The sequence below is a fragment of the Podarcis melisellensis genome, assembly GCF_964234715.1.
Source record: "Podarcis melisellensis genome assembly, chromosome: 3".
Lineage (NCBI taxonomy): Eukaryota > Metazoa > Chordata > Lepidosauria > Squamata > Lacertidae > Podarcis > Podarcis melisellensis.
In genome coordinates this window covers 93,543,594-93,615,682 of record NC_138530.1, presented here as the reverse complement: position 1 = coordinate 93,615,682, position 72,089 = coordinate 93,543,594, and the positions used below count along the sequence as shown (strand labels likewise).

The 72,089-nt window shown below is 43.2% G+C and overlaps 1 long non-coding RNA gene across 3 annotated transcripts; it reads right to left on the bottom strand.

The window, feature by feature from the left end:
• Nucleotides 1-21,727: 21,727 nt before the first annotated feature.
• On the bottom strand, nt 21,728-69,905 carry LOC309367308. 3 transcript variants are annotated; one of them, XR_014167016.1, is made up of 6 exons: nt 68,327-69,905; nt 60,133-60,262; nt 46,069-46,173; nt 35,823-36,000; nt 31,805-31,917; nt 21,728-21,877 (listed from the first exon to the last, which is right to left on the bottom strand). It is a non-coding gene; the product is annotated as an uncharacterized lncRNA (long non-coding RNA). The 3 variants fall into 3 exon arrangements; XR_014167017.1 differs by lacking the exon at nt 21,728-21,877 and adding an exon at nt 27,533-28,340; XR_014167018.1 differs by lacking the exon at nt 21,728-21,877 and adding an exon at nt 30,378-30,462.
• Between the last annotated feature and the right edge of the window lie 2,184 nt (nt 69,906-72,089).

Here is a 72,089-nt window from a genome sequence, read left to right as displayed (position 1 = left end):
TATGTTGTACACAACCCTGCGATCTCTTGCACAATGAAGACATTTCATAAATAAGTGAATCAAAATTATACCATTGGGCACCTGAAATTTCCATCCCTTGTCAGCTGTCAGGGGTAGGAGCTTTCGTTGTGGGATCCTGAGGTTTGCAGGTGATGTTCAAGAGGTCCAAACAGTTTGTGGATGCTCTTTGAAGAACACTGAGCTCTACCAGAATAATACTGTTGGAATGTAGCATCATATATCTGCAACATATAACTGAAGATAGGTAACTGAAAACTAAAAGGCCTTGCATTGCTTGAGTGAGCGTGCTGTGTCATTGTGAGACAAATGCATAACAAAGCTTTGATCAACAATACAAGGTGCCATATGAAACCATCTAAGAGAAGGACTGGAGGAGACTCTTGAGAGTCCCATGGACTGCAAGAAGATCAAACCTTTCCATTCTTAAGGAAATCAGCCCTGAGTGCTCACTGGAAGGACAGATCCTGAAACTGAGGCTCCAATACTTTGGCCACCTCATGAGAAGAGAAGACTCCCTGGAAAAGACCCTGATATTGGGAAAGATGGAGGGCACAAGAAGAAGGGGACGACAGAGGACGAGATGGTTGGATAGTGTTCTCGAAACTATCAACGTGAGTTTGACTAAACTGCAGGATGCAGTGGAAGACAGGAGTGCCTGGCGTGCTCTGGTCCATGGGGTCACGAAGAGTCGGACATGACTAAACAACTAAACGACAAGAGAAGGACTCTAACGGAAGAAAGATGACTGCCAGATGTGAATATTATCAAAGGCCAGTCTTACGTATTCAAAAGTAAATTTTGGCTAAACAAATGTACTGTCCCATTGGCTCAGTGTACCTTGTAACTAACTGCACTCATGAGGAAACATTGGGGCCTGTCGTTTATTCTGTGGTGAGACTTGCATCTCACTCAACTAATAGCATTTTACTGCTCCTAAGAATGTACTCATGCTCATAACAGTTTTAGTGAGAGTAGAAGATTAACAAAAGAGGAATTTATAGTGGGGCTTAGTAATGGTTAGGAAAAATCAATCTCTTTAGTGATAGGAGGTGTTGCTCAATACACATGTTCTAAGTCCCTTCAATGCAACTGATAACAAGTTTCTGGGTGTGGGAACATGCTGGGAGGAGAACACCGGGATTTTTTGGTCACTGGGAATGCAGAAGTCCCAAAATATGGACCACAAAAACTAGCAAGCGGCCAGGGCATTAATTAAATTACATTTGGGGATATGGGGAGGAAAGAAAATTGAAAAATAGCAATCTGGCAATCTGCTTTGACAAAGTGCACAGACTGTAGAACAGAAACAAATTTTGGCAAGGGAAACAAACCAAGCAAAATCTCCTTAGTTGGAATTTCAAGTTCAGCATTCATTTCATTTTTAGCATTTCCCATTCAGAGTGCTGTGGATCGGGGGATTTAAGAGGGTGGCAGAGGTTTAAAAGCATGCAATTAATTATTATTTTTTAATGTCTTTAACAGGAATTTATATTTAATGTCTAAGTTACGTATCTCTGAGTGTCACACTTTGTAAGCAAATGTTAGAAATTCTGATTCATAAATTCTGGTTTGTAATTTTGAAATGGTAAGAAATGTAAATTTCCAATCCATTTACCTGGTGGGAAATGCAAAGAATCCTAGAAACTGCAGGTTCCTAATGCTGATGGGAATTGTAGCCCTCTGTTTCCAGGATTCTTTGGGTGCTGCTTTAAGTGCAAGGTGTGTGAGAGCCTAGACTTGAACCCAGGACTTGAACTCTAAATTCAACCTGCCGAATTTAGGGTGAGAGTTACTTGATTAATGGAACACACACCCCCACACATGTATGTTGGGCCTTCCTAAACTGCCTTTGGGACTCTTGCAGCTGAGAAGGAGGGGGAAAGTCCATGGATCAATTCTTTAATTTGGAGAGAGACCTTGCTGGAGCAGCTACATTGACAAGGGAAGGAGAAGTTCCAAAACTGGCTTTACAGCAACATGGAAAGGGGATTAAACAGAGGAAGAATGGGAAAACTCCCTTACAGATCTTCAACCCTCCTCCGAAGAAATAACAAGCCCCAAGCTGTTCCCTTCCATGAGCCTGGCAGCTTCCTTCCTGCATTTCTTTCCTGTCCCCAAAGGGATAGATCTGACCTTGTTTGGAGGACGACAGTGGGATAAATTGGCTGGATTTTACACTTTTTTAGTGTGACGACCATACCCTCCAACATTTCTCCAATGAAAATAGGGATGTCCTAAGGAAAAAGCAGGACATTCTGGGATCAAATCAGAAACCAGGATGGCTTCTGTAAATTTGCAACTGTCCCTGGAAAATTGGGACATTCGGAGGGTCTGTGACTCTTCTCTCAGATTAAGGGCCATCTAGCCCAGCCAACACAGCCAACAGTTAGGGATGACAAAAGGTGTTTATTTCTCAGTCTTCAAATTGAAAAAATCTGTGTTCCCAAATCTTGCATGCATCTCTTACCCCGTGGCAGTAAAAAGGCAGCTTGGGAAGGGCAATTTTGAACTGGTTACACAATTTATCTCTGGCTGTCTGCCCAAGCTAATGTCAGCTTTTTAAAATGTGGCGTAGGGAAAAAAATGGACAGAATTCAGTGTAATATGCACTTTGAGCCCAAGATACTGGTATAACACAGACCTCTTCATTCCAATCCTGTAAATATATTACACTGCTATTTGGGGTTGCCAGATTATTATTATTTTCTTCTTCCTCTAGCGAACCTCTTGTAAATGTTCAGAAATTTAACAAGTGAGGCATATTAAATCCCTGCATCTAAATGTTCACAAAAGTGCTTCAGAAAGCTTTACATTATTTTTATTTGTTTTTTCATATCATGCAGCAGTTAAAGTGCGCAGGACGATGCCAGAAATAAAAAGGCATTCCTGCTGCTTTTCAAGAAATTATGTTTTCATCGAGTTTTAAACAAATCTCTTGGAATGTCTCCTCCTATTTACCAAATACTTGTCTCTTTCCTCATTTTTTTCACTGCCGGCCATTGGAAGATTTCAGAATGGGCTATGTGGAGAGGCAGTCTATTCTGGCCACCGTCCTGTGCAAGGCTTGTGTTAATATTCCCTGAGGTAAATATTTTCACATAGAAAGAACAAATTTATTTAAAGATACTCTTGAGATAGCACAAGGGCTTTAATGTAAGCATTGTGTCTGTCAGGCACTCGTGTCCAAAGGTTCGAAAACACCCAGAGTGGAAACTAAACAGAAGATACGCTGACAGGGTAAGGAATGGTCTGGCCATCTCCATCCGTGAAAGGTTACTTAGGGTATGTTCACTTACGCTTCACATGAACTCACCACATGTCGAGTGCAGTATTTTTGTGCTCGCATAATGTTCTCAGAATGCATGCGCACCCTGTTTCTTTTGGGGTGGGAAATGGTTGAAGCTTTTTTTCTTTCTTGTCAAACTGGCTTCGCAGACATTAGAACCTACATGTTGATGCAGATTTGTCTTAACTTGGGCATGTTGATCGGAAGGTCGGCAGTTTGACTCCGTGCGACGGGATGAGCTCCCGTTGCTCTGTCTCAGCTCCTGCCCACCTAGCAGTTCGAAAGCACACTAGTAGATAAATAGGTACCGCTGAGGCGGGAAGGTAAATGGCATTTCTGTGTGCTCTGGCTTCCTTCATGGTGTCCTGTTGTGCCAGGAGCAGTTTAGTCAGGCTGGCCACATGACCTGGAAAGCTGTCTGTGGAAAAACGCCAGCTCCCTCAGCCTGAAAAGTGAGCTGAGTGCCATACCCCATAGTCGCCTTTGACTGGACTTAATCATCCAGGGGTCCTTTACCTTTTACCTTACATGCAACAGCACTAACAGGAAAGACATGCAGACCCTCCAAGTGTCTCTATTTTCCAGGTTTACAGAAGCCTTCTCCTGGAATGTTCCACTTTTGCTTAGAATGGCCCTATTTTCATGAGAGGACTGTTGGGAGTGTATGGAGTTATGTGACCCACGCACCCCCAGGCAAGGATAAGTAAATACACCACATTTAGAAGACATTTGAAGGCAGCCCTGTATGGTGAAGTTTTTTTTTTAAAGTTTAATGTTTTATTATGTTTTTATATCTGTTGGAAGCTGCCCAGAGTGTCTGGGGCAACTCAGTCAGATGGGTCTGATATAAATAATACATTTATTATTACTACTACTACTATCATTATTATTGAATAGGACATCCCAATTAAAAACGCAAGAAACAGGAAACCAGCTAGGGAGGAAGTTAGATCTTTGGATGACCAAGGAGTCAAAGGCTGAATCTAGACATGTCAAAGAAGCAAGGCATTTAAACGCGTTGTAAACTCATACAGGGAAATCTGGTAGGGAAAGACGGGACTCCACATCGCCATCTGGTGCCACAGTGTTATATTGCATATACAACACATATGCAACGCTTTTCCTTTACCAATCCAGCCAAGTCCAAAGGAGAAAGTGGTGATTGTAGAGTAACTGAATTATTTGTGCCTGTCCCCACAGCAAAATATGCAGGGCAGATCCCTGCGCTTGAACTAACTTTTTCAAGCAGAGAGAAACTGTGGCAAATAGTTGTGACGAGATTAAGTCCTTATTGACAAAAACTGACTAAATCACCAAGTCTATGTGGAATCCACCCAAAAGTTCTAAAGGAACTCAAATGTGAAATTGCTGATCTTCTAAACACACACACACACACACACACCCTAAGGTGGACCCCAGGACTGAAAAATGTTTAATGCAGCACCATTAAAAAAATAATAATCCAGAAATGATCTAGAAATCACAGGCTGCTTAGCTGATGTCTGTTTTGGTAAAATTGGTGGGCCGTGACATCTAAAATCCTGATTTATAATAGCTATATTCATAATACTGACTGTGCCAACAGAAGGCACCATCTAAGATACACTTTTTAAAGTGAGCTTTCCCTCTTTCGGAGAAGTGAAATCAGGCCATGGGAGGGAAATCAAAATATTTCCAGATTATTTAAAGACGCACAAGATAATGTGAGTGTAAACAAAAGCTTAATGTTTGCTGCTGCTGTGAATCAGAACAAACAAAAACAGCCTTACCTGAGAATCTGTAGCATGAAAACAAACACTTGGATGTCTGACAAGATTTCAAAACAGACTCAAGAAATAAAGCTTAGCTAAAGGGCTGGCAGCCTTTCCTTACTTCGATTGCAGAATCTGAAGTGTATTCCAAGAAAGTTCCTTCCTCCAGTGTGAGGTGTTTCCCCACCCACAAGTCATGCATTTTGACTTGGGTGGAATAACGTGCTCATACATTACATAGGAAGTGTAGACAGGGTTGGCACCAGTGCCTGGCATCCTTGGGCACGTGCCAGACCCTCACTGTCTGTGGGGCTCACAACTAACACATGCTCCTGGTCTTCTTCCTTCACTTTTCATACCAGTGCTGTGAGCAGCACTGGCACTTGCCTACGTGTTATGTAAATTTCCCACAATGCTCCTGACATTGTGTCACCCTGGTGCATTGTGGGAAATTAAAATGGTTCTTCCGTAACCACATTATTGCTACCAATGGTCCCTGTTGCCATGTAAGCCTTCCAGGACTCATCAGAAAAGAGGGGGCGCTAGAGTGAACTTTGTCCAGAGCCCCCTGAACTCTTGGTAGTTTGGTATTTCCTTAATATTAGAAATGTGATTGAAAGGACCAAGAGATCGGAGAAATCTGCCTTGGGATCTAGGAGCAGTTACTCAGGACAGGAAATACAATCATTTGGGAGAAAACATGGCTCCCCTGGAGCACACACACATGGTTTGTCTCCTGATGGAAGATAGAAAAGTCTTCATTACAGTCTTGGTTCTTAAAACTTGCTTTAATTTGTTGGAAGCCGCCCAGAGTGGCTGGGGCAACCCAGTCAGATGGGCGACATATAAATTGTTATTATTACATGAAAAGAGCAGGAATGAAGATGATGAGCTGACCCTAGCTTACAATTCAAAACACGGGTTAGGCACTGAGGCAAAACCTTTGGGTTCAACCTATCTTTCTACACAATGCACCCCCACACAAAAAAAATGGCCTCTACAGACACACACACACACACACACACACACAGAGAGAGAGAGAGAGAGAGAGAGAGAGAGAGAGAGAGAGAGAGAGAGAGAGAGAGAGAGAACATCCTGTAATATTTCCAGCTTCTCAAGCTATCACATTATGTTATCCAGGAAGATAAAGACACTAATCTGCCTCACCTTTTCCAGACGCTCCAAGTGTCCCTATTTTACAGAGACAGTCCCAGATTTATAGAAGCCATCCCGGTTCCTGGTTTGATCCCAAAATGTCCCACTTTTCCTGTGCCTGTTATCATCGGAGAAATATGGGAGAGTATGGAGTGATGCGACGCCCCAAGCCGAGGAGATAAGTAACTGTACAACTTTTAGAAGACATTTGAACAGTGCTTTTTCTTCCTGGGGGGACGCATGCCCCTAAACAGTTTGTGGATCTAAGTTTGGCCTCATTGAGGGGCAGTATTCATATAAATAATAACATTATTGTTATTATTATGAACAAGGACGTCCCTGTTTTCATCGAGGAAATGTTGGAGCATATGGTTTCCTAAAGTTCTATTCTCCCTCATGCTACAATCTAGACAAAGCAATATGTATGTCAGGAATCAATGCTGCTGAGATGATGGGGAAGTATATCTAAAGGGACTCAAAATAGATTTTAGCAGGGATGCGCAAAGAAAGCTGTTTCATACCGGGTCAGAATATTTGTTCACCCAGTCCTGTCTGGCAGTAATACACCAGGATCTCTGGCTGACATCTTTCACATCACCTGCTTCCTGCTCACCTTTTTTTCAAAAGCAGAAATACCAAGGGTTTAACCCACAACCTTCAGCATAGAGAACAGGTGTTCTGACATGGAACTACCAGATCCACCTCGGCAGTTCTTGTCTAGGATTTGAACCCAGGAATTCTTGCAATAAACATACCCCTAGAGCAAACCATTCCTTCTTTGTCTTTGGAGGTTCTTTAAAAAAAAAGTATAAGTTCAAGATGAAGTAATTCTAGTGGCTACGATATGCGATAGTGCCCTAGAAAAGAGAATTTTGTTGTTACCAGATTGTTTCAGATATTTGATCTTTCCTGATCCCATGAAAAGGTTTCAACTTCTAAGCATAAGAGGCTAGCAACAGATGAAGTTTGTTTGAGGTGCTCCATTCAATTTGGTTCCGAAAGTCACAGTTGCTCACATAAGTGACCAAAAGTAAACTTATGACAATGGATATACAGAGGCACCTTGGGTTACATACGCTTCAGGTTACAGACGCTTCAGGTTACAGACTCCGCTAACCCAGAAATAGTGCTTCAGGTTAAGAACTTTGCTTCAGGATAAGAACACGGCAACGCGGCAGCAGGAGGCCCCATTAGCTAAAGTGGTGCTTCAGTTAAGAGCAGTTTCAGGTTAAGAACGGACCTCCGGAACGAATTAAGTACTTAATCCAAGGTACCACTGTATTGAAACGTATTTCCCCTAGTCTCTTGGAGACTGAGGTGTCAAAAGGTGGGGCCGAATAGGAGGTGGAGTGGACTTCTGGGATCATTTTCTTCAATGGGTTTGCTTGTGTTTGTATGCATGTATAGATTGAGTTTTTATTTCCTCATCTTATTTTTATTCTGTGATGTTATTGTTGTACTTTTATCGAAGCTATTGCTCCCCGTCCTGAGATACTTAGGTTAGGAGTGGGATATAAACATTTTAAAATAATTTTAATTAAAATTTAAATATTTGTCAACAACATATGCACACACAGAGAGAGAAGGCTATGACTGGGAGTAAGAATGAAGAGAGTTGCTCAACCTCCCTCCTGTTGATAAACCATCAAGTTGCTTTCATACCTAAAGAAAAGAATGTATGGGAGAACATTATCTTTTCTTCCCTATGGAGAGAGATATTTAAACAATGCTTTGAAATGGATCCATTTAGTGCATGTTCTTTAAATTTGATTTGATTTGTTAACATCATTGAGCAAGTAACTAGTTAGAAATATGTATTTTTTTCTTTTAATGAACAGAATCCTATTCCATCAGCTAGAAATTTCCATGGTAATACATCTCCTTTTGAGGCATGAGATCTCTGACTTGCTTTTTTACCCTAATGAAAGGAATAGTGGCGAGACCATCTGACTTATTGATTAAGCTAAAGCCTCAGCGCCTAGGACTTGCCGATCGAAAGGTCGGTGGTTCGAATCCCCGCAGCGGGGTGCGCTCCCGTTGCTCGGTCCCAGCGCCTGCCAACCTAGCAGTTCGAAAGCACCCCCAGGTGCAAGTAGATAAATAGGGACCGCTTACTAGCGGGAAGGTAAACGGCGTTTCCGTGTGCTGCGCTGGCTCACCAGATGCAGCTTTGTCACACTGGCCACGTGACCCGGAAGTGTCTCCGGACAGCGCTGGCCCCTGGCCTCTTAAGTGAGATGGGCGCACAACCCCAGAGTCTGTCAAGACTGGCCCATACGGGCAGGGGTACCTTTACCTTTAAGGCATATGTTGGTTCTTTTCCTGCTGCTGAGACAATGGCCTTGGCGTTAGAAGAGCAAAATGAGCTCAGTGAGAGTTCAAACTAACCCAGCAGAAGTCTTTCGTGGAACTTGGAGAACTGGGTGTGGTGCTTTTTGCCTTCTCCGTCTCTGTTTTAGCTTGTAGACCATTTTAAATGTACACAAATTCAAAAAAGGTATGTGGACAAGGGATAAGTCTTTGAGGGGTGAAACATGACAGGACACTAGGGGTGGGGGTGGTGGCAGCGGGAGAGGAACAAAAGACTTGTCATAAAGGCATTATTTAATCAGTCTCTTCTAGAATGCCAGGCTTCATTTGCACACCATGACCTCCCTAATCAAAAGCCATCCAATTAAAGCAGTGAGAGGGCAATGAACCTATGCAAGAAATTCATAGGTCTCCTCTGTGGATTGTTCATTAGTCGTTCCCAAGTGCCCATTACGGACTTTACCCATGAAAATGCACCTTGAGAATAAAAGATCTACAGCAACAGCACATACACAGCTGCCAGGTGAATGGTATTCACTTTTAAAATCAACCCCTCCAGAATGGATAAAGTACAATAACCTTTGCCTACTTGAGAGGGACAAGTGATTTATCAGCTGGAACAAAAACAGAACCCAGTAAGATTAATTTCATACTAATCATAAAGTATTATATGAAAAACTAAACACACAAGCACAGAATGTGCAAAAGATTTTTAAGGAGACGTCTATGTAGCAATTAAACACAAGCATATGGTCATGTTTCAATAACTGCACGCCGATATATTCTAGAACTTCTAACAAATATGAAGTCACAATAATTAGCACTTCCAGTTTGACATCATTTTACAAATGAAAAATGAAGAGATTTGCCATTAAGCAGTATTGACGATATGCGTACAGTACACATATTTGTCAATTTCATTAACCTTCCAAAATTCACAGTGCATTAATGATAGCAATACACATCATTCCAATATTCAGTGCAATTTCACGGGGGCAAATTCCACATCCTCTCTTCCTTACAGCTGCTAGGAAACATTATACTTTGCAAATATCCCATTGGGGTAAGCAGATGCTAAACAGTTGAATCTGAATAGACTACATTATGCCCCAAAATCAATCCCAGATAAAAAGTAGGGGGCTGTTTTGAATCTATTCATCCTTTTTGGATACAGAACCTGCACAGGTTCTTTCCACTAAACATGGTCACTTCATCTGGAAGAAGGGATCTTTCCAATATCAAAAGTAGGATACTTTTCTAAGCCACATGAAAGGGATATCAGCCTTAAATACATAGTTGATCTAGGCAAATTAATAAAATAGTATCCCATCTGGTTATAAAGCACCCGTGTTTGGGGTGGCCACCCTCATCCATTTCAAGGCAGGCCCCAGGCTTGAGTAGACACTCGCATACTGCTGCAAATGCCCCCTGTGCCTATCAGCCTCCCTGGAGCTACTGGGGACCCATCACCATCCCTCTTGGTATTGCCACCATCTCCTGATGCTGCTTGGGCCCCCTGGTGGCAGGACAATTCATCCTGCCGCTGCTTATTAATCTGGGCAGGTAGCTCCTCCAATTGGTGCCAAGCAACAGCCATGTTTTATCTCCACAATGCAATGTCCAGCACCCAAATGAGTCAGAAAATATGGAAGTCGCCCAGCAGAAGATAACAGCTGTTGAGTAAACCTGCTGGGGCAATGGGAAGAGGAAAAATGTTGGTTCCCAGCTGCAGAGCTGCTGCGGCCAGCAGTGATGAAACAAGTGATGTTGGGAAATATGCATTGTTATTATTATTCTGAGTTCACACCTAACTTTCACTGTAAGGTCCAAGGATGGTTCTGGTGGGCCCTGACAGTGGCCACCCCTCCATATTCTATAGTGTGTTTGGTCTTTGGGTTTTTTATTACGAACCAGATTGCCAATTGCCATAACAGTCTCTTCCTGTCTTCCAGCAACATGCACCGAACCCCCAGGTTCAGTCGCAGACGACTTGGGGGTTGCTCGCTTATCTCGCTCTATAGGCCGAGGGAGCCGGCGTTTGTCAGCAGACAGCTTCTGGGTCATGTGGCCAGCATGACTAAGCTGCTTCTGGCAAACCAGAGCAGCACACGGAAACACCATTTACCTTCCTGCCAGAGCAATACGTATTTATCTACTTGCACTTTTGACGTGCTTTCTAACTGCTAGGTGGGCAGGAGCTGGGACCAAACAACGGGAGCTCACCCCATTGCGGGGATTCGAACCGCCGACCTTCTGATCGGCAACCCCTAGGCTGTATGGTTTGGACCACAGCGCCACTCGCATCCCTTGAACTCCCAGCCTACCTGGTGACAAGTCAGTATGTAAAATCCTCAGTCCTGGCTCAATCCACATGCCCAAAGTCCAAACCGAAGCACAGTCCCACAGAGATCCTGAAGCATCCAAGCTGAGGCCCACCAACATGGGCAGTTGAGCAGACACAGCCCCTCAGCTCTGCTTCCCTTTTGTTCTTTGAATGCTGATTGCAGCATCTGCGCTTGATGAGGCAGGTGACCCTCACCTGTCCTGAGCCTACTCCAGCTGAGGAATCACACCCCTCCTCCCTGTTGTCATGACACAACAGAGCTGAAAGAGAATCCCAGCCCAAAAGTACTGCTAAGGCTGGATCTAGACACTTCAAAGGAGCGTTTCAGTTTAAAGTGTTGTAAATTTAAACATGGAATGCCTGGCGTGTTCTGGTCCATGGCGTCATGAAGAGTCGGACATGACTAAACGACTGAACAACAACAAATTTAAACATGGAAAACAGGTAGAGAAAAACAGGACTCCATGTTGCCACCTGGTGGCACAATGTTATACCGCACATACAACACCTATAAATCGCTTTTTCTTTACCAGTCTAGCTGACTCCTAAGTCTCAGCACTGTTAGCTCTGTCTCTCTCCCTCCCTATGTTCACTAGCCAGACTGGTTGGGCCTAAATAACCTGCACCCTTTTTTCACTTGAACTAAAGCATGCAATGGTTCAAAGGTTTTCTCCTCCTTGTGCCTCTCCCTGCCAAGGGTCTTCAAAACACATTGTTCTGCTTTTAGGGGTTGGGGACATATTCTATAACATGAAGAGATGTTGACAGTGTAATCCTATCTGTATCTACTCAGAAGTAAGTCCTGTTGGGTTTGGTGGGCCTCACTCCTAAGTGAGTGTATATAGGATTTCAGTCTAAGGCTGTGCAAACCTATGCCAACTTACTTGGAGGTAAGCCCTATTGAACTCGGTGAGATTTACGTCTGAGTAAACATACATAGAATTAGGCTGAATGGCAAGTAATGAAACTAGAAGAATTCAACTGCTGCCACATTCTAGGAGCCAATACGGCATTTCCCCAAAGAGGTGAGATGTATATAAGCCATTTCCTTTTCCTATCTTGAGTTAATGTAATTTCACACTAATTTAATATGGCTTTATTTCATTTTATTTTACTTAAAAACAGGCACCAAAGTTGCTTATTGGCTTGATAGGAAACCTTTCAAAATGCTCCCTTTTGTCCCACAAATCCACACTTATTTTTGTGAGCTCTTTCTATAGGATCAGTTGAATTAGGCAGGCATTCAATTATTTCTAGGAAGATTTGATTTTCAGTCTTCAACATTCATTGTTTCAACATGATGAAAGCGGGAAGGGGAGGATGACAGCAACTAAGAAAAAAAATGTTTGCACCGTTTTGAGCTTCTGTTATGATGAACAGAGAAAGAAATTAGTGCAATTATATACATGTCCGTGCACACAGATCTTGACATATTTATGTGTCAAACATTCCTCCACACACACACACTTTTTTCACATTGAGGAGTGGAATATTGTCAAGCACAGTGCTGAGGCTACTTGGCTTGTTCCCATACAGAAAAGAACCTTTGGCGTTCCCATATTCCAATGGGCAATTCAGTCTTGGCAGAAATGTGCCAATGGATGTTATAAAGCAGCAGGCAGTGGGTGTGTGGTGTGTGCAAGCATTTCAAAACTGCTAACAGCAGCTCCGTTGTGATCCAAACAGCTGTGAGCAAAGACACAGGTGTGCTAACCCAACAAGGCCTGCTTGTGCCTTCTCAGTATGGTGTTGGCCAGGTTTGCAAAGTTGCAGCTGACCACATAACAAACAAGGCTGCCTGAGAAACATCCGCTTGGAGTAAACATTGGGTATGCTTAGTGTTATGTTCAATTCTCCATAACTCTAAAGAGCAAAACACAACAACAGCAAATCCCATTGTCCTAAGCACTAGCTATTATGCTGAGAAGGTCCCTCATCTTGGTTTGTGGACAAGTTGGGGTTTTCCTATAGGTGCAAATGTACCTGTCCAATGTGCTGGTGCGCCATGCCAAGCTGAAGTGTTCATCTGCCTTTTTATTGACACTTCCATTCTCGTGCCCATTCTCATACATCAGCACAGTTAAACAAACTTCAGAATAGGGCCTTTGGATATTTGCATAAACAATGCATTCCCTTGCCATTTAGAAAAGAAAAAAAGATGTGTTGGCAGTGTAGATTAGTTGAAATTCACTCCACAATAAGAGTTCAAATTGGGTTCCCACACTCACCCTCCGCAACAATTATCACCACGTTATGAGAGACTGCTGGGTTTGAAGTGGATTGCAGAGCTAAGACTGCTTGCCTAATGAAAACTAAAATTTATTTGAATTGGTGTGGGCTAGCTGTGGACCTCCAGCTCTTGTTGGGACTACAGCTCCCATCATCCCTCACCACAGGCCATGTTGGCCGGGGCTGATGGGAAGTGGAGCCAAAACAAAAATCCAGAGGGGCGCAGGTTCCCCATACCAAATGTCCAAAGAAGATGCTTTAAGAATTCGTGCTGGTTCAAGTAGAGTGCCAACCTAGCATTCGTTCCTCTCCTTCATATCATATTCCCCCTTTTTTGTGACACGCCATAAAGCACAATGTACACTGAGGTAATAAAAAATATAATCATCTGTCCATCATCATTCTGGTACCCTCGAGAGATCCATGTCAAGAAAATTATTCTGCCCTGACTAATAGGCACACAAACACACCTTCAACTCTGCAGACAAAAGCCCTTGCACGTAAGTTTTGAGGAGATGCAATGACTCCATCAACAAACTGGAACTTGACTAGTTTATGCACACAGTTCTCTGCAGTTAGGACCTAGATCAGTCCCTGCAGAGAGTGTTGAGTGTGGCAGTTCTATCTAAGAATTCAGTTCACTTCTACCTAGGTATAACTAATGGCACCTCCTCACAAATGTTATAGCTTTTACATTCTTACAAGCATCTGAAGCAAGAAACACCCCTCCACAAATTCACTAAAATTAAATTGATCCAGTAACCAAAAGTAATAGGACCAATCAGACTTGCTTCACAGTGGTTTTCTGTGATATATTTTTTGAAGAAAATCAGATTTCTAGTTGTGATTTCTTTTTGAAATGTAATTACTGCATCTAAACCCTTTCTCCCCCACATACACCATTTTTCAACTAGCCAACAGTAATATGATCATAATGTGCCATTAATTATTTCTTTCAGAACAACCTGGAAAACTTGACATTATTTTATCATGAAAGGATATGTCCCAAAATTTGATGGAACTTTTGTCCATCGTGACCCCAGTAATTTCATAGAATTCCTTCCATATACAGAAATTTTACTTTTAGGTAAGCACACATGGGATTGCAACCTAAGGTTGTCTTGCGAGTAAATTCTGCTGAAGATGGTAGTACTCATGTTTTTAGTGAGAATTCATAGGACTGAGTGATATCCGAGCATGGCCAATGGCCAGCGACAATAGGAACTGTACTTCAGCTCCCTCTGAAGGGCCAAAGGTTCCCCACACCTGGGTTAGGAGAAAGAGATTTAGCATCCTGCTAGCTATAGATCTAATTGCCTGTTGAACCTCTTCTTACTGCTTGATTCTTCATAGAGCCTAGAATTTACTTCACTGTAGGAAAACCTGTCTGGATCCCCATGTATTCTACTTGTGTAGAGTCATACTGCTTGTTCCTATTTTCATCAAAACATTTGGTTTCCTTTCCCTATCTTGCATCAGAGCCAAGTTCTCTTGCTCTTTAACTTCTCTGTCACATGTCAGAGGGATTTACGTCTATGGATCCAAGATTGAAAGATGCAGACTACAATAACTACAGCAGAAATAGAGAAAGGGGTGGTCAGTTTTGGGGGCGGGGAGAAGAAGTCCATTTTTTTAATTCATGAAGCATGATTTCTTTTTTCTTTTCTTTTTTTAAATCCCTATTATTATTATTATTATTATTATTATTATTATTATTATTATTTTATACCATTTCTCCAAAGCAGACCGCAGAAATTAAAATCAATTCACTGTTATAGCAATTCATGCTAGCATAGTCAAAAAGCATACTCAAATCGGCCTCATGTCAGCCTTTCATCATTCAGAGCAGTGAGCTCAGTGGCGACAATAGAGCTCACACTATTGCATAGAAATGTGAAGCCCAATTAACATCAGAACACACGCTAATGTTCTAATGAAGTAAATGGACTTCAGATGAGGAGGGGGGAAATGCCTATGCACCAATTAGCCGACACCGAAGGCATGTGAAGAAATAGCACGAATAGGAACGAAACAAAAGAGAGGTAAAAGTCACAATTTAAAGTAATTACACACAGGGGCTTATGCCAAGATGTTGCAGTGCCCTTCATCACAGTGAGAGGCCAGCAATTCTTGTTCGTGGGATGTGGGCAATTCACATTTCACATTGTCTTTCCATGGTGCCCACATGCTCAATTTTACTGAACAACAGGCCCCACTGTAGTTTATTTACCTACTGAAGCGAAAACCCACTTTAATGTAAGAACGTACGCCGAGGTGTCGGCTTGAGCAGAAACCAAGCACAAAAGAACTCCTCCAACTTCATTTGAACAGTTGGGGAGAGTCTGTTATGTATCAGGGGAAAAAATTAACAAAGGCCAAAAAGGAAAGAAAGAAGGGAGGTGGGGGGGGGAACAACCCAGCAGCTCAGCATAGAACTAGAGAGATAGCACTGCCCTTGCCCAGCTGTTGCACGATATGGAAGCGTCAGAAGAGGTGGGGAAATGGAAAAGCTGCAGCACATCTGAGCAAAAAGGATGCTTCCTCCTCCCCCACATGAAGATGATAATATTATATAAAACGAAAAGCAAAGTCAACTCTGTTTCGATCTAAAAGCGGCAGTAGCTCTAAACAGATTGTGCACCAGAGGAGAGGAGTATTTTGTGGTTGTTGTTGTTTAGTCGTTTGGTCGTGTCCGACTCTTTGTGAGCTCATAGACCAGAGCATGCCAGGCACTCCTGTCTTCCACTGCCTCCCGCAGCCTGGTCAAACTCATGTTCTTAGCTTCGAGAACACTGTCCAACCATCTCATCCTCTGTCGTCCCCTTCTCCTTGTGCCCTCCATCTTTCCCAACATCAGGGTCTTTTCCAGGGAGTCTTCTCTTCTCATGAGGTGGCCAAAGTATTGGAGTCTCAGCTTCACGATCTGTCCTTTCAGTGAGCACTCAGGGCTGATTTCCTTCAGAATGGATAGGTTTGATCTTCTTGCAGTCCATGGGACTCTCAAGAGTCTCCTCCAACACCATAATTCAAAAGCATCAATCAGCCTTCTTTATGGTCCAGCTCTCACTTCCATACATCACTACTGGGAAAACCATAGCTTTTTCTAGACGGACCTTTGTTGGCAAGGTGATGTCTCTACTTTTTAAGATGCTGCCTAGGTTTGTCATTTTGTGGTAGAAAGGCTATATAACAAGGCTGACCTGTTTCCTGTCCATGGGCCGTATCTCCCCTACACACGCACACACACTCTCAAACTGGTGGACTCTTTAGGCAGATAGCTAGGAAGCTGGCTTATAGCAAGCCAAACAAAGAGTCCATCACAATCAGTATTGTCAACCCTGACTGGCAGCAGCTCTCCAGGGTTTCAGGTAAGCGTCTCTCCCACCCTTACCTGGAGATGCTGCCATGGATCAAACCTGTCATGCTCTTTCCCTGGACTATGTATCTTATATGCTTAATATAATTGTATGTGCAGTGTGGCTTTGCATTGAACTGTCCGTAACTCTTTATGGGCTGGAGCCCATAAATACTTGGACACGCAGATTCAAATTCACATTTAAGTACACTACTGAAATACTAGACTACTTGAAGTCAGGGTGTACAAAAAATACTTGGATGGGGAAAAACATGGATGGGGAAACCATGACCCTCCAGATATTGTTAGAGTCCAATTTCCATCAGCTCGCCTCATCTCTCCCTCTTGGCCCCCCTCCTCTCCAGCCTCCACTTCTGCCTCTGATTCTGGACTGCTCTCTGCCACAGACTCTTCCTTCTCACTAAACCCTGTTACCTCTTCAGCTTCCAACACCGACTCCTCCCAGTCTGTTCCCTCTTCTCCCTCTGACCACTCGTTCTCATCCCACCGCCAATCCCCCGGATCTGAGCCTTCTTCCCTTGGGGTTCCCCAGTGCCTCCCACCACTCCTCTGCATAACAACAAATTTAAGAAGTCATAAGAACTATTGGCAGTGAAGTCCTATGCATGTCTACTCAGAAGTAAAATTCACTGAGTTCAATCAAATTCCTCCCAGATAAATTTGAAGAGGGCTGAAGCTTTGATGCCTGCAGTCCTATAGTCCTATAGACACTTTTTGGTGTTATAAAACTCAGAGGGGCTTACTTCCTCCTAGCTAGTGTGGTTTGTTGTTGTTTAGTCGTTTAGTCATGTCCAACTTTTCATGACCCCATGGACCAGAGCACACCAGGCACTCCTGTATTCCACTGCCTCCCGCAGTTTGGTCAAACTCATGTTGGTAGCTTCGAGAACGCTGTCCAACCATCTCATCAGCGGCGTAGCGTGGGTTGTCAGCACCCGGGGCAAGGCAAGTAATTGGCGCCCCCTAACCCTTAACCTGCCGCTGCTGCCAGCTTCTTCTTGCTGTTGCCTGGTCTGGTCTGGTGTGGTTCTCTTCCGCGCTCAGCGCTGCGCTGGGCAGCCACTGCACTGTCCCTCCCCCTGATAGTCCCTCGCTCTCTCTCCGCACCGCACGCCTGGCACCCACCCCCTCCACAGTGGGCGGCAACCCGGCGGCTTGGATCGGATTCGCACAGCCAGCACTGCAGTGAGAGAGAGAGAGTGAGCCAAGTAGGGGCAGAGAGCTGTGAGTGTGAGCGCGCCCCCCCCCCAGATGTTGCGCCTGGTGCGGCCGGCCCCCCCTGCACCCCCCACGCTACACCACTGCATCTCATCCTCTGTCGTCCCCTTCTCCTTGTGCCCTCAATCTTTCCCTGCATGGATCACTGCCTTGCAGTGGCGAAGGGGCTTGAATAACTCAGAGAAGCTATGAGCTATGCCGTGCAGGGCCAACCAAGATGGACAGGTCATAGTGGAGAGTTTTGACCAAACGTGATCCACCTGGAGCAGGAACCGGCAAGCCACTCCAGTATCCCTGGCAAGAAAACTCCATGGACAAAGACAACAGGCATATAAAAGCTCATGTGGTACAAGAGGTTAAAAAAATAATAATCTGAAAAGAGTCTTCTTTGAAAATCTGGGACAAGGGTTGGTTTTAAAAAACAACAACAACCAAATATTTAATATAATGAATTCATCCTGTATATATCTGATCAAATTAAATGTTTAATTAAATAACTGACAGAATATGCTTTTGCACATTAGGTTTCTTATGTATCTTATTCCAGTATTCAATAAGGGGTTTCCTGTTATCTCGAAAAGTCCTGGCCTTTTGTTTCCCTTAATATAATCAAACGAAACCTGACAGTGTATCCATTATATGCTTTGCTGAACCCATTACAAAGATCAGGTGCCTTTTTATTTTGCCAGTTTTAGTCAATATTACCTTCAGCATGATTAATGAATTTCTTACCAGTCCTGCTGTTTTGCAATATCTTTAATTAATCCAAGTAGTAATACCTTGGGATCCAAAAGGTAAGCTATAGCTAATCATTTCTTTGAAAAGAAAGTATTGAAATAAGTCTATAACTCAACCAAACACTGTGTGTATTTGTATTTTGTATTTCAAACATGTATTCGCTTTTGTATCTCAAACAGCTTAACAGATACTTTCTGAGATGCATGCACAAAATGTACCATTAATATACCATTCTATAGGTGGAGAAGAGGAAGTTCCCGAAAGTGGAAATCTAATATTCAGACATACTATGGACCATCTCATGAAGGCTCTCCATCTAGTCAAAATAGATTAAAATGACTGTGAAACAGAACAAGAATTATCCTGATTAGTTAGGAGGATCATCAAATATCAGTTCAAAGATGGTTTACCTTCATTAGCTCAAAGCAATGAGAAAGTGCAAAGCTGTTGAAACCAGAGTCCTTTTCGTTGGAAATTCCCAGGTGTCAAAAAAGGTCATTTATGTATGCCACCACTGCAGTCCATGTTTTGTTAGCCCCAAAATTGAAAACAAGCAAGGTCCCAACTAAAGAAGAATGGCAACTTAAACTGATGGAATATGCGCAGCTTGCGGACCTAACATATAGAATAAGAGAACAAGAAGAACGTACATTTAAAGAAGATTGGAATTAGAAAATGTTTATTGAATATACGGGGGGGGCAGATTGTGTACATTTGGAAACTTTGGCAGGCTTGAGATAAATTCAACAGTGTAAACAAGTTTTGTTGGTTGTAATAATGGAATACTGAATGGTTTAGTTTATGTAAAACATGCAGGGATATATGATATGCAAAATGAACCATGCAAAGAGAGGAGGAAAGTCACTGACATTTTAAGGTGGTCTAAATGAATATTCTAAAGTGTGAAACAGAAAATTTAATTTAAAAAGTGTGTGTGTGTGAGAGAGAGAGAGAGAGAGAGAGAGAGAGAGAGAGAGCGCAAAGCTGTTGCACACCCTCCAATTCCTTCCCCACCTGCTGCAGAGCAGTTGAGGGAGGAAAGTGAGTGGACAAATGGAACAGGGAATGGAGCAGGAAACAACTATAGCACCTCAAATTGTAGTGGTCACAGTGGTTGCCTGTCTTTAAGGCTGCGGCTCAGTGAAATAGCACCTGTTTTGCATGCAGAAGGTCAATCTCAGGCATCTCCAAAGCAGAGCTAGGAGGGACTCCCGATCTGAAATCCTGGAAAACTGCTAACAGTCACAGTAAACAATGCTGAACTAAATGGACCAATGGTCCAGTCTATGGCAGCTTCCAATGTTCCTATCTAGGAGACTTATTCCAGTCACAAGGCCCACTTTACGGCACTGTTGTGAACCTAATCCAAACCCACAAATTATGTTTCTACAAGGCTTTGGCCTAGACCTGGTATCGGTATTCTCTCAGGCTTCATGTTAACATTACACTCACCTCATGATGTGGGGAGTTCTCGTGTGATGTCTTTGCTCATTGGCATTGTATATCATGTGCAGGTGACATTCTCTCGCTTTCCACCTCTGGAATCAAGCCCAGTAATTTCATGATCGCTCAGTTTGCCATCTTGCTCACATAGTAACTGCAATATTTGCCTTAAGTTTGTGTGGAGAAACTTTCAGGAGCAGGAGTGCCAGCTTGGCCCTGCAACCGTGAGTGCCTGGGGCTGTGGGTGTCCCACAGCATGGATGGCCCTGGCACCGAAATTTTTGGGTGCCCAGCCCCTTCATGGGGAATTTTGTGGCTGCTCAGGCACCCAGAACCCCAGGGAGTTGGCACCTATGTTCAGGAGAAAGATATTTCTCCATCAGAACAGAATACGCAGCACACAGATGGCCAGTAAAGTGCAGGGGCAGAGGAAGGGGTATGGTGTCACCCCAGGTGTCACCACTGAGGGGGGTGACAAAATGCCAGGCAGCACTCACTACAGGGCCTCCAGAGCACCCGAGCCACGCATCTCTCCTGGGAGAGACGCAGTGGCTTGGGTCTCACAGGCTCCACGCTGCCCAAACTGTCTGCCCGCTGCCTCCCCTCCCCCCCCCAGATGTAGGGCAACTGAGTGGGAGGAGGCCGGCTGAGTGGAAAGAGGCCCCAGCCCTATAGGTGGCTCGCCCTGCCCCCGGGCGCACCGCCCCAGGCGCCCAAGCAGCTTCCTCCACCGCTGGTAATGTGGAGACAGTCTAGCTTTATTCTTCTCTGTGGTTTCAGTCAAGGTACTGGCACAGAGGGACTCTGCCAGAACAGAGTGGCCATATTTGTAAAGGGCAGACACTACGGCCAGGGTAACCAATATGGAACCCTCTGGATGTCGTTGGACAACAATTACCATTGTCTCTGTCCATGACCAATGGCCATGCAGACTGAGGCTGTTGGGGAGTTGGAGTCCAACAATATCTGGACCATACCTCTGCTCTATAGAAACAGAAGTCTTAACTTCCATTTTATGGAACTATTGTTGATGTGATATCTCTCCCAAGGGGTTTTCTAAAGAAAGTCACTAACAACAGGGAAGGAAAATACATTACAGAAGACTCACCTAGGGCAAACAAAACATGTGCCAACCAACATTACAGCTCATTTCCTATACCAGCACATCACAAAATAGTAAGGTTAACTTTTAAACTTCACCTCAATAGCCAAAGCTGGTAGCTGGCTTCAGTTTTTCACACCGTGTTGTGTTGTTCTAAAGGGATGTCTATTTACAACCTTAACTGTACCCAAAGAAGGTGGTGGTGCTTGTTTTTGTCTGATATTTATAGGCTATACTTTATAGTTAAAATATATAATTACTGAAGAAGGCATAATGAAATCTTCTATTGTTAGACAACACACAGCAATTCTAATTAACAGGGGAACTGATAAAAGAATTTACAGTGGCACTGCTGCAGGAAAATGCAATTTCTTAGTATGGCTCTTGTCGTTTGTTTTACGGCACTGCGGTTCTTTTTGCATTCATGGTTGATTTGGGGAACTCATCTACAGCAAAACATTTTAGTTACCACCAGCCGTGTCAAAAAATACTACAGTGTAACAAGCAACAGAATTTCTGGGATGACACCACAGCTAGCAGCAGACAGGTTGGTGGGACGGAGGCACTTACCTGACCTCCTGGCGGGTGAATAGTTGCTGATACCATGAGGACAAGGCGTGAGGCAGTGCAAACACACAGGCAGGAACCAGATTGGTTCAGCTGATTCATTTTATATGATGAACTGCCCTGTGATCCTTGGGTGAAGGGCGGTATAGACATTTAATAAAAAAAAAAATAATAATTTGCACCACATTCCCATTAGCCACATTCCCATGTTGTGAAGTGTGAAAGGACTCCTTTAAAATGTGTCAAGTGTGTTTTGAGAGGTTGTTGTTGTTTTTTTGCTCCACCACATCTACAGGAACAAATCCTTCCAGCTCTACAATTCTACGACTCTATGATTCTGTGAAAATAAAGAGTATGTAAAAATTAATTTCATGATCACCCCATGGTAAGATTTTGTCTGTAAAAGCTGATTGCATGAACTTACCTTTAATGCAAGGTACTGACAGCAATATCATCCTTTAAATGTTTGTATATTCACCATCAACACAAACTTCTGGATTAAAGGAGAATAACCCATCACACCACATTAGATGTCCGAGTGTTGGGTTAGGACTGGCAAGAGCTAGCTTCCAGTTCCCACTTAGCCATAAAGCTCTCTGGAAGGGAAGTGTGAATCTTGTCACTTTGGTTTTTCTTTCAAATCTTAAGTTCGGTTTTCTACACATCCACATCAATTTGCAGCAGCTTCTTTTTTTTAGACAGTCCGCATAAGAATCCATCAGCATGTTAGCATGACTTTCTCCTAATATGCACAAATGCAATTTTGCCTAATACCCATGTTTTTGCCATTTTTCTCCAAATATTTACATTTTTTACACACATTTCATGCGAGCGTATATGCATTTTTTATATTTTTTACATATTACTTGTCTGGAGATCTGCAGATCTGCATTGCAGAATTTGGAGAAGTGCAAATTCTGAAGGATGTCTATTTTGGTTTATGTCTTGTTTCCAAAAAGAGGAAATAAGGCAAGTTTGCCTTGGAAGGCAAACTGAATCCAATTTCTCCCCCATCCCAGCTCTCTGGTGATATGGGCCCAGTCACTATCTCTTTCCTTTACCCACCTTGACAAGGTTGTGGTGAGAATAAAAAGGGGGCATGTACCTTGAGATCCTCAAAGCAAAGGCTGGATATAGCTGAATAAAATTAATAAATAGTGCGAGAATTGGGGTGAGTTTTTCTACGGCTCTGTTAATAACTCAAGAAACACAATGATGATGATGATAAATTTGTATCCCGTCCATCTGACTAGGCTGCCCCCGCCACTCTGGGTAGCTTCCAGCATATATAAAAACATAATACATTGGTACCTCGGGTTAAGAACTTAATTCATTCTGGAGGTCCGTTCTTAACCTCAAACTGTTCTTAACCTGAGGTACCACTTTAGCTAATGGGGCCTCCCGCTGCCACCGCCACATAATTTCTGTTTTCCTCCTGAAGCAAAGTTCTTAACCTGAGGTAATATTTCTGGGTTAGCAGAGTCTGTAACCTGAAGCATCTGTAACCTGAAGCGTCTGTAACCCGAGGTACCACTGTAAAACATGAAACCTTAAAAGGCTTCCCTATACAGGACTGCCTTCAGACATCTTCTGAAGGTTATAGGGTTGCTCATCTCCTTGACACCTGATGGGAGGGCATTCCACAGGGTGGGTGCCACTACCGAGAAGGCCCTCTGCCTGGTTCCCTGTAGCTTCACTTGTCACAGTGAGGGAACCGCCGGAAGGCCCTCAGAGCTGGATCTCAGTGTCCAGGCTGAATGACAGGGGTGGATAATACAAGTGTGCAGTACTGAGGCCCATGCATCAAGCAGCAGTCAAGAGCATCCAGATCTTATTAAAACAAAGAATGCCTACATCTGTTACTCAAGTTATTACAAAGCCACCAGTGTCATACTTAATAAATAACGAGGCAGGCTTTTTAAACAGAAACCTGATGTAAACTTAACACTCACCAAAAAAAATGTAACGTTAAAAGCGAGCTGCCTATGTAGAAGGACTCCGACAATTTTCCACGCAGAGGAGGAAAGTGGAGCAGCCTGTGCCAAAACCTGGCTCTTTTTGCCCTAATCGCTGTGCTGGGATAGCTGTGCTTTAGTACTATTTGTGTAAAACAGCATCCCAGTGAAATGTGGGCCAGGAGTGAAGGAGGGGGGGAAACACAGAGAGAGAGCAGCCCAGACACTGCTGGTTTATTAAAGTGCCCTTCATTCACCTGCTTCATCCAAATCAAACAGCTCTGATTGGCGTTCCGTCTTGTAAAACGGGTATTGTGTGAGCAGTGGGCAGCTGGAGTCCTCTGAGAATCTTCACTTGTCAGAGATGAATCAATCATCTAGAAAGATGTCAGCATCTGCCCAAACCATTTTATATTAGAATAAATGGCAGATGGTGGTGTTTTTATATTTAATCAGTTCCACCAAATGCAGTTTCATCTCTTATAAAACTAAACCATCTGCAGCGTGTAGGTGTACAGATCTAGCTAAATGCCCGCTGCAGAACCCTCTTCTCTTAAAGGTAAACGGTACAAGTTAGTGGCAGCATTTTGGCACCATAAACTGGGGGGGGGGGAGATTTGACTTTTGCTTTTTAAATATCAGTGTGTTCTTGCAAAGGCTTTCAGGGTAATCATGCCAATAATTTATGTGTAGTATCAAGGCCCGTGCTTAATTCATAATTTAGATGGCACATATCTGCGTCAGCCTGCCCTGGATTACATGAAAAAAATCACCTCCCCCACTATGTATGTATGAACATACTTCTTCTTTTTTCCCCTTCTTTTTTGCAAAGGCCTTTGGCTATGTGCAATGAAGTTTATTTACTTCGCTCTGGTTGTAATATTTGTCCATCTGCAGGCCAGTGTGATGAATCTTTTACTTGGAGGGAAGTCCTGCCAACATGACAGGTTGCAATGCACACTTACCTGGGAGTGAGCTAGATTGACTAAAACAGAACTTACTTCTGAGTAAACATATATAAAATAGCACTTACCTTTAAAAGGTTGTACTGTTATTCCCCGATAAGTGAGCACAGAATGAATTTTTTAAAAAAATATATATATCATTTTTTTAAAAAATTATCATTGCTTTTACTTAGCATTTTATTGATCAAATGTTGATAAATAGTTTTATCATTTTTCGTCATGAGCATTTTTCCTCATTGTTTTCAGGGCAGGGAGATGCTCGAATCCTCTACTTCAGGGATGAGGAGACCTGTGGCTGCCAGCTCAACAACTTAGTCTGGATTTTCACTTTGGGGAATATGGCAGCCCTACCTAGACTACAACTTTCATTAACCCTTCCCAGGGGTGCCAACTTGAATCAACTATTGGGGAGGGCCTAGGTAAGCCCTGCCCTGCATAACTGATCACATGACACGGTGCATGCACACAATTTGAATGGCAATGCCCATCAATTTGGGGGGCCCAGTCCCCTCAAATATTTTATTCAGGGAACCAAAGGGACCTTGGCCCCTAGGAGTTGGCTCCTCTGTCCCTTACCATTGGCATGGCTGGCTGGGGCCAGGAAGTTGCCTTATACCAAGTGAGGCTGCTGGTCCATTTAATCCAGTATTGTCTACACTCTCCTGGGTTCCAGGCAGGAATCTCTCCTGGCCCTACATGGAAACGCCAGGAATTGAACCTGCGACCTTCTGAATACAAGGCAAATGTGCTACCACTGAGCTACAACCCATCTGCAAAACCGATGGGAGTCTGGAGGGCTACAGATCCCACCCCCCTGCTCTCACCAGATAGTACAGTGGTATCTCAGGTTACATATGCTTCAGGTTACAGACGCTTCAGGTTACAGACTCCGCTAACCCAGAAATAGTACCTCGGGTTAAGAACTTTGCTTCAGGATGAGAACAGAAATCGTGCTCCGGCAGTGCGGCAGCAGCAGCAGGAGGCCCCATTAGTTAAAGTGGTGCTTCAGGCTAAGAACAGTTTCAGGTTAAGTACAGACCTCCAGAACAAATTAAGTACTTAACCCGAGGTACCGCTGTATATGTTTAGCTGCAGAAAGGCGCAGTTTCTACCACTCCCAGTTAATCTCTCTTTCTTCCTTTCTTTTTTTTGGTCACGATTTCTGAGTAGAGCAGGTTGGGTACGTTGGCTGCATGGTATTTAACCAAGATGAAAAATAAAAATAGACACCCACAACTTTAACGTAGATTATCTTTTGAGCGCATACGTCTGAGTAGCACCATCTGGGTGGGGTTTGACCAACAGCAGGTTAGAGAGCTGATTTCAAATACAAGCAGATGGATTTCCCCTTACTTTTGGCTGTATGAAGCAAGTACACATCTTACCACCAACTGGACTATTTGTGAGCAAGTAGCATCGTGGAGAGATCAACTATTTCAATATATTGGACTGTGTTCCAGTGTATGCTTCGACTGCAGCGTTTTTGATGCTTCTCAATTCTTGGCAATCGACGTTTTGAATTGGAGTGTTTAGTATGTTCCAAGTCCAGTATCTTAAAAGTGCCTACAACATGTCAGAGGACATTTCCCCCTTCTTGTTGGTGAACTAAAGTATATGGGCAATAACATTACTAAGTTGCTAAGAAAAGTCTGGATTTCTTTAAGCATGAACAAACACACAAACAAACACACACAGAGAGAGAGACTTTTTTGGAATACCATCTTAGCTAAGCATCACTGAACCCAGTGGGACCTTTTAAGATGGTCAAAAACTAAGAATGCTTCTAGGCCACTACTATTTTTGCTTGGGATTCAATCACATAGCGACAAATTCAGGTTGTACAATTATAGTGGATTTCACAGTCCTGTGCAAAAAGAAAAATCCTGCTTATTGGATCAAAAGATCAGGAAAGAAGAAGAGTTTGGATCTGATATCCCGCCTTTCACTCCCTTTAAGGAGTCTCAAAGCGGCTAACATTCTTCTTTCCCTTCCTCCCCCACAACACTCTGTGAGGTGAGTGGGGCTGAGAGACTTCAAAGAAGTGTGACTGGCCCAAAGTCACCCAGCAGCTGCATGTGGAAGAGCGGAGACACGAACCCGGTTCCCCAGATTACAAGACTACCGCTCTTAACCACTACACCACACTGGGCCAGGAAAATGCACTGGGAAGTAGGAATGTGGGTTACCATCTATTCAATTTGCATTTAAAGGCAGACATGCATAATTTGCATTTTCCAAAACAATATGTGGCAGGTCATACTCTGGACTTTGTTTTCTCAGCTGGGTGGGAACAGCGTGATCTGAAAGTGGGGGATCAGCCCCTTGTCATGGTCAGATCACTTTCTGCTAAGCTTTAGGCTTTCAGCACCTTTTCCCCTCAGCAGAGGTGGGGGACCTGTGAGATCATCATCTGAGGCCTTCTCCGTGTGCCTCATCCATGAGTGGTCCAGAAGGTGGCAACACAAGAACGGGCCTTTTCTGTGGTGCTTCCCTGTTTATGGAATGCTCTCCCCAGGAAAGTTCATCTGGTGCCTTCATTATGCACCTTTAGGTGGCAGGCGAAATCATTCCTCTTCAACCAGGACTTTGGCTGATTAACATCCAATACCCTTTTAAAAGTGTTGTGGGATTATTGGTGTTATGTACTGAGTTGAATAGGATCCAAAATGCAGAGTCTGATTGGTCCTAGAACAATAGGATTCAGAGCGCAGCGGTCTAATTGGTCAACAAGAGCCACCCAATCCAGCTCCACGTGGAAATGAATCCGCAACGTGATTGGCCTACAGGAGAATCCCGGAATTAGCCAATCACGTGGGGCCCATTGTGTAAATAATGTATATAAAGCAAAACAAAAAAAATTCCTTCCAGTAGCACCTTAAAGACCAACTAAGTTAGTTCTTGGTATGAGCTTTCGTGTGCATGCACACTTCTTCAGATATCTGAAGAAGTGGGCATGCACACGAAAGCTCATACCAAGAACTAACTTAGTTGGTCTTTAAGGTGCTACTGGAAGGAATTTTGTTTTGTTTTGACTATGGCAGACCAACACGGCTACCTATCTGTAACTGTATATAAAGCAGACATTCTGGGGGAACTTCTATTCCTCCTCACCACTATGAGCTGAATAAAGAGCATGAAATCCACTCTCGACTCAGAGTATATTTCAATTGGTTTGCTTTGTTATTATTTTTTATTATGCATTTTGTGTTTCTAAGGTCGTATTTTTATGTTGTGAACCACCCTGAGATTTATGGGTGAAGGGCGGTACACAAATTTCATAAATCAACAAAATACAATAAAATAAATAAAAAGGCAGGATCTTCAGAAACGTCAAGTTTTACTCTGAGCTACATATAATTGTGTATCTTAACAGCCTAATGCATATAAACAACACTTCCAATTGCCAAATACATTTCGACCATACGGATGTAATTTACCTATCAATATGTGCCACTGAGGAAGACCGTATGGTCAAAATGTATTTGGCAACTGAAAGTGTTACTTGCATTAGGATGTTAAGTGGCAGTCTCTTCTGTCATTAAAAAGACCCCTAAGGATCGGTATTGGGGTCTGTGCTTTTGAGCTTGTTCATAAATGATCTGGAGTTGGGGTAGACAGCGAGGTTGCCAGGTTTGCTTGTTCAAGGTGGTTAGAACAAAAAGGGATTGTGAAGAGCTCTTAAAGGACCCCGCCAAACTGAGAGAATGAGCAGAAGAGTGGAGAATGCAATTCAATGTAAACAAGTGTAAAGTGATGTTGGGGCAACAACAACAAAAATCTTAATTTCACATGTTCACTCAACTGGCATTGACTGATCATGAACAAGACCTTGGGGTCATAGCAAACAGCTTAATGGAGACGTCGACCCAGTGGGCGGCAGCTGTGAGAAAGACAAATCGCATGCTAGACATTATTAGGTCGGGAATTGAAAAACAAAACTGCCAATATCATAATGCCGCTATACAAATCTACGGAATACTGTGTACTGCTCTGGACACCTTACCTCAAAACAGATATTGTAGAGCAGGAAAAGCTTCAGAAAAGGGCAACCAAAAGGGATGGCGCGACTCCCCGATGAAGAATTGTTGCAGCGCTTTGGACTTTTGAGTTTAGAGAAGAGGCAAATAAGAGGTGACATGATAGAAACTTATAAAATTATGAATGGCCTGAAGGCAGGTGGTTCTTGTTATGCTAAAACATTTGTATTTCCTCATTTGGTTCAGAAGCTGTTTTTTATTGGTATATACTGTACAGAAATACGTTGAGCAAAATTTACAGGGTAGGGTTGGTAGGTCTTAACTTTGTACATTTTGTTACTCAACCAATCTGTAGATCAAGCAACAGGTCAATAAGATCTGACTGCTCAAGACAGCAGTCCAATCAATGGAGTCTGGGATTAACTCGGAGCACTGAAATTAAATCCAGCTCCTGGAGCTATATCTGCACTGATCACCCGCTGCCCTGGAAGATAGCCTTGTATGTGTGTGAAGCTTGGGGTAGCCACCCTTGCTTTCCCCCAACACCACTCCAAATGGCCTGTCACCATAGGCCATGGGTAAGCAAACTAAGGCCTGGGAGCCGGAGCCGGCCCAATCGCCTTCTAAATTTGGCCCACGAACGGTCCGGGAATCAGCATGTTTTTACATGAGTAGAATGTGTCCTTTTATTTAGAATGCATCTCTGGGGCCTGCCTGGTGTTTTTTACATGAATAGAATGTGTGCTTTTATTTAAAATTCATCTCTGGGTTATTTGTGGGGCATAGGAATTTGTTCAATTATTATAATTATTTTCAAAATATAGTCCAGCCTCCCACAAGGTGTGAGGGACAGTGAACTGCCCCCCTGCTGAAAAAGCTTGCTGACCCCTGATCCATAGGCACTGGCTCCTGGGAGCCAAGGCACTTTGGGCCCCCCAGTGTTTTTTTAGGGGGGCAAACCCCCCTAATGTTCAGAGGGCGTTCAGCTCCTCCCTCTGGGTCCATACAACCTCGTGTGTGCAATGTCAGGACATTGTGTGACCTCAGGGTATTGTATGACGTTGCACACATAACACCAGGACGTCGGGCCCAATCGGTTGTCTGGAAAAGCTGGCATCTCTGCCTATCACCAACTCTCTTCGTCCCCAACCACTAGCAATGTACAAGGCAGGGGAAGGCTGGTGTGCTCTAGCCAATAGTGGCTCTTCAAGGTCTGAGCCGGAAAGACCTTCTTAGCCTGTCAGCTAAGATCCTTTAAGTGGCGATGGAACTCTGCTGTGACCTTGTTCTATCTGCCTCTGTATTTTCCTCCAAACCTGATGGAGCTTTGATAGTCTTTTTTTGTGCATCCTCATCTATGGCATTTTCAGGACTCAAATAAAAAAGGATACTAATAATTGTGCAGAGACACCCTAAAAGAAATCACAACATCAACCAGCAGTGTGTGGGGGTTTGAGTTTGGTTGGTGGTTGTGTTTTTTTTTAAGGAAATTCACAGCTTGCAACTTTTGGCTAAGCAGGCTCCTACCAGCACACCCTTTAACTGAGCCAACCAACCACACAGGAAGGCCACCACTGCTGAGAATTCAGCGCATTTTTTATAGAAAATGACAATATGGCATGGGGATTATCTAGAGCTCTCCTGTTGTCCTAGTGAAACATGCAGTGGCCCTGTGGTGCACGTCACAGCAAAACTTTGTGAGCCCGCCCCGCCCCCCCCCAAAAAATTGATGCAAATAAATTGCAAAGCCTACTGGCTCAGCTAGGGGGGCAAATCAAGATAACAGAGACAAAACCTTTGGTTCTGTGCTCTGAGCCAAAAAGAGACCAAGTGCATCATTGATTTGAGGTGGGGGGAAAGGGATCAGTGAGAAATGGGGTTCCATTTGCATTTAAATACAGACCTGCCTAATTCACATTTTCTGAAACGATATGTGAACCGAAAGAGCCATCCTTCAGAATTTGCACTTTTCCAAGTTTTGCAATGTGGTTCTCCAACGTAGCTATGTGTACAAAAATGCATATACTAGAGGGGAAATTGTGCATAAAATGCACTTATTAGTGAAAATGACATACAGAAATGCATTGTATCAGGGGAAATTGCTTTGCAAAAAAAGTGTATATTAGTCCCAATTGCATAGAAAATGTATATATTGAAATAAATTTGCTCTAAAATACTGGTGAGTGTACATGAGGACATTTTTATTTTAAAAAACTCACATGTGGACATGTGGAGAACTGAGCGTACAATTAGAAAAACTAGAAACTGAGAGAAACTGAAATTTATGAATTCTCATGACATGCTATGGAGCAACAAGACTAGAAGTTGAATCTTACTTCGACACTGGTAACAGGACAGCAGGCAAGCATAGTGGGCACAGAGGAGGCGACACAACAACCACAGCTCTGCCTTCACATCATGGATCTCCAGACCTTTTCATCACAAATCACTATATTTGGTACAATTTGATGGTGAGCGTGAGACTTTGCATCTCTGAATCTGGCTTTGAATGCTCCCTAATGGGGAAAATAACCCTGCTGTGTACATTTAAACAATCATTTTGGGGATAAGCCTTCTCTCACATATGATAGTTTTAGCTCTTACATACGCTTCAGGTTACGGGCTCCGCTAACCCAGAAATAGTACCTCAGCTTAAGAACTTTGCTTCAGGATGAGAACAGAAATCGTGCTCTGGAGGTGCAGCAGTGGCGGGAGGCCCCATTAGCTATAGTGGTGCTTCAGGTTAAGAACAGTTTCAGGTTAAGAACGGACCTCCGGAACGAATTAAGTACTTAACCCGAGGTACCACTGTAGTCTTTTGTTTTAGTTCAAACATGCAATCCCTGACCTACAATCCAAAATGGCGCAGGGAAAATATTTATCTCGTGATTCTACCAAGTACGTAAACTTCCCTGCAGATTCCAGAAGGGAGGCCATTTTGAAATGTACCGAATTTCATTACAGCTGCAGTTTGATATGCATTTCCTTTGGAGTAAGCCACATGGAACTCAATAGGGTTTACTTTTGAGTAAGCATGCGTGGGATTGGACTGGTAGAGGTCAATCCCGAAATTGTCGAAGCACTCATTACACCGTGCTTCAACAGAATACATGCTGTGAAAATTTGCCGCTGATTGTAAATATGATTCGCTAATGTTCTCTGGGTTGAATGTACTGTGCTCTTTCCCCTCCCTTTCCATCTTTCCCCCTGCATGTAAATTGATCTACTGCGTCAAAACAGTACCATTTAAAACAAAAGGGGTTGATTTATAGCCGGTCCCTACACTCATAAATCACACCTGCAGTGTGGTGCTCCAGAACCCCTGTGTTCTGCCAGCATTTACCTTTTATAAATGGTCGGGGCTTACCTCCCATTGTGACGGAGCCTAATACAATTGCATTCTTCTCTCCCAGCATTCCCTCTCATTATTCCCACTGGGGAATTCAGACCTCGATTTTGCATCCATGTCAGGTTTCTTTTCTTAAAAAGAAAAACAGGAAAAGGAATGTTAAATTAAATATGTAAACTTGTATTTTGTAGCTCTGCCTACTCTCAGACACGTGAGGTTGGGCCTTTGAGTTACCTAACAAAAGAGAGGGAAAAACAAACATATTATTTTACTGATAAGGTAACTATTTTGAACAAAAGTGGCCGTATTTCAAAATATCACATGCAGAGAGTTTGCGATCTGCAACTAGCTGAGATACCTGCTTTGGCCTTGATGCCTTTAAATGCTGGTATTTGACCCTGTATCTTTCCATTTCCTTGGTCCTATTAAACAGGTTTTACCTGCAAGGTGTGTAAGAGAAGTGTGGGGCGGGAGAGATACCAATCTACTGACCCTATCCAACCCTTTTCTGTATTGTGTAACGCAATAGATAGTTGCTAGGCTCCTGAGAAATTTCTACCTGCTTTGGAACCAAGCATTTGCCCACCCAACTGCTGATAGTTTAGGAGCATTCCTCACACACAGGATCAATGGGCAAGAATGTGTATTTATTATTGCTACTGGTATTAAATTCACAGGCCACTCATCATTCCACAGGAGCCCAGAGCAGTACAGGAGCCTAGGGCAGGCTTCATGATGGACTTGGCCAGGCTAACCTATATTCACCTTCTTACGGACTAAGACCTAAATGCTAAGGGTTATATCCCATGCTCCATGAGCAGAGTTCCACTCACAAAATGGCGATACCCCTTCTTCTCCTTGAGCTCCCCCAAAATCTGCTCTGGAGGGTCCCCCAACCCTCTGGAATACATTTGGAAGAAGTGTTGGGAACAGCAGGAGAGGAGAGACGAAGGATTTTGTTGTTGTTGTGGAAACTGAAGTCTGCACCCCAAGTGGAAAAGTCCCCATTTCCCTGCTCTTCCAGCAGCGAAGGAATGCTTAGGCCTTCCAAAGTGGCATTAGGTGTGTGTATTGTGTGTACGCATTCAACAGCATATAATCAAGTTTGTTGAGCATTCGTCCTGATTTGTTTGCACAAAGTTTGCACAGAGGTTAGACAGTGTTAGCTATTTAGCTATTCCTTTTTATTTGTTTGCACTGGGGGAATTATACAATGTTGCATCAAGCATTACCCTGCACTTCCAAGTGCAATTATTATTATTATTATTATTATTATTATTATTATTATTATTACTACTACTACTCCACCCATCTGGCTGGGTTCCCCCAGCCACTCTGGGTGGCTCCCAACAGAATATTAAAAACATGAAAACATCAACAACAACAAAAACATGAAAACATCAAACATTAAAAACTTCCCTAAACAGGGCCGCCTTCAGATGTCTTCTAAAAGTCAGATAGTTGTTTATTTCCCTGACCTCTGATGGGACGGCGTTCAACAGGACGGGCGCCACCACCGAGAAGGCCCTTTGCCTTCCTAATCACAAAAAGGGAGTTGGCGGGGAGTGGCTTTGTTGCTCCAAAGCACCAAATCAACTTTAATTGCGCAACCCAGCTCTCAAATAGCAACAGACTGGAAGCACCTCAGGAAACCTATGTACATGGCTTGTACCATGATGGAATCTCCTCTCATGTCGGTTTCAAAAGACTAGAACTGAAAAGCTAAGGAGCTGGGTACAGTACCCATATATATCAAGAAGCAAATTCTTTACTCAATAGAGGTCTTTAGCCTCCCACCACCACCACCACCACCACCATTCATACATTAAAATAGCGGTATTCTGCATTCTTCAACATGAATGAGTGGGGCCAGGGGCAGGGAGCTGAACGAAGGATTTCCCTTACTCCTTCCCGCATTTAATTGACACATGAAAAAGATAGTCCAGCTAATCTCTAAAAATGGTAATCCTTACAGTCTGAAATTGTTTTAGAAGAAAATTCAGGCGCCCTGACAAACAGGCTGAAAGGCTTTAATTGAGCAATGGCTTGGATCTGACCCTTATCCTGATCTCAGGGCCTACCATACGTGCTCCAGAAGGGCTATCCAATAGAAAAGCAGGATTCCATACTCGGCATTCCATTTCACTTACAAAATCTTTATTCGGGAATTTTGTTCTCTCAGCTATGGTGATGGGAATACACTGGGGTTTTGTTTGTTTGTTTGTTTTGCTTATCTAGACTTCTGTGTCAGAAATGGCTCATTCCAGATTCTGCGTTTGGGCATTGTAACACCGCTGATGTATATATCACACGCAGGGCTGGATTTAGGTTTGATGAGGCCCTAAGCTACTGAAGGTAATGGAGCCCTTTATATGTCTAGCTGTCCTTTGTCAACAACCAATTGTCACTGTTTTTTGTGTTGAATATATGCTATATGGTAATTTATGGACCTAATAGGTATCTAAAGCCATTTGCACATGCAGAATGTAGGCATCCTATATATAGAAATGAGCAAACCAGTGATATTTTAGGGAGCAGGCTAGGAGGCGGGGCCCATTATTAACATCAGAGCAGCCCACACAACACAAAACACTGTTGCTATACGTAGGTTTTATTTTATTTGTTTTTTTATCTTATATTTTGGAAATGTACATCCAGGTGTGTTTTTCCCTTTAATTTTTTTGGGGGCCCCCAGAGAGTGGGGCCCTAAGCTATAGCTTGTTTAGCTTAAATGTAAATCCGGCACTGATCACATGCACCATGTAGGCGTTGCTTACAGCTCCTCTGCCACTACCACCCCAATATATCTTCCAAGTTACATGGGATTATAAAAATGCCTGGCACACTTTATCACTTAAAGTGAAACCAAAAGGGGTGAATAATTTGCCATAATGTAGATTCTGTCACATCTGCATAGCAAGGTACAGATGTAGATGTAGAGATATCCCTGAGAAGGACCATACAGTATGTGCAGTGATGGCTGGATGCTGAGTGACTTTGAGTGGGAAGACTATGAAAAGGCTGGGGTTTGATTGGCATGAACGAAATCCTGAATACTAACTGACAGAGGCTCTACAGAGTTTCAGGCAGGGATCTCTCCTCCTACCTGGAGATGTTGGGGAATGAAACTGGGACATTCTGCATTCAAAGCAGGTGTTCTACCATTCTGCTAGGCCTCAGGAAATGATATCCTTCCTAGAATCCGTCTCCACTAGGGATGGGTGAATCTGTAAATTTTTGTTTCTCTCGGTTTCTCATTTTTCCAGTCTTAAATTCAGTTGTCCACATTTTCACATCAGTCACTGTTTTCTTTTTTTTTTTCATTTCATGACATTTCATCAGTGTTTTAGTGCAAATTGACCATGACACGCATATTTTTGCAAATCAGTTTTCCCTTATATAGTGCATTGTGCATATCATTTTCACTAACAGATGCTTTTCTGTGCATCTCTCCCCTAGTGTGTGCATTCTTTCAAACATTGCTTGTCCGGAGAACTGCAGTGCAAAATTCAGAGAAGTGCAAAATCAGAAAGTGTCTGATGTGAGTGATGCACTGGTCACGAGCAAACACTTACCTGTGGAGATTTTATATGCAGCCAAAATCACTTTTTAAAAGGCATTTAATCTTTATACAACTGCTCTGTGGGCCTTGTGTTTTATTTCAACAAGTGATCCGTTTGGCAAATTTGGACTTCTGTTATATCCCTGGAGAGTGAGTTTGGTAGATATTGTCATATCATCACCACCATTAATTTCAAGGCTTGGTTTAGGATTGAACAAGCTGTTGCACCTTTAAGGATTAATAAAGCAGAAATTCAGACTGAAGTGGCACTGTGAACTTCTTCAGGAAAAGTTGTGTTTGTTTCCTTTTAGCACAGAAGTGGCATAGCAGTGTAGACTCCCTAGAGATGCCACAGCTATTTTCAGTGGTGACAGACACCCACCCAGAGCATGACTTCTAACCTGTTCAAACCTCTTGGAATACTAAGCAGAAACTCTTCCTCCATAAAGCAAACAGAACAAATAACACACTCACCCTTTTATTCCTGTAGCATCTGCCTCTCTTTCTATGGCATGCCGGCTCTGCAAGCTGATCGTGTGGTTTTCCACTCATAGATTTCAAAGGGAGCTGGATTAGACCAAATATGCTCTCAATCTGGGGCATGAGATTCCACAGGGAACTGCGCATTTAAACCAAGGGCGATATACAGCATCTAATTAGAAATGAACAACAATAGAAGAGCAATGATTCATCCTCAATACATTATGATAACTCTTATTAGGGATGCAAAGCCATCTCATCTATGCTTTGGTTATCAACTCAGAAATTATGAAGTAAATTAGGTCTTCAGCAAGCTGATGTAATACTGGGGGGAGGAGGCGTGTGTGTGTGTGTGTGTGTGTGTGTGAGAGAGAGAGAGAGAGAGAGAGAGAGAGAGAGAGAGAGAGAGAGAAAGTTCAACATATAAAATGTTATTTTACATTAAATGAACCTGCTTGATAGGAGGAAGAAATGCATCTACGAACTGCAAAAACATGTTTTAAAGGCACAGGAAATTGTTTATGAAGAACAACTCAACTGAATCTGTGAATGAAATATGTCTATTGCCGTGGTTCCCAACATGGGGCACACACCCCACAGGGGGGCAGTTTGATTTTTAAGGGGGGCAATTCGAGAATGAGTTAGACCAAGCTAATGGCCTCTTGGGCTTCCTCCACGTGAATATGAGCTCACTTTTTGAAAAATAAGAATTATGTGTCACAGAGGGGCATCAGGATTTTAGAGATCCTTAGGTGGGGCATGGCCCAAAAAAAGGTTAGAAACCAGTGGTCTATTGCAAGACAAATCATATACTGATAGTGATCATCAACAAGTCAGGCACCATAAAAATATTTTTGTACAAATGCATTTCCTTCTCTGCATCGATTCTGACAGGGCTATAAATGAGGTGGAGAGAGATTTGCTGGGATTCTTTTTTATAAACTGACTATTACAAATATATAAGAATTTGCACATATTTATGCCACGTACTTATATTATGGGGAAAAAACATAAATATTTGACCTGCTTCCATAATGCAGTGCTAATAAAATCTTTTAAAACAACAGGCTTCAAGAGGGATTTGCAATAGGAATGAATGGTTGTCTTCCGTAATTGTGTTAGTTTTCTTGGTTATAGTACTACTGCTTCTGTCTTTGTTTTCGACGTCCTTTTACACTGCGTTACTTGTGGCATTACGCAACTGTAGCTTTTTGATCAATATGCTCCCATGTCACACTTAATTTCACTCACACCAGCAGATGTGGTGTGATACACGGCATATCACCATCACCACCCTTTATGCACACGTGTGCTTCTGCCCCAACACATCACATGTGAAAATGGCAGGAAAGAACTGCATGCTGGGATACCATCCCCATCTTCATCCTGCGATTTCCCAGGTTAACGGAGATGCAAGCAATTTTTTTTTTCCTGGAAGCAGTTAACAGAAAAATGAGTGCTTAACGTCCACTAGAGTCACAGAAATGTCAATATTCTGCCTCCCTCACAACGCTTTGCGATACTCGCTGTTCAGCAAACCTGCACGGCATGAACAAAAGATGGCCCACTTGCGTTTCCCAACTTATTTTTAGCCCCAAGTTCAGTTCCAATCTTTTTATCTTTTGAAATCATGAATTTCCAGTATGACAGATAAGAGATCAGATATGTGTGGAGTTTTTACCCATCTCTTCAAAAGGAGAGCTGCTGACTGTCTACTGTATTATAATGGAAGTGGCGCTTGAATAACAATAGAAGGAACAGGCCTATTATTGCCTTAAGCTATAATTAGTTTTCTGTCAAAGAAGTAAGCAGATTTCAATCAGAACTGTTTTTTTTTCTAAAAAGAAAAAAGTGAGGGGGGGAGAATTCAGGATCTTTGCAGCAGAATAAAGTGATTAATTCTCCTCCCGCAGACGTCACCCCCCTAGATTGCTTTTACAGACCTGTACAAATGTATAGAACTTTTACACATTTCTAGAATGAGAGTTGTTGTTGTTGCCTACTTAACTGTCACAGCTATCCACAAAGAATCCTGGTAGTTTTGTGAGGGTGCAGAGAATTACCTGATAAAGATCCATAATGTCCCTCACAGAACTACTGCTCCCAGAGTTCCGAGAGAGAGAGAGAGAGAGAGAGAGAGAGAGAGAGAGAGAGAGAGAGAGAGAAATCAATGTTCGAATAAATTTAAATTTGGGTAGTGTAGGGACACCCTTAGAGACACAGGTGGAATCTTTTGTTGTTGTTTAGTCGTTTACTCGTGTCCGACTCTTCGTGACCCCATGGACCAGAGCATGCCAGGCACTCCTGTCTCCCACTGCCTTTTGGTCAGACTCATGCTGGTAGCTTCAAGAACACTGTCCAACCATCTCGTCCACTGTTGTCCCCTTCTCCTAGTGCCATCAATCTTTCCCAACATCAGGGTCTTTTCCAGGGAGTCTTCTCTTCTCATGAGGTGGCCAAAGTATTGGAGCCTCAGCTTCAGGGTCTGTCTTCCAGTGAGCACTCAGGGCTGATTTCCTTCAGAATGGATAGATTTGCTCTTCTTGCAGTCCATGGGACTCTCAAGAGTCTCCTCCAGCACCATAATTCAAAAGCATCAATTCTTTGGCGGTCAGCCTTCTTTATGGTCCAGCTCTCACTTCCATACATCACTACTGGGAAAACCATAGCTTTAACTATATGGACCTATAAAAACTGTTCTGAAAATGGGGGGGTTTTTTAAGTGTTTTTAAAAATACATTGAATTTTCCATGAGGCTCACCATCGCCATCTAGTGTCACATTGTATGTTGCACTTAAAACACACTTAAAATGTTTTATTTGCAACTGAGTACAAAGTTCAAGTCTTGGGAAAGGCAGGGCAAACAGGGGTAGAGAAATAACTGCCAGGTTGTAAATGGATTCCAATGCCTTAAAAATTTCAGAGTTTATAAATGCTGAAAGGCAGCCATGAAATCATGGATCACTAGGAAGTACGAAGGGAAGAAAACTGCTGTGTGTTGTTGTTGTTTGCAGGGACTGAAACTTGAGAATGGAGACCTTCATCTCTCTTCTGCCAGCTCCTTTGCTAAAATATTAGTTTAATATTATTTGAGAGATTCATCTCCTTCTCACCCTCCTCTCCCCTCCCTGCTCTTTGTTGGCATCTCATTAGAGCCCATTAGTGCAATACTTGTTACAGTTCATTTAGGGAGGGGGGGGGAATCATTAAACACATGTCACTTCAAAACTGTGCGACATAACATGAAATTGAAATGACCTTCGTTCTGGCACGGAGCAGCACTGACTTAGAGAGAGCACTCCTGAATTCTAAAATAAAAAATAAAAAATGTTACTTAGCCTGATAATAGAATTCCAGAAGCATGCCAAGACAGCAAAGACCATTACCTACTGCTTGATAGCAGAAGTCTGCAGATTTCAGCTAGAACAAAGGCATTAAGGGTTAGTAACCTTTCCTTGTGAAACTGAACTCGAAAAGGGTGAGGAGAATTGCAGGGGGGACTGGGAAGGAATATAACAGAGAGAAGACAAGGATGAAATTAAAGAGTCTGCAAGCTGTTTTTACACCATGCAGTTAAAGAATCCTGGGAACTGTTGCTTGTTAAGGGTGCCGGGAGCTGTAGCTCTGTGAAGTGTAAATCAGGATTCTCAGGGAATGATAACTGATTTAAAGGCATGGTGTGTCCGTGGCTTCAATTGCGGTTTTATATTCTGAATTTAAGGCTGCGGCTGCTTCAATTCATGTTATAGGTTTATTATCGCATTTTTATCTGAAATATACTCGGAGTCGAGAGTGGATTTCATGCTCTTTATTCAGCTCATAGTGGTGAGGAGGAATGGAAGTTCCCCCAGAATGTCTGCTTTATATACATTATTTACACAATGGGCACCACATGATTCCGCAATTCTCCTGTAAGCCAATCAGGTCGCGGATTCACTTCCACCTGGAGTTGGATTGAGTGGCTCCTGTGGACCAATCAGACTGCTGCATTCTGGAGCTTATTGTTCTAGGACCAATCAGGCTGCTGCATTCTGAATCCTGTTGTTCTAGGACCAATCAGATTGCTGCATTTTGGATCCTATTCAACTCAGTAGATAACATTATCTATAACCTTTTCCTCAAGAGGAGCTCTGGGAACTGTGTGCAGCCTGTTACTCCTCACAGCAGCCTATGGGTTAGATTAGGCTGAGGTAACTGGCTTTGCGCAAACAAATCAAGATGACTGTTCAATAAGCAGGTCATCTGGAAGCAACCCCAAGTTGTAACACTCCAAACACAACACCACACGGGCTTTTATTATCGTTGCATGCAGCGCATTGGAGATCGCCTTGGGCACTGGGAAATGTGGAAATATGATTTTTGATTTAGTAAAAAAAACACACCCAAAGAACAAATGCATGAGGATATAGATCTAAGTCCAACAATCAATTGAGCCGATAGTCATCATTTGATTAGACTAAAGATTTTTCTCAATAAGCTGGAAGTGAAAGAAGAATAGGGGTGCCAAGTAGTATTTAATATAATGCCCTATTATTTCCTTCCCCCATGCCCAACATCCTTCTACAATGTTTACCCACAGGTGATTCCCACATGCTAAAAGTCCTTTTTCCAATTATAATTAAAAGCTTCCGGTTTGTTGATTTTGCCCATTTTATTGCTTCCTGTTCTGTGTGGTTGTGTGATAAGTGACAAATTACCCAAAGGGTGCAATCCTATACATTAGAGATTACCAACCTGGTGCCCACAGGTGCCATGACACCTGTGAAAGCCTTCTTTGGCATGCCTGGGCATCATGGAGAGAAGCAGCACTGACTATACTCTCTCTCATTTTGTGTTATGCCGCCCAATGTCAGCCATGTTGTGTTATTCCACAACTCCATGGCAGCCATTTTGTGACCAGCACCTGCAACACTTTTCCAAAATTCAAAATGTACCCACTGGTCCAAAAAGGTGGATGACCCTTGCTATACATGTTTACTTAGAAGTAAGCCCTACTCATGTCTATGAGACTCCCCAGAAAACATGTTTAGAATTGCAGCCCGAATTGCCCCTTATTAATTAGCTTCTGATCCATGCTGGGAAAGGTGTTAATTACTGGTTTCTTTGCATTATTTTTATTTTATTTATTTGCAGTTAAGCAATTAACCCTGACTTGCTAATTAGAATCATCTGTCTATGGAATTATATGGTTTAGGAAATGGCACAAACCCTAAATCTCCTGCCTAAATCTTAACACGGGTAAATCATGTAACGGTTTAGTGATGAGCTGGCAATGGTGGAATAGGAGCATTGAGTCTTCAGGGGGATATTCTTTTTTTAAATAAAACATTTAAACACTGCTTTTCAGGACAGCTGTCCTCACAAGGCAAGATGTGAGGAAATGAACAGAATACAGCATGAGGGCAAAGTGAGATGATATTGTAGGTGTGAAGTCTCCAATGAATGCATTTGTTCTGTGATTATAACTACATTTAATAACTATCTGCCTGTAGCAGGACCATTTAAATAAAAAAAGCTAAATCTAGATGTAAAAGTCACTGTACGCCATATTCAGAGTAGCGCCACTGAAATCAATAACTTGCCCATTAGTTTTACTGAGTCTACTCTTGAGTATGACTGACATTGAATATATCACCCATAGTCTCACTTGGCGCTCATGTGTGGGTGCCCTTTTTATTTCTTGGTATCTGTTCACTGGTTTAAACCATAAAAACAAATCAATACATTACTCTCATACAATTGCAGTGCAATCCTAACCCCTGATCTGTTCTGCTGGAGAAGATTCATATGCGGCAGAGATGAGCCATCACCAGACTCAGCTATACAGGTGCAAATAAAACGTTTCAAGTGTGTTGTAAAGTGCAATATACAAATGTGACACTAGATGGCGACAGTGAGCTATGGCAAATTCAATGTATTTTTCAAAACTTAAAAAAACAACATTTTCACAGCATTTTTTAATACATGTGTAGATTCCACTTAAATGGTGTGGAGAGCTCCACTGCCATGAAGACACCTTGTGTGCCCAGCATAGCAAGAAAAGCCATTGAACAGGGTGTTTTGGAACAGAGTGTTAATGGCTTTGGCTCTGCTGGATCCAAAGAATTGTGGATTTCCAGAGTGACCCATTCCTCGGGTCATATTTCTCCCTGAACAAAAGCTCTGGTCGCTTCAAAAACTCAACAGTCTGTGGAATGGGCAGAACAGGTACTAGTGCAATTAAAAACAAAACCAAGTGTCACAACCTTGCCAAACTGTCTCCTCGTTGCCCAAGGCAGGCACCTCAGAAACATCCACAAACCTTGCATCATGTCCACCACATCACTGAAAGAGAAGGAAGGAACATGCTCAATCTGTTCCCGAAACTACCAATGCCTTGATTATGCAAACTATCACAAGTCCCCAGTTGTTGCTAAACAATTTTTAAAATAACGGAAGGACGGGCTTATCCAACAATAATGCGAGGACAGACCATGCTAGCTATGCCGTAAGTTACTTCAAAGCTCATTTCAAGCTGTCATAGATCTTAGAAGCTCCAACTTCAGAATTCAGTCTAGGCAAATAAGAATAATGTTTAGACTGTGCAGAAGATGTTCTACAGCTTCAGGAATGTCACTCCGATGGTGAGGGTCATTAACTTTCTGCATAATTCTTTCATTCTCCCCCCTCGGCTTAGGATCTCCCCTCCCCACTGTCAAGCTTCAAAACTCCAAGATAAAAACATGATTGGTTCCTCAAATCTGCTTGAATGAGGGGGTCCGTTGCTACTCCACCGGGTGCGCTTTCCAAGCAGTGGCCCTTCTCTTAAGGTCTAGAAACACAAAAGACATTTTGTAATTGCCGATCCTTGAAATCGAATTGGTGGTGTTTCAGTGCATGACCCATAAAGGAGAGCTGTGGGGAACGCACATGTGTTTGACATACACTTTCCACCTCTTCGAGACTTACAGATGGAATCAAGATGTGCGAACAAGGCTTCCCAAACAGAGACAAGGGGATCTCAAGGTACCTGGCAGAGTGCCATGTGTCAGAGTTAAAGGAAGCAGATACGGCATGGGGTTTGGGACCCGCCTAGGTGCTGCTGACGATATCAGATTCCAGAACCTTACAGCAATAGGACTTTGCGAATAATGAAAAGCAACACAGCAATTCCTTTGGGAGAGGCTGGCTGCCAAATGGACGTGAATGTTAACGAGAGTGTCTTCTCCGTTTTGGAATGTAATAACGATTGTTTGATGGGGCTGTGTGCATTCCTTCATTTGGTGTTCTTTATTAGAAAGAAGAAGAAAAACTCCATTCCAAATAAAAAAAGAGAGAATAATTGTGTTATTAGCGTACGAGCTGTGAAACCACCAGCAACTGTTTCTTGCAGCAAACAACCTCTGTGGAACTTGTAGCAGAAATTTCACGTGTGACTGTGAAGTGATAGGAGAATGTTATAGAGCATGAACGTGCCATTATCAGCAGCCTAAACTGATCTACTGCACAGTAGTATCACTGAAGTCAACATGATGGCTCCCAACAATAAAGTATGAGTTATTCACAGTGCAATCCTGTGCATATCTACTCAGAAGTCGTTCTTATTAGGTTCCATTAAATTCAAAGGGATTAACTCCTGGGTCTGCTTGTATCAGGCAACCACCTTAAACACAGCACTTAATGCTAGATGCCAATTTGTGCACACCTGCCACGCCTTCCTCCTTTTTGCACAAGGGTATTTCTGGATGCAGGAACAGGCAGGAACGGGCAGAACCAATGACATGGTTCTTTCCTATATATGTGTGTTTAAGAGAATATTGTGCCTATCAGCCCCATAGGTTGTGTGAGACCTAAAGTGTACTCACAGTAAACCTCACTAGTTGGAGCTAGTGATATTAATGCTATAAATTTTATAGTATAAAAGATACACCAGGCAATATTCGTCTGTTTGCACAGCACCCACAGCAGAACATTATAGGCAACTCTCTCAGTACCCTACTAGAGAGGACATCAGTACTATTTTACTAGAAAAAGAAGTTCCGGAACTGAGTTCCGGCGAGATCCGGCTGAAAGAAAGCCTTGCATTTAACCCTTCACACACACCCCATTTTCTTGCCCTAATTTAATGTGCTATTACTTTCTCGGAAGTATTGGGGGGGGGGGACAGCCCTAATATGAAGTAGAAATTTCCCTACATTCCTTGCTTACATAGCATTCAAGAGTGAATTAGCCATCACTGATCCAACAGGATAAAGGCTGAGGGGATTTATAGGCTTCTGCACTTGATTGACAGGCATTGATCCACAAAGGAAATGAAACCCACACATGCAAGCAAACAAGGGCTAGAGAAAGGGATTTGGGGCCTTAGAAAGATGACGCCAGCAGGTAAAGTTAACTAGACCTTATAAACATCCAGCTGATATGAGTCATTTCCATCTCAGTCCATGTAATGTCCCTCCCATGTAGGGAGATGGGACACATAAGCATTAGAGCATTTATTTTATAGGAAGTTCAAAACATACAGTGAGAGAAAGCAAATGCATAGCAAAATTCCGAAAACATCTTTGCAGATAACAGCTCGTCTTCTTTCCAAAAGAGGGGGGTGTATCATACAATAGTCTTCCCGGGTCCTTAGTTACAAGTGCAGCTCCCAAGAGTCCACCTGCAACTTTTAAACCCGCCATGAGAAACAAGCAACCCTCATATATATGAAGTATTTGTAGAAAGCAGAGGGCATCCTCCAAATGCACTGGCGACCTCATTAAAGCAGGACCTTTCGGTCTTGAGCCTTCTACTTGTTTTCCTGCCACCGGCTATTCTCATCTGATATGGTGGTAAATCTATGTCCCAGTTTTACCATTTCAGAGGCTGGCGCTCACATAATGGAATGCTCCTCCATACAACCAACTTAGGACTCAGCTACACTGGCAAAGAAAAAGCACTTGATATGTGTTGTATATGCATTATAACACTGTGACACCAGATGGTGCTGTGGAGTTCCATTTTTGCCAAACCCGATTTCTCATACAAAGTTTACGATACAGTTAACGGAAACATTTCTTTGATGTGTCTAGATCCAGCCATAGTAGCAGTAGCTGTAGTATGGTGGGGCTGCCATCTATACACCTGCAGTGACTCCACCAATACTGGCTAGTCATTGGTTGAAGGGTTTCCTGCTCCTAGCTTGAGCAACATGGTCTCTTCCTGGGCTCTGTTGCATTCCTGTATCCTTGGTTATTCTGTGGCCCTGGCTCACTCTCTGACCCTGTCTCCTAGTTTTTCTTTGATTGGCTCTTTTGGCCCAGACTTCTGGCTTGTTTCACATCTTTTGGCCCAGGGCCCTGCTCTGATTCACCTCCCACGGAAATCTAGTGAAAGGCCACGGACAACATGGTGCCTCCAGATTTTGGTGGCTCCCATCATCCCTGACCTTTTGGGCATCCAACAATAACTGGAGGGCATTGGCTTCCCCAATCCAGATCATAGGCTTCCCACTTAGGGTGTGGGTGCCAAGGAAACCATGGGGTGGAAATCCAACTAAAGAGTCCCATCAGCAGAAGTCCTATGCAAGGACTTCTGCTTACGCAACAGAGATTCCTCCCTTCCTCCTTCCATATGCCCCTAAAATTGGCCAGGGGTGTGTGGGGTGGGGTGGGGAGAAGCTCCAGAACAATGTGTGGGAAGAGGAGAGGGTGATTGTTCCATATGGCAATCTACAGTGTTTGCCCTGATGGACTGATCACTTTAATTCCTCCCCATGTGAGGTTGGGGCAGGGCTAGCACTGAGTGAAGGTGGCTCTCCTGTTTGCGAGAACTAGGCTTCTATCAGTGTGGGGAATATCCGACATTTAGCACATTCTCCCATAAGCTGTGTAACATCATCAGAAAGCCAGCCTAAGATAAGGGCACTGCAGGATGACTGAATAATATATGAAAGCAGCTGCTCGTCAACAAATATGACAAAAGTGCATGATTAGCTATGATTTATTACTCATTTTTACAGTAATCATCTTTACTTTCCCACCTTTTTCCCAAGGAACAATGCACAGTGGTTCAAACAATCCCTGCCTTGAACTGATTTGGTGCCAGTTTTATGGGGTACAATGCAGACTTAGGCAAATAAAAGGCTTAACCGTTTGTTTCCCTTCACAACGATTAAGCATTACATTGGAATACCTAGTTAAGCATTGGCTACAAGCCAGACTAGGAAGCTATGACAGGAAGCTATGCCTTTATACCATAAGCAAGACAGGTTCCTCACCTCCACAAGGTGACAAGCAGGTGTCTTCCTATACACAACTTCTCAGTTGGGGCAGGTGGGGTTAGGTCCTCAAGCAAAAATCATGGTTAAGGGTCTCAAGCAGGGCTGAAACAACAAACCATGGTCAGCACCAAATATAGTTGTTTTATTTATTTATTTTTAAAAAATACTGTATACAGTTACACAAAAAGACATTACCAGAACAATGGGGGGCAGTAGCCTTCATTGTACATAGATAAGGGAGGAAAGAGGGGGAAGACAGGACTGGGGGGAACCCTAAATCAGTAGCCCTGACTTAAAATGGCATAAGCAACCTTATGCCAGTTTATAAGGGACGCGGGTGGTGCTGTGTGTTAAACCACAGAGCCTAGGACTTGCCGATCAGAAGATTGGCGGTTCGAATCCCCGCAACGGAGTGAGCTCCCGCTGCTCGGTCCCTGCTCCTGCCAACCTAGCAGTTTGAAAGCACGTCAAAGTGCAAGTAGATAAATAGGTACTACTCCGGCGGGAATGTAAACGGCGTTTCCGTGCGCTGCTCTGGTTCGCCAAAAGCGGCTTAGTCATGCTGGCCACATGACCCGGAAGCTGTACACTGGCTCCCTCGGCCAATAAAGCGAGATGAGCGCCGCAACCCCAGAGTCGGTCACAACTGGACCTAAAGGTCAGGGGTCCCTTTACCCTTTACCTTCACTATGCCAGTTTATCCATAGGAGGGGCCCAATAATTCCCCCCCCCCTTTTCCATTTAATAAAGTAGCAGTAAATATAGTTAGGGATGCAGGTGGCGCTGTGGGTTAAAGCCTCAGTGCCTAGGACTTGCCGATCGAAAGGTCGGCGGTTCGAATCCCTGCGGCGGGGTGCGCTCCCGCTGCTCGGTCCTAGCGCCTGCCAACCTAGCAGTTCAAAAGCACCTCCGGGTGCAAGTAGATAAATAGGGACCGCTTACCAGCGGGATGGTAAACGGCGTTTCCGTGTGCGGCTCTGGCTCGCCAGATGCAGCTTGTCACGCTGGCCACGTGACCCGGAAGTGTCTTCGGACAGCGCTGGCCCCTGGCCTCTTGAGTGAGATGGGCGCACAACCCCAGAGTCTGTCAAGACTGGCCCGTACGGGCAGGGGTACCTTTACCTTTACCTTAAATATAGTTAAGCCGGATGTCTGCACAGGGCCCCTCTGTCGGATTTGAACTACCATAGTTTTCCGTGTATAAGACGAGTATATTTTATGTAAAAATAATCATAAAAAGGGGGAGGTCGTCTTATACAAGGATAGCGCATAGGGGTGACGATTGTTGCTGCCGCGAGCTGAACATTGTCAGTGTTGTTTTGGCAGGTGATTGGTGGCTGCTTCAAGGGCTGGTGATGATTGGCTATCGCAGTGGTAATTGTGCAGACAATCACTGGCAAACCCCTCCCCCCCAAAAAAGCTTAACAACTCTACACAATCTCCCCCATTTTCCTAATTGTGAGTCCCTCAAAATTTGTTGTTGTTTAGTCATTTAGTTGTGTCCGACTCTTCGTGACCCCATGGGCCAGAGCACGCCAGGCACTCCTGTCTTCCACTGCCTCCTGCAGTTTGGTCAAACTCATGCTGGTAGCTTCAGAACACTGTCCAACCATCTCGTCCTCTGTTGCCCCCTTCTCCTTGTGCCCTCCATCTTTCCCAACATCAGGGTCTTTTCCAGGGAGTCTTCTCTTCTCATGAGGTGGCCAGAGTACTGGAGCCTCAGCTTCACGATCTGTCCTTCCAGTGAGCACTCGGGGCTGATTTCCTTAAGAGTGGATACGTTTGATCTTCTTGCAGTCCATGGGACTCTCAAGAGTCTCCTCCAGCACCATAATTCAAAAGCATCAATTCTTCGGTGATCAGCCTTCTTTATGGTCCAGCTCTCACTTCCATACATCACTACTGGGAAAACCATAGCTTTAACTATATGGACCTAGACAGCATCTTAAAAAGCAGAGACATCACTTTGCAAACAAAGGTCCCCCCAAAAATATGGTACTGTGGTACCTCGGGTTACATACACTTCAGGTTACATACGCTTCAGCTTACATACTCTGGTAACCCAGAAATAGTACCTCAGGTTAAGAACTTTGCTTCAGGATGAGAACAGAAATCGTGCTCCGGTGGCGCGGCGGCAGCAGCAGGAGGCCCCATTAGCTAAAGTGGTGCTTCAGGTTAAGAACAGTTTCAGGTTAAGAACGGGCCTCCGGAACGAATTAAGTACTTAACCCAAGGTACCACTGTAGTTCTATTTGCCTTATTAAATTAGCCTTCAGCTCTGTATCTCAATCCTAACCATATTTATGTGGAAGTAAGTGACACTGCCTCCAATTTACCCCAAAATGGGAACAGGGCAAGAGGAACTGCATGTTAACAGCAGCAGATGGATGGAGTCACAGCCCCTTTCTGCATTCTTCCATTTCATATGAATAAAGTCCAAATGGAACTATTGATATAAAGCTCCTTTTTAGATATAGATATATATATATATATATTTATATAATCTAAAAAGGAGCTTTATATCAATAGTTCCATTTGGACTTTATTCATATGAAATGGAAGAATGCATATATGCAAGAAAGTGTGACTGCTGCCAGCTTTACCACTTGTTCTTGTTCCTTACTGTGCAGCTGCTTCCCACCCTAAGGAACTCGTCCTGGATGATGCTGGAATGGCATCATTCCTGCAATGGATCTCCACTAGCTCTATGATGAATACATGCCAGAAACAGCAAGATGCAGGCAATTGTTCTTGCAAAGGGGCTGGAATCCCAGCTGCTGGAATGGCTGGCCGTTCTGACTGACACAACTGACAAAACGGGTAAATAAATTATAAAGTACGAGAGCTGCTCCGGTGGACGAGTAGGGCTAATTTTAAGCATGTGAAACTAACCGTCTGCTCTCTGATTCTTGGCTTTTCTCCCCAGCTCAGTTCTTGGTTTGGCCTCAGCCATGAAAATAGCCTGTTTTGTTGGAAAGCCACATAATACCAGAGCTCTCCATTAGTACCAAAGATCAAAGAATTGGTGCTCTTCCCACCCTATTGTCATAGTTAAAAGCCGGGAAGAGCACACCATGTAGATAGAGAACTGCTGGAAAATCAGCTTGATGGTTTATAAAAGAAGAGAGAAAAAGAAAAGGAGGCAGCAAGGAATTTATCTGCAATGCCACCAGTAGTACCATAACAGTAGAGGAGTACATTATTATTTTTTTATACTGCCCCCCCATTTCAAGAGGAAGAAGAAAAATGTGGCCACAACAGCTGTGTTTTGAATGCCGAATGGTATTTTTGGTCCTCCTTCCTTGCTGAATCCATATTTGGTGCTGAGGCAGCCTCAGCAGGGTGAAAAATAATTCCATTCTTGACTGGAAATTCCATGAGATAAAACATTCTTGCACTTGGTCCAGTAGAAATAACTGCATTTCCATTGCAAATTCCACAATAGTTATCTTGCTTCTGGTGTTTACACTGAACTTAAATATTACAGATCTCCTCCTCACCCCCTTCTCTCTCTTTCTCTCATCACACACAGACTGATTTCTGCGATTCGTTCACACTGCTAAAGTTATCTTCTTCAAGCCAGACTGTGGGTTGATCTATTCATTATTGTTTATATCCCACCTTTCTTCCAAGCTTGCCGAGGTTAGGCCCATCTGCCTTCAGAAAAAGTGCAGCATTGCACACTGAAACCTAGAGCGTGACCTACAGCTCCTCTTCCACTGGCAAGTTGAGACTTCATGTATGTATTGCTACTGACCACGCCAGTGCCCCTCCTACAGTAACTCTTAGTGTCCTATATTTTCAATAGGGAAATACAGTGGTACCTCGGGTTAAGTACTTAATTAGTTCTGGAGGTCTTTTCTTAAGCTGAAACTGTTCTTAACCTGAAGCACCACTTTAGCTAATGGGGCCTCCTGCTGCCGCTGCGCCGCCGCTGCCCGATTTCTGTTCTCATCCTGAAGCAAAATTCTTAACCTGAGGTAATATTTCTGGGTTAGCGGAGCCTGTAACCTGAAGCGTATGTAACCACTGTAGAGCAGAAATTTTAAACAGCTGATTAAATGTCCATTCTTTTCTGCTAGAAGTTACTTCATACACAAAAGCCTTTAGGAGGGGGTGGGCGATAACTGAGTGTGAGCCATAGCCCTATGAGGAAACACATGTTTTGTGTGCAGAAAGCTCTCTCTATGGTCAATCCGTAGCACTTCCAGTTAAAGCAGGAGTCAGGGAACTGCCATTGGCTCAGAGGCGAGAGATAGAGGGGCAGTTGTGTTACAGGGAGCCTCTGAAAATCTTGCAAAGCAGTTCCTCTTCCGGCGAGGAGGAAAGCCCCACCTCCAGTGGGGGAGAGGTGCAAGGACCAGAGGATGCTAGAGAGAGCCTTAACACCATGCCTGAGCAAGCCGGAGAGGAGGGAAGCACACCCCTGCCATCCCCAATCATGCGCAGTAGTTTGAGGCACAGGGAGGGGCGGAAAAGGCTGGGGGTGACGAAGCTTTTATGTTGGGGGAGGTACAAAAACAGACCACTCCCAGATTCTGCTAGCGATTGAGCCAGACATGAACTTATAACGCTCTTCACTGTAAATAGTTTGCACCAAAATAAAGCCTGTAAAAGACTGGTCGGAGTCCTGCCTGGTTACTCTCGAGCAACTGCAACAGCACCTGACAGCAGGGGTGGGCAACCTCAGTTTTAAGGCCATGATCAGCACCAGATTTAAGGGACCCTCAGCATAGTGCGGGCAATAGGCCCCCACACAATCCAACGTACACACACCACCACCACCCCAATGCGGCTTCACAATATTTTTTTGCCCCTCTCTGGGGACCCAGGTGGTTATTTGAGTAGTAGGTGGGCAACAGTGTCACTTCTGAAGGGGAGCCAACTTAGTTTGCATCCTGGATGGCTGCCTTCCACCTTAATTTGCCCAAATTGCAGCACTCCAGTTTACCAAAGTATGAGGCAGCGTCGCTACCTGCCTACCACTAAAATAGTCATCCAGTGGGGATGAAAATGAGCATCTGGGACCCTCAGTCAGCAGACCCCACAATCACCAAATCTTTAAAAAAATGATCTGGCAAATTTAACTATTTTAAATTATGAGGAAATTAACTGATCTAATAATAATTAGATGGTGCCTTTGTGAGAAGAATCTAATTTTGCAAAAGGAGAATAATATTATGAGTTAATAAAATGTAACAGAAATTATACTACTTTGGTCAAGGCTCTGGACACTATCACTGATGATATATGTTACTTGGTACTCAAACCCTATGAAATTAAAGAATTACTTTTGGGGAGCGGGGGATATATTCCTATCCAGATTGTTAGATATGCAGACACTTTGCATTTTGCTGAAGTAGATTTATGAAGACCTATCAAAATACCTTTTCAAGTTGCCTTCCTTGAGGGCTGCCATTTAACAATGTTAATTATTATACTTCAGCTCAAAATAGATATGGAACATAAATGTAAAAAGTTCATCATTTGCAGTTATACAGCTGGGGAAATAAGATTACACACTGAGGAAGGGGGGGAAAGAGCAAGACAAGTTAACATAATACAACTCCCCCTGGTATTACTGAGCAAAATCTGTGTCAACAAAGCATTCCTGAAGGAAAGGGAGCGGGAGAGATCATTATAATGGAACTGAAAAGCTGCAACTAGAAAAGCTAAGTTGAATAGTAAGTAGTAAGAACCCAATCAAACTTCCACACCATTTTCTTAAATTGGCCAAATTCAGAATGGTAAATCCTGAATTTCAAAGGTTTTTACTTTGGATTTCAGAATTCAACGTTAAGGGGTGCTTAAAATATCAATTCTTGAAGCCTAGTAGTAGTAGTAGTAGTAGTAGTAGTAATTTATTTATACCCCGCCCATCTGGCTGAGTTTCCCCAGCCACTCTGGGCGGTTTCCAGACGAGTGTTAAAAACAATGCAGCATTAAATATTAAAAACTTCCCTAAACAGGGCTGCCTTCAGATGTTTTTTAAAGAGAAGATAGCTACTTATTTCCTTCACATCTGAAGGGAGGGCATTCTACAGGGCAGGTGCCACTACAGAGAAGGCCCTCTGTCTGGTTCCCTGTAACCTCACTTCTCGCAATGAGGGAACCGCCAGAAGGCCCTCGGCGCTGGATCTCAGTGTCCGGGCAGAACGATGCGGGTGGAGACGCTCCTTCAGGTATACTGGGCCGAGGCCGTTTAGGGCTTTAAAGGTCAGCACCAACACTTTGAATTGTGCTCGGAAATGTACTGGGATCCAGTGCAGATCTCTCAGGACCAGTGTTATGTGGTCCCGGCGGCCACTCCCAGTCACCAGTCTAGCTGCCGCATTCTGGATTAATTGCAGTTTCCGAGTCACCTTCAAAGGTAGCCCCACGTAGAGTGCACTGCAGTAGTCCAAGCGGGAGATAACTAGAGCATGCACCACTCTGGCAAGACAGTCCACAGGCAGGTAGGGTCTCAGCCTGTGTACCAGACGGAGCTGGTAGACAGCCACCCTGGACACAGAATTAACCTGCACCTCCATGGACAGCTGTGAGTCCAAAATAACTCCCAGGCTGCGCATCTGGTCCTTCAGGGGCACAGTTACCCCATTCAGGACCAGGGAGTCCCCCACACCCGCCCGCCCTCTGTCCCCCAAAAACAGTACTTCTGTCTTGTCAGGATTCAACCTCAATCTGTTAGCCACCATCCATCCTCCGACCGCCTCCAGGCACTCACACAGGACCTTCACCGCCTTCACTGGTTCTGATTTAAAAGAGAGGTAGAGCTGGGTGGTGAATTTTAAAGTTGATATGGTTAAGAATCAGCTTCCACATTCAATAGATTGACGTATTAAAACAAACACAGCCTCCTCCTTTGCCATTCAGAATGTTGAACATTTTTTAATTAGGAAAATGTTTTTTTAAATGAATTTGTAGAAGTAAATTTGATGTAGAATTTGCATGCATATGCCAACCTTGCCTCCTACGGGCACATGCGCGCACACACCATTTCAACTCAGTAAATTATCAGGGGTATGCTGTTGTGATAATATGACCAATGGTAACATCTCGTGTTCCAAGTTGCTTCTGGGAGCATTTAATCAGAAGTGCTCCTTTGGTACCCTCAATTGCTCTGGAAGCTCTATAGAATGTCAGGAAGTAGGACTGTCAATGATACCATTTACCAATGGTCGCTGCAGAGGGCAAGGAAGGGTTAAAGCTGAGGGATCTCTCCCTCAATATCTGGCCTCCCCATTTCCCAACGATGCTTTCCTTTTTCATAAACAGCAGCATGGCTTTGTTTCATGCATCTGTGTGTATTGTGCAGTTAGCCCCTGGAAGGCAGTGCTTTGCCAAGGCCATCTCTGTGTGAGATTGACAACTGAAAGAGGACTAGAATACGCATTCCCCAGAGCCAGGCAGACACTTTAGAAACTATGCCACAATAAAAGAATATTTCATGAAGGCCTGACCCTGAACCTTGGTTATGATCACAAAATGAGATGTCTTTCATGCCCTCCAACATTTCTCCGATGTAAATAGGGATGTCCTAGTCAACAACAACAACAACTATAATAATAATAATATTTTAATTATTTATACCCCACCCAACTGACTGGGTTGCCCCAGATCTCCTCAACATCTATAAAAACATAATTAAGCATTAAACTTTTTTTTTATGAAAAAAAACACCCTGTCTGGCTGCCTTCGAATGTCATCTGAAGGTTGCATAGTTACAGTGGTACCTCTGTAACCCGTTCTGTCACTTCCGGGTCGCCACAGAACGCAATCTGAAAATGCTCAACCTGAAGCAAACGTAATATAAGGTATGACTGTACTTATCTCCTTGGCTCAGGAGTCGCATAACTCCTTACCCTCCAACATTTCTCCAATGAAACTAGGGGCATCCTAAGGAAAAGCGGGACATTCCAAGATAAAATCAGAAACCAGGATGGCTTCTGTAAATCCAGGACTGTCCCTGGAAAATAGGGACACTTGGAGGGTATGGCCTTTTATACCAGATGAGCCCTGCCTTTGACAGAGAAGCCTCCTCCTAGAGCATGAATGAGGGGATCTGTTGCCCTCCATATGTTGTTGGATTCTATCATCAGCCTCAGACCAGCATTTTCAGTACAGTGGTACCTTGGGTTAAGAACTTAATTCGTTCTGGAGGTCCGTTCTTAACCTGAAACTGTTCTTAACCTGAGGTACCACTTTAGCTAATGGGGCCTCCCGCTGCCGCTGTGCCGCCGCCATGCAATTTCTGTTCTCATCCTGAAGCAAAGCTCTTAACCCGAGGTACTATTTCTGGGTTATTGGAGTCTGTAACCTGAAGCATCTGTAACCCAAGGTACCACTGTAATAAGAAATGATGGGAGTCGTAGTCCAGCAACCTCTCGAGAGCCCCAGGTACTCCATCTGTGTTCCAGTGGCTACTTTCAGAAACACTTCTATCACACATTTTGGTTGAGATGTCGTCTTTTAAAAAGAGAGAGAGAGACAATAAAACACAACCACCTTCTACTGCCACACTGAGAAATGGAGCCATCATTTCTACTTACAGGAATCCCTTCATATATATTGATTTACACACACACACAAAGCAACTGACATGAAGTCAGTTCTTAAAAGCCGTTGGAGAACGTTACTTTAAATGTCCCAATACACCTTAAAGAGTGTGTGGAGCCAAAGGATAAGCTGTGGTTAAATATGGTGTGACCCCAAACAGCATAAAGCATATTCATTTGTGCTCATGTGCACACACACAAAGACTTCATGTGCATACTGATATTCTACCAAATTTCCCGTCTTTCCTCTCTGGTGGTTATCCAGGCATTATAGTTAGCTATATGTTATACTGAGGCATGTCTTATCAGTCAAGCCAGACAATTTAATAAGAGAAGACCTGTCAACCAAATAGCATTAGCTCTTGAGAAACCCTTTCACCATCGTTCCCCCAAAACAGGAAGGTATTTAGCAAGAGGTGTGCAAACTGGCTGTAAATGCAATACTCGGAGTCAAAGGTGGATGTCATCAGTTAAAAACAGGTTTAGGAATGTGCAATTCCTTGCAGCAGAAATACTTGAGCCATATGTTGAAATCTGTTTCTGTAGCTTAAGAACACACATTACCTTCCTCCTCTCTAGAGTTGCATGTTGTCTATGCCTATTTCTTTTATTGATCGGAAGGCTCTCCCCATATATATGACCATAAGCAGCAATCAGTCGAAACAAACAAGACATGAAGTATTTTCAATTATTTTGTTGCCAGCATACATCAGTTTCTGTATTATTCACTCATTCCAAGGCAAAGGACAGAATAGGTTACTCCCAGGAACCAGTGATGGCTAATTTGAGCTCAAAAACTACAGCTCACATACAACAATTCATAAAATGTGATTTAGGTGCAAAGAAATGTCTCTGTGTTAGATAAGTGAATTGGAGGAAAGTTCTCTATTACTTTGGCTGCAATTCTACAAAAATTTACCTAGAAATATGCCCCACTGAACACAGTTGGACTTCTATAATGCTGTGCACACACAACATTTTATTCTGGTACCTTCATTATATAGCTTTCGGTGAATGCTAAAGATCTACCTCTTCACTCTGGCTTTTGACACTTGAGATGTATACTTTTAGGGCCCACCCTATTTATGTAGCTTTAACTTGCTTTATACTATTTTTAATATTGTGTACTATTGTACTGTATTTTAATATTAATGTTGTGTTTTAATTGTTATAGCCTGCCCTGGGAATTTAGGGTGAAGGCCATGTAATAAATTGTAGCAGCAGCAGTAGTAAAATCAATGAAGACATGGGCTAATGTGGACTCAGTACATAGTCCACACACAATCTAAACCTCTTGTTTTGCCCCTGAAAAGTTCTTCTTGGGAATCTGGTTTTGTTTAGAAATAAAAGCTCATTGCAGATGGATTCTGTTATTACCCTGCAGCTTGGCCGTTTCAAAACATATGTATGTGGTCCAGGCCATTGTGTGCAGGGTGAATCCACACTTGCCCAATGACATTGTAGGTGGACGTATACCAAGATTGTATTACGTGTATGCGCGTACACGTATGTTACATGTACATGCACGTACGTTATACGTGCAAGTCAAGGGGCAGGAGAAGACAGAACCACCCAGTGCCTTCCCACACTGTATTCCATACACACCCTGTATTTAGATAATCACACTACATGTGTGGCTCAGCATTGCGGGCAATGACTTCGCCTTCATACCTGTCCTTTCCCACTGCCTCTCCCAATGTCCACTGCTATACAAGGACTGGGGGCAGAACCTGCAACTGGACTAAAGGGCATATTGTCTCTTTGTGCCAGTGCTAAGCCCCTCTGGTGAGTTGCTGGCTCAGGTCTTATCCTACATACATCTGGACTTTGCACAGAAATGGCACTGACCTCCTGTACTTATTACATTCCGTGGCCTTTTGGCCCCACTATTGACAGTTTTTTCCTGTCCGCATTCTTCGACCTGGTGCCCTTTACCTGCTTTGGACTACAACTCCCATCAACCTCAGCCATTGCTCTCTCTCTAGCTCCCCAGCTGCAGATCCCCAGCTGAACAGAGAACTTCATGAACATGACAAAGCGGGGCTGCAGTCCGTGGATGTTTATACTATAATTAAACTCTCTTTAAGGTACCACAGGACTCTTTACTGGTGGTTTTTGTTGCTGCCTTGGGTGGAGGGCGGGGGCAGCTCCCGGGATGAGAGTGTCAACCTCCCAAAGCCAGCTGAAACTATGGTGTTTTGTAAAGCTGTGTCCGAAACTGCTCAGAGTTTTGCAAGCCTTCAAGAGGAAGGAGTTTCGATGTGGGAGGGGAAAAAACCCACCATCTTCTCCTAATGTAACCAGTTTCTTCAAAGTCCATCATGAGCATTAGCTACCACAAGCTCCTCAGCTCTGCCACATAACTAAACCCGGGGTGGGAGGGGGGAATCCAAGAAATTATCCAGCAAGCTTGTTAAGGTACGCCCTATAATAAATTCATAAAATGTGCCATAACAGTCATAAAGTCACCTTCATGTTGGTGGAGAGAGCCAAGATGAGATTTACACACCTGTTTACCCCACCCCTTGTATTCAGGATTAAGTGGGATGTAAGCTGTGTCTGGACCTTGCGCTGGCCTTCTCTGTTGGTGTGGACTTCACTCAGGGATAACAGTGTTTGCTCAGGTGCACTATCTTGGGTGTTCTCCTGAATTCTAACACAACAACCATTCTCTCTCCCGGCTAATAAAAGCCATTGACAAGGCCAGCAGCCTATGAGTTTTCTCTCATGTACTTCTTCTCCTTTCATAAACCCCTTTGAGTATACATGGGTGTCAACCTTTCTGTGGAAACACCTTAGTTGGAACACACTTGCATTTTCTTCATCAACTTTTTACTGAGACGTGTAAACCAATGACATGACATCAAAGTAGCAAAAAGCACATGCTGCAATCATTTAAGGACTACATATTCCTTTAAATGGTTCCCAGTTATGTCTATCATCCACTCCCTTTCCTCTTAGATTCTTAAATAACTGGTTGATTTGTCTGTTCTGTTTTAACCTCTCCTGTAGTATTAAGCTTCTTTTGTTTTCTTGCGTCTAGGCAATAAGCATCTTGGCTTCAGCAGAAAGGCTATGTATCAGACACATCGGTTATCTGGAGACAAAATATGCTAAGGTATATGCTACACAATACACAAATACACCAATTAGAGAGGAGTAAAGTAAAACCTAAGTTGCCCCCCCAATCAAAAAGATGTAGGCATATCCTATACCCCCCAGTACCATCTTCTGAATCACATTGTTCCCATCCATGGCATGCACAGCCTGAACAACTGGATGGGGGAGAGATCACTGGTTAGGAGATCCCCCTAAAAAAAAACCTGGACCCCCCCCTCAACCCTGAAGGATCTGGTCTGCAAATTAGGAATCTTGAGCTCAAGGTTGCAGTTGTGACCAGCAGCACTTTTGCTCAGCCTCAGCTTCTACACTGGCCTTCCCCTTTTCTTGGAGAAAACCAGTCTGGCCAATGTCATACATGACTTGATTACACCCGGATTAGATTACTACAATGCACTCAATACAGAGTAGCCTTTGAAAAGCATTTAGAAAATCCAATTGGTTCAGAATGTGGAAGCAAGAGTTGTAACAGAAGCCCCTTTTTCAGGTCACAAAACACCAATATGTACCACTTTATTTGCTCCTGTTTTCCCGGGCAAATGGAAGTTCTCGTTCTTACCTTTGAAGCTCTAAACACATGTGAGGCCGGGAGAATATCAGAAGGACCAGCTCCTCTCCTATTAACCTAACACATATGATATCTTGATCCAACATTGTCTGAAACAGATTGTGCTGTGTATACTGTATAAAACTCTTTGACAGGACACCCAGGGTGTGGAGTTTGTGGTCTTTAGAGTAAAACTTAGTTCCATACTTGCTTTGGTTTAGTTGCCAGTCCAGGATGCTAGTATTTAAGCAACCACCTGACCTGAGCAGTGGTTGAAAATTCTTGCTCTTTTTTATTTGTTTTACGGCCTCTGCTGTTTTGTTTATTGTTTATTGCTGTTATTGGCAAGTGGTCATTTTAAGAATATTTGTATTCTATTTTCCTAGTTTTCTGTTTATCATGAGTCACCTTCATTGCCCCTCGTGGACATAAGGTAGGACAGAAATATTCCAATAAAAAAGAATCCCCCTTCTTTTTTCTTGATTGTCTAGGACAGGGGTAGGCAACCTAAGGCCTGTGGGCTGGATGCAGCCCAATTGCCTTCTAAATCCGGCCCACGGACCGTCTGGGAATCAGCGTGTTTTTACATGAGCAGAATTTGTCCTTTTATTTAAAATGCATCTCTGGGTTATTTGTGGGGCCTGCCTGGTGTTTTCACATGAGTAGAATGTGTGCTTTTATTTAAAATGCATCTCTGGGTTATTTGTTGGGCATAGGAATTAATTCATATTCCCCCCCAAATATAGTCCAAACCACCACATGGTCTGAGGGACAGTTGATCAGCCCACGGCTGAAAAAGGTTGCTGACCCCTGGTCTAAGGGGCTTCCGATGCAAATAACTTTTTACATGGCAAAAATGTGCTGGAGGATATTTCAAGAAAGAAGGAGGGAAGCAACCTGTATTGAGAATGGAAAATGAATGCAGCAACAATGCTTCTCTGTTATTGTTTTGTTGGGGGGAAAAGCATCTTGGGGGCTGAGAGGTGATGCTTTTGATGAGACAAAGAGACAGCTTGGGCATGGTTGGCTCAACAGCACTTCAGAAGGAAAATCAAAGGAGTGCTGTCAATAACGGTAAGAACAACCAGAGAGACCGAAGGAGCAAAATTTGGATTTGTCCTCCCTCAACTTCTCAAGATGATCATACCTTCATTAAAGAGTTCCTTTCTGTCAAAGGGCATATCCTCTATGGTCCACCACCATGCTGTGAAACAGAAGTACCAAAAGTGGAGATCATGCTTTAAGGAAGAATAGCACATAGCTGAATGTACCGTAAGGTTTTGTGTCACCACGCTTCATACAGAGACCTGGTCCAAGTGTTTTTTCCAATATATTTTCAGAAGAGTATAAGGATTATTAAAAAAAAAGGCATTGAGTTATGGTAGTTTGCTACTTTTATAGAAACTGCTGTCCAGTAATAAGCCTTCTGGCCCATAATGTCATGTTTGCAGGCTTTGTTGTAAAAAGGAGTGGAGCACTGGCTAGATTTCCCTTAATCTGTGTAGCATTAATTGTTAGAGGAAGCAGGAGCACAGCTTCCAATTCCAGAAGGCTTGTGTCATTTGACAACTCGGCCTTTTCCCAAGCATGAGAGGCGCAATGGCTGAAGGTCCCCATCCTCATTTATTTCTAAAAGGACTAACAGGTGAAATTTGTGAACTTCATTCCTACAACAGGAGATTTAAAAACAAACAGCACTTGCTGTTGCACCTGTTGGAAAGTTGACACAGAATGGAGCGGGGGGAAGAGTCCAAAGGACAATGATTTTATGAAGGAATAAGTGGCTCTCACAGGACATTTATTGGGAAAGGTCCCTTCCAGCTGGCTATGTCTCCTCACCTTACATGTGGGATGTTGTTGTGTACAGGAGAGATAGGAGAGGTCATTGGTCCTAATCTTCCAGAAATTTGTAGAAGATTTTACCTGTGGTCTGCACAGCCACATTCCCATATATGGAATTGAACAGAACCTACAAAGAAGAACATCTGGATGTTAGAACAGCTTATGGTCTCAGCTGGTCTACTTTCAACTACGAAAACGAAATTTTCTTTCTTACATTTATTCACCACCACGTCTTACATAAATGCCCACAAGCGGTGACTGGAATGTAGAGAGGATCCTGTAACAGAGGAAGTGCATGGCTTGTGAGGAAAGGAGAAATCTTCCCCTTTTGTTTTTATCAGAAGGCTTCCTCTTTCTCTTCAACTCCTCTCCAGAACTCACTGTACCATGCACAGGTCATGCAATCCTATCTGTGACTAATAGAGGAGACTTTTGCCAAATATTTTATTTTGAACTTTTGACAGTGTGAAGATAAAATATTGTAGGTTTTAATCCAGCAATGTATCCTCTGGAAGGTTGGTGGGGATGAAGATGATATTTCATATATTTGGGGCCTTGAGATATTTATGGCTTAAAACACCAATATGAACTCCTTGAATCAGCCCCAGGAACAAAATCGCAACAAGTGCAGCTGTTTTAAAATGGAGGGGGGTTATGTGAGTTCTAAATGATTGAAGTTACCAAATCACCTTCAAAGCTAGTACTAGTATTCACATGCTGACTGTGTATAACTGAACTACACTTTTCAGAAAAAGGCTTTTTGAAGCATATTTTTCTGACTAAAAATTGCAGCTTCACTTTAAAATAAGGTCTCAGCTAGATGAACGGCTAATTACACTTCACAATTAGTAATATTTCACTTTCTCGATGAACTCATCAGAAAGTGCTGCAAGGTACTATGGCTGTTCCGCGACAATGTCAATAGGAACGCATTCAATTTTCTCACACACATACACACGGACGTTGTGAGAAACAATTAACACTTCATTAATATGATATAAAATGCTAATTTACCTTGCATCCCATGAGACCCAAAATACCCTTTTACCCGTATGGGCAAATAATTGTTATCGTGGTGCAGAGTGTTTGAACCAGGTTCACAGTGCGTTGGGAGAAATCATTGTATACGTTCTTTGTACAATAGCAATTAGTTAATGAGAAAGAAGAGTGGCACATCTTTAACCCTGTGACAGATGAAAGCACCCTGTTATTCCACTTGGCTAAGGTACTCTGTGCCACAGCAGGCCCAAGATAAGTATGTATATTGGTGAATGGCTTCTAATCTCATTTTTAAGAGTAGATTGAAATGAAGAGCTATAAGCACTGCCACGGTAGTTGTTACAGACAAGAATTGCCCACCGTAAACTGCACAGCACAGACATTCACTGGCGGTTCCCAGTGATCAAAGTATTTGACTTAAATAATTGATTTATTTACACTAGTAAAAAAGATATTATCATACCACTGAGGAATTAAAGACACTCACGCACGCTTTGCGCTTCGCAATGCCCTGCGGGTGTGATTAGGATATCGCACATCAAAGCGGATTCGCTCTGAAGGATTTCATACAATAAATTAATAAAAATAATTGAGTTAAATAATTCCTCTGATTGCCGGGATGCCTTCTGCAAGATCTGGCACAAGATGCTCTGTGCAGAGTTAACAGCTGCACAGCAGTCAGATATAGACCCATCTAGGAAAATTTAGAACCCCGCTCAGTTTGGGGCTCTGGCATTCCAAATTACTCTGCTGAAATACACACACACTTTGCAATATACACAGCACCACAAGCGAAAATTAGCAGCTGTTTGACAGGTTCCCTCACCCCTTCTTAGGGTGTAGTAAAATGTACCCATGTCCAAACACAGCAATGTTTCTCTTCTCCCACCTCTGTTCTGCATGCTGCCGGCAGGATCAGAGAAAGGCCTCATCATGATGAAGGAGACATTAATAACTAGATATTATGAAAGGGAAGGAAGCTATTTTTACCGGTGTGCTCGAGTGTATTGAAACATGCTGTTCCTCGCATAAGGAGTTCCCTTTCATTCCTTTGTAAAGAAAGATGTCTTTGTACGGTATCTTGTGTGTGTGTTACAAGACAACAATACCTAGGCCCCAACTGCACTATAATGCAGTAGCATGCTGCTTTACACAGCCATGGCTTCCCCCCCCCCAACAATTCTGGGAACTGTGGCTTGTTAACGGTGCTGAGAGTTGTTAAAAACACTCCTATTGCCCTCAGAGAGGGGTGATCATTAAACCATCCTGGACTTGTAGCTCTGTGATGAGAATAGGGGGGTCTCCTAACAGCTCCCAGCAGACTTAACAGCAGTGCCATTTTTCTAGAAAAAGGGGTGCTGGAATTCACCTTGTTCTCTTATAAAATGGCAATGGTGCCCACTTGAGAGGTGCCGGAACTGAGTTCCAATGAGTTCCAGCTAAAAAAGCCCAGCTTAACAGCAGTGGTTCGCAGGACTCTTTGGGTGAAGTAATGGCGGTTTAAAGTGGTGCGGTAATGCTTTAAATGTATAGTGCAGATGGGGTCCTAGTGTGGGGTTACTGGGCAGAGAGTAACCCAGTAGAAGGCTTGAAATCAAGATCCTGTCCAGCCATGACAGTCACTGGATGACCTGGGTCAAGCATTATCTCTCAGCCTAATCTGCCCCACGGACTCACAAGGATGGGCAAAAGTGGGGAAAGCCAATGGATATTGATCTGCACCCAGGTCTTCAAAATCCAGTAGATAGATAGTCCTGGCACACTGTATGGAGAGAAACACCAAGGGAAAGACCAATGGCCCATGCTCAATGAATCCAGCTCCTTGTCATTCTGCCTAGGCTGGCGAAGCCAAAGTAATGAAATCGCAACCAGTGGCATAGCGTGGGGGGTGCAGGGGGGCCGGCAACACCAGGCGCAACATCTGGGGGTTAGGGTTAGGGGGCGCAAATCCACGGGTTAGGGGGCGCAAATCCACGGGTTAGGGGGTGCAAATTACTTGCCTTGCCCCGGGTGCTGACAACACACGCTACGCCACTGATTGCAACAGTTCTGGTTGCAGAGTAACGACAGCCCAAAATGCTCCACATGTGAATTGGGCTTTATTCTACTTTGCATTATTTCAGGGAACGTCATATTTCAAGTGACAGCTGTTGTTGCTTTTTTGTTCTCTATGCTTATGTGGACCTACGGAAGTGAAAGTAGTTCTCATCAGCAGTTTGGTGCCTGTGATAGGAGCAAATCAATCTATTTCTAGTCCACGCTATTTTCACATGTGCTCCGTCCTAAGCCCATCCCATTTCTGCATTAATCCGCACCGGTTATTATTTTTAAGTTCAGGCTGAAATTCACAAAGATCAAATTCCTGAAGCCTCCCTACTCGGGAACAAGATTGGAGCAGAACTAGCGAATTGTCCTCCCCACCCCCACTCCAATACCATTAACTATCAGACCTTTGGAAGTCATTAAATGATTCACTCGCCCAACATTATTGACCTATTGAAATGCTTTTCATGGAGTTGAGCATTGTTTTCTTTGGATGGTGGCCACTTGCTGGGATAACACAGAGATATGGTTCCCATTCCTTCTTAATGGGAGATGTTAGGAACTGAACCTGGCTCCTGTATTTATGTGGAACTATGTAGAAGGATGAGGACAACAGTCAGAGACAGAAATTTAGTCACCACCAAGGGAATAAAAAGGTAAAGGTAAAGGGACCCCTGACCATTAGGTCCAGTCGTGACCGATTCTGGGGTTGCGGTGCTCATCTCGCTTTATTGGCCGAGGGAGCCGGCGTTCAGCTTCCGGTTCATGTGGCCAGCATGACTAAGCCACTTCTGGCGAACCAGAGCAGCACACGGAGACGCTGTTTACCTTCCCGCCGGAGCGGTACCTATTTATCTACTTGCACTTTGACGTGCTTTCGAACTGCTAGGTTGGCAGGAGCAGGGACCGAGCAACGGGAGCTCACCTCATTGCGGGGATTCGAACCGCCGACCTTCTGATTGGCAAATCCTAGGCTCTGTGGTTTAACCCACAGCGCCACCCAGAAATGACTCCGCAACAGTGCAACAACAGTGCAACAACAGAACAGCAGGGAAAAGCATGAATGCAAGTTTGTTTAAATAAAGTTCTTCATATTATATTACTCCTGCTTGATAACAAACACCACTTGTTATAGGCGAGGATATTAATAGGCAAGATGTTAAATTGTTTTTTATATGCAACAACAGCAGCAAGAGTATTGTTAGCCCAGAAATGGAAACAAGAAGAAATCCTGACGAAAGAAGAATGGCAGATAAAATTAATGGACTACGCAGAATTAGATAAAATGACAGGAAGGATTCGAAACTTGCGGGACCAGAGATTCACAGAAGATTGGAGGAAATATACAAACTATTTGAAGAGCAATTGTAATCAACAAATTACTTTAATAGGACTACAAGAAGTTTTGTAAGGAGAAATATATGAAATATTGCACAGTAAAGAAAGAATAGAATATTAGTTATGAGATCTGAATGTAATAGTGAATGTAATAAATGTATATTAAGTGAATAGATTGGAAAATTTTCAGATGTGATTGATGGAAGTAAAAAAAATGGTATAAGATATGAAAATATGTTTAATTATTGTTGAAAATTATATGTTGAAAACTAATATAGATAGATAGATAGATAGATAGATAGATAGATAGATAGATAGATAGATAGATAGATAGATGATAGATAGATAGATAACAAACACCACTTGAAATAGCATCTGCTCTTCAGAACTCCTCCGCAACCCATCCCATGTCACCATCCCATGTCAGACAGGCTCCATCTCTATCACCTGTTCAGCACCCATGGAAAGATTTCTCCTTTTTCAACAAGCCTTTTAAGTAGAAATCTTTATCCCCACCTGTGTCTCTATTGGATTTGGAATAGGTTTTGCATATGAAATGGCTTTTAATTTTCCACCCATGTGGAATTGTTGAAATTGTTTTTACATATGGGATTTTTAAAGAATTGTTCTTTTTGTTGATATTTTCACTGTGAAATAGCTGCAAGGTATTTTGTGAGGTGTGATCCATAAATGTGATCAAATGCATAAATAAATACTTGTGTGACTCAGTTTATGTTTCGAACAACTAACCTGGGCTCAGGCCATACAAATATACCCATTTCTGAAGCTCATGCTTGAGAAACATCATGAGATGCTGGTGTGTTTTTCAGTTGCTTGGGTGGCAAGGGTTAATTAAAACAACAGAATTTTTTTTTAACTCAACAACGATAAAATCGGCTCAAAACCTGTAGAAGCAAATTAAACATTAAAAAAAGCTTCAAATATTAAAAGTGAGCTGTGTGGGCTGACAGCTGTTCCCATGACAAGGGTCTTTAAAAATCTCTTTCAAAGGTTTCTGAAACAAATCTCTGTGGCAGTGTGGGAGCAAAGAGCTCTATTAAAGCTTTCCCAAGTGGAGGGAGAGGAAAAGCTGAGAGCCAGCTAGGTAAATAAAGGAGGACTCCTATGAAATCAAAATGATGCCTATCACAAATCTGAGAACCTTCGTGTTTACAAGGACTCACTGTTAAAGGGGAAAGGGATTTTACTCAGAAATGTCGGAAATGTTTAATTAGGCCCAGTTCAAGTGGTAACAGTGACCAGCCACTTTTTGGCTCCACAATCCTGTGGAGCTGTCTTTTCTGAGAACTCACACCGCCACATGGAGCCATAGAAATCCCCTTCAGAATCCCGTGTTGAATTCATGGAAGGAGGAACAGGATCACAGCTGTAGTTCACACACACCCTAACCTCTGGGCATTGAGCCAGACCTCCGTTCAGACCTAAACACAGAGTGCTGTGCACATGGGCCCTGTGCAGAATTTACACAAAGGTTGGGGTGGGCCGGCCATTGTTGCCCCACCTTGCTTCCCATTCATCCAATGTACCCTGTTCTTTTGTGATGTAGGCAAATTGCTCAACAGGTTGCTTCAGTCCCAAACCTGCAATCATACAAATCATATTGGAAATGGAGACCACACTCACAAAGGCACAAAGGTAGCACAAAATTGTTTCGGACCAAGTACTGTGGCCCTATAATCTCTCAGTAACTTGAGCGGGAGTGCCAGTCTTTAAATTTTTAACAGATCCTTTATCAGTTAACTATAGGGATGAATGAATCTGTTAGCTTTGAGGGGGGGTTCCATATTAAATCCAGTTTGCATATGAGCTTGTGATTTTAAAAAAAAACACCTCACAAAAATTCATCAGCATATCAGTACACATTTCTCTTAATATACACATTTTGCAATAAATTTTCCCCAATATTTTTGTAATGCTATTTTCCTAATTTTTGTGCACATTTTGTCCAAACAGGTGCATTTTTGTACACACATTTCAGTCGGCAAACTGTATCACGAAATTTGGGAAAGTGTGAATTTTGAAAGATTCGCTTTGTGTGTTGTGCATTGTTGTGCCGAAGAGCAAATTAAAATGCAAACCAAATCAAAAGCCTCCCCATCTCTAATGAGGAGGGCCATTTTGTATACACAGTGAGAAAATATGTTCATTATATCGTGCCTTACTTGGGATGAGAAAGGAAGACTGTAAGAAGCATTCATAACACTTTTAAATAAGGAGGAATCATCAAGCTTTGCACTTAATTCTGTTTCGACTGAGAAACTCTAAGCATTTTGCACTTATTACAATAATACTTACAACAGTTTTTTAACACCAGTAGTTTCCACCCCCATTATAATTCTCTGCTATATTGCCAAATTGCACGCTAATATCTGAGGGGGGAAGTTCTCGTGCTGCAAGACACCTAATTTTCACATGAAGAACCGTTAGCATGAGGTGGCTGAAAAAACAAAGGACTCATTTTCAAACATTTTCCCTGGCTTTGTACTTTTCCTCTCTTCCTTGCCCCCAAATTAGGATACGGCTCCCACACACAAGCCGCTCAACATGTAAAAAATGAGGCAGTAAAAAGTCCCCGCATGTGAGAACATAACTACCTCAAAAATAAATGTGTGAATTGGTTGCAAGCCCTCACTGGCTCACAGAATTTGCTAAATCCTTGATGTTTATGCAGGATATCAACACTGTCTTTGACAGCCACTTTGTTGAATACCTGACTGAACTGTATAATAATAGTAGCTAAATTCTAACTACTAAAAGAATCAAAATACCCCCAAGCCAACCAGCCAACCATCTTGTTCATGTGTGCAATGGTGTTTGGGCTAACATTATTTGCTCCACGTCTGCCCCTTCTGCCTTATTCTGTCTTCATGCAGTGGCGTAGCATGGGTTGTCAGCACCCGGGGCAAGGCAAGTAATTTGCACCCCCTAACCCATGGATTTGCACCCCCTAACCCTAACCCCCAGATGTTGCGCCCGGTGCGGCCAGGCCCCCCAGCACCCCCCACGCTACGCCACTGTCTTCATGGGAGGGTAGAAGGTAATTAATGCCATCTTGAAGAAGAACGTGGTCCCAGTCACATTGAGGGAAGTGTTCATGATGAAGAAGAAACTCTTTCTGGCCCTGAACAGTCAGTGACAAATATCCTTTTGAGGAGCATGGTACTTGAGCAGAAGATGCCTGTCTGCTCAATTCCAGGATGAAACAGATTGCTTAGACAAGTGAGAGGGAACATGTGTCCCTCCAGATGTTGTTAGACTCCAATATTCAGCTGTCCCTGCCAGCAAGACCAATGATCCCCAGGCCACAGGTACCTCATTACTGACCCAGGCCACTACCAATGTTGAATCAGATGTGGATTGGGGACTGAAGCAACTTTGATTGCCCTGTTGGACAGTTATTGCTCAAGTAAGAGTGTAGCTGTTGATTTTCTGGACCTCTCATGGATTTTCAATACTATCAACCCTAGCATCCTGCTGGATTGGGGACCATTCCGTGGAGGTGCACATTGGCGGATTAAGGGTAGACAAATGGTGGGCTTTCCCCCTTCTCCTCTCTCTCCATGCCACCCCAGTTGGTTCAGGGAGGGGTTCAGAACAACCCTCAGGACAGTGAATAGGGAAGGAGAGGGTGGGGATCGGTCTATCTGTCAAGCCAAAATGCTTGCCCTTATGGAACAAGCACACGATGTTGAATTCCTCCCTGTATATTTAAACTTCAGAATCCACTGCCACAAGGTGTGTTGATGGCCCCCAATTTAGGTAGCTTTAAAAGGCAACTGGGTGAACTCACCATAAGAGCTATATGCTACGTGTAGGATCAGAAGGAGCAACATGCTTCTCTGAATACCAGTTGCCACAGGGGGCTATTGTCTTTATATCCTTCCTATGGGTTTCCTCGAGAAGCAGCTGATTGGCCGCCATGGGACAGAGGAGGTTGATCTTGATGGACTTGTCGGACTGCTCCCATAGGGCTCCTCGTGTTCTCATGATAACCAAACGCAAGCAAGGGAGAGAGAAAGTGAGATTATTTTTTATCAAACAAGAACACACACACCACAATCCACAGAACATTAAGCAATAATTGGCTTCCATTTTGGATCATGCCCATTTTTTAAAAAAAAATTGCACTCGACTTGGCAACCAAAAATGGTGAAACTTGAAATCGGGTAGAGTGGGGCAGGGAGAGGCCTTAGTTTTAATTCCTAAACAACACTTCAGTGCCAGTTGTGAAGTTGGACAAAGTTTTGCCATCATGTTGTTTGCGCTTATCAGAAGCCCTCAGGCAAATGGGGTAACTGGAAGTAGGTAGGCTCCAAATTATTATTATTCATTCTTTATCGTGCCTGGATAGGTACACTCCATTAACTGGGGAGGGAGGGGGGACACAGAAATGGTGCTGGGAGTTTAGTTCTCCATTTCCTCCCCCTCCTGAAGGACAAAAGTCAAGTGAAAATGATAAAGGTGGTAACATTCCCATTTCAAAGAGGTGTGATCCCATTTATTCTGGCATGTGCCCCCCAGCCTCCCACTATCATGCATACAATTAAGTTCAAATCTCTAAAATCTTACCTGTAATTGGAGCCAGCTGCAACCTTCTGACACGTGCTAATTGCCAGTAATGATTTAAGTGCAGTAAATCCACATGCTGCAATTGTTTTAAATAAGGGAATCTCTTGCAGCTTTTTTTTTTCCGTGAGAAGGGAGGGGCAGGGGGAGAGAGATGAGGACCTGCTAATCTTTGCTTCTGACTTATCAGATCCTCCAGTCACATGTTTGCCATCATTTTCATGACCTGATAATGTGTTTATTAGGGCCATAATGTGCAGGTGGAAGTATAAAGGTCTCAGTAGCCTATGAAACCCGCCTATAATGTATTTACTGTGGGAAACCTTCAAGTCACTCTCGGGCTTGCCTGTTCTCAAAAACAAGGGCAGCCAAACTAAGCGCCTTTCAAGTTAAAAGTTCTTTTGATGTTAGTGACCTGCTCCATATGCGGAGCAAAAACAAAGGGTTTGCTTTAGGGTTGCCAACTCTTTTGCCAGACCCTGCTGTTCTTTCAACAGCAGCTTCATCTAAAGGAATTAGCAGGCGATAAAAAGTTATACCATGCCATGGAAAACACATCCGCTACAACATGCCAAGATGCTTGTCAAGGCACAGGAGTAGACCGGGTCATCTTTTTTTCCCCTGGTCAGTTGACAGTCATTTTCTCCTTCCCAGTCTCAGGCAATGCCTTCAGCCACAATGATAAGTGTTTAGTCTGGCGTCACTGCAATTTTGGAAAATCCCTTTAAAAACAAACAAACAGCCATTTAGTGGGTGGGTACAGTTCAAGGGAAACCCTGCCAAAAAAATCAAGGAAGAGGGTTACAGTGGTACCTCGGGTTACATACGCTTCAGGTTACATACGCTTCAGGTTACAGACTCCGCTAACCCAGAAATATTACCTCAGGTTAAGAATTTTGATTCAGGCTGAGAACTGAAATCGTGCTCTGGCGGCGCCCCATTAGCTAAAGTGGTGCTTCAGGTTAAGAACAATTTCAGGTTAAGAACGGACCTCTGGTACCGCTATTACTTATCATGCTTAACCTAATGAAGTGGTCATAGGTTTTCCATTCCCTTTGCCCCTCACATTTCCTAATGTTAAAAAAAGCTGCACACTGCTTGCAATGGCGGGTCGCTCTTTCTATAGCTGGTAGCCAGCAACTCCTTCTACTGCTGGCTACACACCCTGAGAATATCCCAAAAGGGAAGCAGCAGCACCCCCCACACACACACACACCTGAAATAGTTCTTCCCCAGCAGAAAAGCAGCCTCCATTTTCAGAGGGGAAACTATATTCAAGAAACTGAGGGTGGAAAGAGATTTTTGGTCCCAGCCTGAGTTTGTAAACATGTTGATCCACTAGCATTCTGATTTCTCTCTCTGTTGTTTTTTTTTTCCGAGCAGATTTTATTTTTCTTATTAGAAGACTTACCTGACCATTGACCTACTAATGAGGACAAGTTATGGGCTGGCGACATCAGAGCCCATAGTTAAGCTATGGAACTTGCATAGGATGCAGTGTTGGCCAGCAAATTGGATGGCTTTAAAAGAGGAGTAGACAAATTCTTTGAGGACAAGGCTATCAAGGGCTAGTAGCCATGATGGGCATGATCCACCTGCAGGATTGGAGGCATCGTGCCTCTGAATGCCAGCTGCTGGGAACTGCAGGTGTGCTGAGTGCTGTTCTGCTAATGCCTGCCTTGCAGGATTCCCATAGGCAACTGGTCAGTCTCTCTGACTAGATGGGCTAGATTGTTTATGACAAAGGCTCCTCACCTATATTACAACACACATAGTATTTATTAGCTAGGCTAGGTAGCCAGAGGTAAAATTGCAACATGTACAAGGCAGAGATAAAAACCCTAAGTTATCAAGGTGCGTTGGGATCGTATCTTGCAATGCAATGTTTAGGCATATGCATGTTCTTCTGGTACATACCTTAAGGACTGCTGACTTCTAATTTGCCCCCCTGCCCAGATGTTAGGAAATCTTCCCCAGATACCTCTGGCATCAAAGATGACACAAGTAGTGACCCAAGATGGGGCCTTTTCAGTGGTGGCATCTCATCTCTGAGATGCACTATCCAGTGAAGCTAACCTGGCAGTGCCACTGATGTCCTTCTTGGCACCTTCTAGCCAGAGTTGGAGAAACTGGTCCTCAAGATGATGCTTGTTCACATTCCCATCAACCCCAGCCAGCAAGGCCAGTGGTCAGGGCAGATGGGAGTTGGAGTTCAACAATGCCTGGAGGGTCACAGGTTCCGCACCCCTCGCTAGGCTTTTAAATCTCCTGTTTTACTTGTTGGATCAGACCAGAGATTCATCTAACCCAGCATTCTGCTTCCCACATATCCACAAGTAGGACGTGGAAGCAGCAGCCCTCTCACACTGCCTTTAACCCTGAAGAAAGCATATGATATGACAAATAAGCATTAGTAGTAGCCTTTGACAGATTCCCCACCCACCCCTGCTCCACAAATATGCCTAAGCTCATTTTAAAGCCATCTAAACTGCTGGCCATCACCTCATCTTGTGAAAGTGAATTCCATAAATTAGCTGTATGCTGTTCTGTCCAGAATCTATCTTTTGTCTGAATCTCCTCCAATTTCATTGGATGACCCTGAGTTCTGGTATTACGAGGGGGAGGAAAACATGTCTCTTTCCCCTTTCTCCATGCCATACATAATCACCATCTTATCTCCCTCTGTTGCCTTTCCCCCGCTTGCTCCCTAAACTAAAAAGTCCAGCACTTTGGAAATTTCCCTCTTAGGGATGTTGGGGTGTTAATCCTAACCTAGTTCTAGTTTTTATCTCTGTTCTCCTGCTTTTGAACTAATTGTTCCATGGTGATTAATAATTTTATTATATGTATTGGTTTTTAATTATCGTACTGTACCTTAAGTACCCCCACTTTTTTTTTTTTTTTTTTTGCTCAGTTGACAAATGGAAGAGAAATGTTCAAAACTGGGAACCTTTATGTAGCAGTTTTTCTACGTTTGTTCTCCTTCA